This window comes from Galendromus occidentalis, unplaced genomic scaffold (genome assembly GCF_000255335.2).
Source record: "Galendromus occidentalis unplaced genomic scaffold, Mocc_1.1 scf7180000077526, whole genome shotgun sequence".
Taxonomy (NCBI): domain Eukaryota; kingdom Metazoa; phylum Arthropoda; class Arachnida; order Mesostigmata; family Phytoseiidae; genus Galendromus; species Galendromus occidentalis.
The window spans coordinates 867,858-935,556 of NW_003805514.1; the positions used below are offsets into that span (position 1 = coordinate 867,858).

Below are 67,699 nucleotides of genomic sequence, written 5' to 3' on the forward strand. Positions count from 1 at the left end.
AGGAGTCGGCCTGAGGAGTTCACGCTTCCGCATTCTGTATCGACTTGGATTCGATTCACTTCCATGCCTCCTCACGAAATCATCCGGGGCAATAGCTCAATTCCTGAGTGATCCAGATTAGCAATCATTGAGAGTCGCCGACGGTAGTGCACCGCGACGCACGACTTCATTGATTTATAACGAATCTTGCTGAGATGGTTGAAACCGGGAATTTTTTTTCCGATTCCCAGATGTTTCAAATTAATTAACGACATCATCCACTCCAGCTGAAGCTTGCCGAATGGTTCTTCGGGGGAAGAAGGAGGGGGTTCAGTGATTCCGCTCCCTCACCCTGAGGAAACTGATCGAGAGTCCTTACTTTTGCGCTCCGTAGCGCGTATGGGCAACAGAGGATCCCAGCCTGACAAATCTCGCACATGAACTGCTTTTCTGATGCACTGGGCGGATGCAAATTGGCGGGGGCGATAATTTTATGTACTCTACTATGATTATGAAGATGGTCGATCGCGCAATTGTCATGGTGTGATCCTTATTCAAAGGTTTCTATCTTTACGTGGCGTGGATCTCAAAAAGGCGTCCCGCTCTGATCGTTCCTCCTCGGAGGGAACTTGTGGAGTATCCTTTGTGAGTTATCAATTCACAAGAAAGAACCCATCAGAAGGGATGGGTGCAGGTCTCGGCGCTTTCCAATTATTATCGATCGAGTCGGGACAGATACGAGCCTCATTGAGGTTTTAGCGAGCTCTTTCTCTCCTTTTTACTCCGAAGGGTACAATACCTCAGTTCTACCATGGCAGACGGCGCCATGATGAGGAGAGGTACGGATAATATCCGATGGGTTCTCGGAGAACTCTGCTTTCCGATTGCGAGTGTACCTAATTTCGAGCTTCGTAGCTGCGTTTGTACGAAGCTCCCCAAGGCTGACACCCACGATGAATTCCTGATGCGTATGACACGATTTCCCCCTGACCGTCTCAGCAGTAGGATGTCATTCTTCGAGATGGACGGTTTTCAGCTGATCCTAATGTCGGCTACCCAGTTCCTGGTGGACATCGGAATTTTCTGCGGAATTCTTGCATGCCGACTAGTCCCTCACAAGTGAGAACCCCCGACCGCACATCTCGTCGCTGACTTCAATTCACGGCACAGTCCTCTTACGATTGAATTTATTTTTACTGCGGTAGTACATACTTGGAGTCACTCGCGTGAGGAACGTGGTGCGTATGATCCCTCATTTTCGATTCTTCACTGAGTAGATATTCAGATTCCAGTATTCGCTTCCAGAAACTGGAGAATAGCTCCGGCCCCCTAACCCCGATATTCATAGATTCGCTCGGAGCTCTCATACATAGGTAGCGTAGATACACATAGCGGATAGAGAAAAAGACCGGTTTCCCTCTGACCATCTTCTTCATGCCATATGTTTCTTTCGCTATGTCGGCATGAATCGAGTCAAAGTCGGCGACTGGGAATCTAATCGCATACGAACGATATCTCGTGTCGCATATGTCGCGCTCCTCTCTTGATCCGAATGGAGCCTGATGGATTCCTCTCTGACCCTCCGCCCTCTAGGCCTGCGAGCAGTGTCGGGGAAAACTGTGAACACCCAGCTCCGGTGAGCTACGAGGGCTCAATGGTTCAGGGCCTTGGCCGGCCGTCGAGGCGGTCAGTTTCATCAATGGTAGCCCATGGAGCCAAGCTTTTGCTGGCTCATGTCCACTCATCAACCCCGCTGGTTCAGCCGGGAGAGGGTAGACGAATTCTGCTGTCGGGCTAGTGGGTGTCGGGCTGATGGTTGCACACGGAAGAAGAGTCGTGCACCAAAACCTCCGACGAACCCGGCGCAGACTCGGCGCATCGGGAAGACGAGGTTACTTTATTCGTTCTGAAAACGTCCGCAATACATACTCGATATCTGATTCCATTCGGGTTTCGCAGGCGTTCCCATTCGGGCCATTTCAATAGCAAGGATCACGATGGTCACACGGGCAGGGAGTTTTACGTAGCAGCTTCCCCGAAGTGGTATCGATTTCTTTGTGTTTACGGATAGTCAGATCAGGAGTCAGGAGTAGACAGTGCGACTGATTCCGAGCGCAAGGATAGAGAGTCCTTGAGTCAATGTCCTCGAGTTCCTGGCGAGCCTCATCCTAGACTCGTGTAGCAATGACACCACGGTCTTCCACTCCCCTTCCGAAGTGAGTCTCGAAGAGTGAATCTATCCTGGCCTACTTCCGACGAATCGTTGAGAGAAATTATATAGGTAGACGAATCGAGACGGAGGTCCTCATCGGTGCTTATCATGAGAGGAGGTGATAATGGTACATTCGGCGCTGAACCTACGCATACTTCCGTGACGATAACTTCGAGCACCGAGGTCCGCTGAATGAATTCCCCTTGGCATGAGCGGTGTAACGGCATCCATTGATTATTATCGAACCGGTCTCGGAAAAATTACTTCGTCTGCTGAGCGTCGAACCTTCATGATGAGTTCGACGGAACGGAAAGACGGTAATATACCACAGAGTGTAACATCGGCTCACCCCATCAATAATAATTGTTGCGCGACGAGCCGACGTGAGTCGAAGAACGACCTAAGTAGATGGTGGATTCTCTTGAGGGATAAGCGGAGGAAGCTTTCTTAGCGTCTCGCCGGCGAATGGTGTTTCTCCGGTTGACTGCGAGAGAATGTCACACAGAAGTTGTTCGATTCGTCTCACGTAGCGTCACTTCTCAATTTGGTATTCCTCTTCTTAGCAGAAGAACTCATCAGTTCTGTTCTGGGCAACCTACCGTGAGCAACAGCACCGACAATCTAAATCGATGCGGTGTGAAAGAAGAGCGTTATCCTTATCTAAGACGTCGATGATTTTCGAGGAGGGATCGGGATGTATTTCTTAGTAGCTTCTTGGAGCCTGCTCAATCAAGGGAAACGCCGGAGTCCTCGACCTGGGACCGCGTGCTCTCTCAGCCATTATGCACCTGAAATGCACTAGGTGCATGGTAGTTCAGTAGCTAGAATAGGAAAGGATGGCCGAAGTACGAGCTCGAAGAACGTCGAAACGACGTGACGTACCTATGAGGTTCGATTGTGTGTACGTATAAGACTTGCTAGCTTCAGCCAATGAGCGTGCTCCCAACAATATCATGAGCCAGAGCTCACGTAGCTGGATCAACCCGACCCCGATGAAAGTGCCAAGCAGAAATCACAATCATCTTCCTCTCCGTGCTCAGTCAGCGAAACAAGACCATGACATGACTCATCCTCGGAATGTCCTTCCTGTCGCCTTTTCCCGAGGGATACTCGCATGAAACGATCAAGGCTTTTCTGGAAAGCTGACTTTCATAGTGACGCCTTTCTATCAGACATCTGACCGAAATATTCTGCCGACGGTCAGCGGTGACGTCCGCCACCGCCGCAGTGCCTGTCTGGTGTTTGCTGTTATTGTTGACGTCTCTCCTCCAACACACCAGATAGGTGAGCAAGAGAGCAGAACGACCAGTCGTCAGCAGCAAGCAGGCAATCAGCCAGTCAGTCAGTCAGTAGTCGTCAGACGTTTGTTGGTACAAGGACCTGTCGTCGTCGCTGCAGCCGTTCGAGTTCTGCCAGTCTGCAGACCCATCACAACATTGTGTGGAGCAGTACTTTTTCTCTTCCGCATCGAAGCAATTCTCGTGTTGCCGAGTGGGAAACTCGGCCATAATATTTCGAGATGCCCATCTTCGGCTTTGGCGGCACACCGATCGAGCAGGAAATCGAGAAGGCCACCAAGGAGACCGTAATAAAAGGTGGGTACCTGCTTTCATTCCCTCTGTCCTTAAGAAACTATCGCCCGGTCTCTTGAGTGAGAGTACACACGCGGGACGTGGGGGGTGACGGTGTCGTCAGCCTCGAAGCGGGGAGTTCGCTCCCTGGAAATATTCCGGAGAGTCCGTACAGTGCACAATCCTTGTGGCTTTCGCTTGCGCTTCAGGCAGAGCATCAGCTGATGAGGCATCTCTCACGTAGATGCTCCGGAATATATGAGTCATTGCATCGGTGCGTTGTTTCCCTGGGAGTTTTCTTCCCTGCGGTTCTGATCCGCTTCGAATCGCGTCGTCGACGTCGAATCGGTTGGTTTCTGGTACGAAAGGGTCTTACACACGGAACCACACACGCATTCTTACGTTACACAGTCTACGTCATAGTATATGTGCGAGGCACTTTAATCTCCGTGCTCTATGAATTCCGTTGCCTAATGGGTTGCTGCTACTGTCATCCCATTGTTTGGAAGCCTCCCTGAGTTCAACGCTGGAACGATCAGCTGGAACGATAGATTATTAAGGACTCGAGTCGAAAACACATGAGAGCAACTCTTAACGATAAGGTCGTCTTACTTTACAGAAGATGTATCGATCATGTACGAGCTGTGCGATCGTGTCAATGCTTCGCCAGAAGGCACGAAAGAGGCGTACAGATGTCTCACTAAGCGCCTACAGAACCCCAACCCGAGAGTCGCACTCCTGACGCTTTCCCTGCTCGATGTGTTCGTGATGAATTGCGGAAAGAAGTTCCATCTTGAGGTGTGCTCGAGAGATTTCACCACGCTGTGTAAAAACATTCTCGCCAGGGGTCATCCGAAAGTGCAAGACAAACTAAAATTCCTCTTAGCGAAATGGGTGCAAAACGAATTCAAGTCCGATCCGCAACTAGCTCTCATAGAAAACTTCCTCCAAAAGTGCAAATCAGAGGGTGTCCAGTTCGATGTCCAAGAGCCCACACTCGAAATGATGGACGGCATACCCAAGGCACAAACGCAGACCCACAGGCAAGAGGAAGACGATCTCGCTAAGGCCATCGAATTAAGTTTGCAAGAAACCAAAAAAAGCCGACCACTAGTTCAAGTCTCTATCCATCGATGGGCAACATGTCGAGCATGAGCAGCAGTACGTCGACACCAATGAACACGACAGCAGTCAGTAACGGAGGGAGCGGCGCGGCCGCCGCAGTCAGCTCCAAAGAGACGAGGAAAGTCCGCGCTCTATACGACTTCGAGGCGGCCGAGGAAAACGAGCTGTCGTTCAAAGCAGGCGAGGTCATAATAGTACTGGAAGATCGAGATTCCAACTGGTGGAAGGGTTCAAATCACCGTGGAGAGGGTCTTTTCCCGTCGAATTTCGTCACGTCCGATCTTGAAGCCCCACCCGCTGAGGATCCCTCATCTTCGAATGTCATTGAAACCCCGCAGGTTCAACAGGTCACCCACATCGATGAGGGCAAGATCGACCTCTTGCTCCAGATGCTGCACGACGCCGATCCGACTGCCTTGCAACGAACCGAACAGGATGCGAAAATGGAAGCCCTCGATGCCGAGTGTTCTCTCATGACGCCCCTGATTGATGCTGAGCTCGTGAAAGTCGACCAGAAACAAGCATCGCAAACGAATCTCACGCGACGACTCAACGACGCTCTCGCAATGTACCATCAGCAACTACGCCAGCCGCAAATGCCGTTTGTCCCTCCCGTGATGGGCATACCGCCACAGATTCCTCATGGGGTGCCTCAGATGCCTTACTATCCTCCAATGGGGGTCACCCCGCAATCTGCGGGGATGCCACCCGGTTATCCCGTCATGGTATCGGCGAATGTGCCCGGGGGCATCCCTACGATGCAAGGACAACCCCCTCAGATGATGGGTACCGCTCCAGGTACCGCCGCCTATCAGCAGGATCAGTACTAGAGATGAATATATTGAAGCCGGGGTTCGATGCTTCGTGATGCTGATCACAAACCTACAAATGGGCGAATCAGTCATGAATGAGTGAAATGTCGTCGCTGAAGTTAGCTTGCTTTCACGTGAACGATGTTTGTAACCTAAGGCTTCGAACATCCTAAACAATGCAAATGGAATGTTCGCGGACTTGGTGCGTTTCAACCTTCGCCATCGTCATGATAGTTGTCTCCGAAGTTTGTTGAATGTAATTTTACCCAACACAAAGACCTATACAAGCATGTGCTTGAAAAGTATATTCGAAAAGTACATACATCTATGCGGAATAAATATATTGAAATTGGAAGTTTACTCGTATGTTGCCCAGGGATTCAATCAGCTTCTGGACTATGACGAGCAAGAACAGTCTCACTTTATTCCCCTTACACAGAGAACTCGCTGCTTAAACGATAACAGACACGATCACTTCTAGACAAGGGGAAGCCTCGCTCATGTTCTCTCCGACTCCTAAGGATACACTATGACTTTATACACGAAGACGCACTTCAGTGTTGCGTCCATTTAATGGACTTCAAGTCAACACCATCTTGAACCATCTCCCACAACGGGGACATATCTCTGAGACGTTTGACTTGGTCAACGATTTTCGTAGCCGTATAGATCACTTCCTCCTCCGTGGTGAAGCGGCCGATGCCGAAACGAATCGATGAATGTGCAAGATCGTCATCTGCTCCGATCGCCCTGCAGAACGAATTACACCTCTTAATGGAAGCTAGATATCGGTCCGGAGTCGAGTCCGATATGTACATACGTATTCCGACACTCGAGAGACACCTCATAAATCGACCAAAATCCTACGGTCCATACGATTCCTTGATAGTCTTCTTTCTGCCCGATCCTCTCACCTATGTGCATATGTGGATGAAGCATTCATTTCGGGGGTAGGGGCGAAAAAACTCACCTCAGAACATAACTCGGTTCGAGACTCGCACTCGTGCAGGCGCTTCCTGAACTCAAGGCCACGTCCTTCATGGCCATCAGCAGTGATTCGCCCTCGACGCATGAGAACGACAGGTTCACACATCCGGGATAGCTGCTATCCGGATCCCCGTTCCGCACAACATGAGTCAGATCTTTCGTAATGAGGTCGATCAGCAATTTAGAGAGTCTGCTGACGTGAGCACAATCGAAGTCCATTTCCTCGTGTGCGAGTCGACAGGCGGCTCCGATTCCCACAACGAGTGGCGTGGGGACTGTCCCACTCCTCAAACCACGTTCTTGACCTCCGCCGCTCTGCAGAGGCTCCAGTCGGACCCTCGGACGTCTCCGGACATACAGGACTCCCACACCTTTCGGACCGTACAGCTTGTGTCCGCTAATTGACATCAAATCGATTTTCATTGCATTCACGTCAATCGGCATCTTGCCGACTGCCTGCGCGGCGTCTGTGTGGAAGAACACTTTTTTCTCGCGACAAATTCTGCCGATTTCCTCGATGGGCTGCCGGACCCCGATCTCGTTGTTGACTGTCATGATTGAAACGAGGGCCGTCTCGCTCGTGACGGCCTTTTCGAGCTCACTCAAGTCGATAAGACCGTTCTTCGACACCGGCAAGTAGGTGATTCTGAAGCCTTCGCCCTCCAAGACACGACACGAGTCCAGCACGCATTTGTGCTCCGTCTGGGTCGTCACGATGTGATTTCTCTTCTCTTTGTAGAAATGCGACACGCCTGAAGATCAAAGGACGGGATCAATCGAATGGTTAGTGGATAAAGCGTCAGGGACTCCGCCGCGCGGGTTCCCAGAAAAAGCCAAAGTTTCTCCGCTTTTCGTCGCGGTGGTTCGCCCTGAGCCTTTCCGAGAGAAATATCATCGCGACTCTCGGAGAATAACACTTTTTTTTCTGTGATAATAATTGTGATAGAAAATCAACAGGCGCGACGCGAGAACCGACCGAAAAAGATTTCGTCTAACAAGGGATGAAGGCCGAATCCGACAACGAGCAGTGCACTGAACAAGCGGACGAAAATACTTTCTGCAAATATGTATATCACCTTTGATAGCTAAGTTGTTACTCTCTGTGGCTCCGGAAGTGAAAACAATTTCCTTCGGATCCGCTCCTATGAGATTGGCCACGTCCGCGCGAGCCTTCTCCATCGCGGATTCGCTTTCCCAACCGTACTGATGGGTTCTCGAATGAGGGTTTCCGTATGAGCCCACGAGGAATGGGAGCATCTCGTCCAAGACTCGAGGATCCATGGGTGTCGTGGCTTGGAAGTCCAGATACAGCGGTCGGAGGCCATCGTCTAGGCGAGTTTTCGACTCGTATGCGAAGGACGGCCGCGTCTGTGAATCGAAATTGCAATCAGCTCGATCATGATCCTAAGAGCGGGAGGGCAGAACCCTCGAAATCCAGCGACAGATCCTGGATACAGATCTCGCTGACGCGAGTCTCATGTCGGTGCTTTCACACAGAAAAATCTTCCACGTACCGGGGGCAGCTGAGCACCACTGACGAATCTGAGAGCCGTCGGGCCACGTTTACCAAAAACTCGAAGCGCTGGAAGCATGATTACTGGATGTCATCAACTTCGATTGCTTCTGTCGGCATCTGGAAGCGGTGAAGAGGGGTGCGCGTAAATCGGAGGTCACTAGGACCCTCGAATTTTCGCTGAAGCCGGCTTCGGAGCTCGATCGAAATTGAGCACCGATATGCCTTACGACGGCAGCGGACTTAGCCGGGGAGGTGGAGTATTTAGAAACTCACAGTCCTATGGGGAAGCTTATTTTGTCACAACGCCTGTCCGACAGAGATATCAGTGGTGTTCTTTTCGAGGTATGTTGTTTCTCTGTAAGAGGGGAGGGAGAGACAGGACGGCTCCTCGGGCTTCTTCACAGTGCTCTTCGTTCCTCGGAGGCAACAATATCCCCCTGACGAAACTCAGCTCCTGCTTAGGTCTTGTGCCCTGAACCCGAACCAGGTCGCCGAGACAGTTGTGACCGAAGTATTCGAATCATATTTCGATTACGCAGGAGGAGCGAGTGTGTTGTGATCGCGGCAGCGGCGGCGCTCGTGGTGAGGTGGTAAGCGGCCATGACGGAGAAGCCTTTAAGCTTGTTTCCCTCTCTGAGCAACGGGACAACCGGTCCACGTCTCAGTCGCAGTCACAGTGCGCTGTTTCAGGGGCCGTCGCTCTGTCAAAGCGCCTTGCTCTGAAAAAGGAAGTGCACCACGACTTCTAGGAGCGACTGAATGGAATTCACCGCTTCAGGCGCATGCGAAAAAAGGACCCTGCCCGGCAGGTGCGCGATTCCAAGCCAAAGTCAACCCTCAGCGAACAACGACGGTGATCGGATTAAGATACGCCGATGCGTCGAGAACGTTGCGTGAAGAAGTGATGCAGTTACTGTCGTTCTCGACGAAGTTCGTGCTGTGAGGCGCGCGTCCGCCGCCGCAACCCTCGAGGATGAAAAACGCCTCTTCCATCGTGACCGTAATGTTCGCGGTGCTCGCCTACGTAGCTGGAGGTGAGATGTGGTTCCGAGTGACGAACAGCTGACGGAGAGCTCTGGGGTCGCAATTTCTCCCGATTCGAACTCGTACAGAAAAGTCAGGGGAACGAAAGCGCGACCAGGATCCGCTGAGATCCATCATTTATGTTACTGACCAGCGATTGCTATCTTCACGGTGAGACAAATCATCAGTTGCCGTCCGTATCCCAGAGAGTAGCTCTTGAAACCAAATATCAACACACTTGAGTCGAAAAAGCCATTCGAACTCTTCGCATAAACCCAGAGACTTGCAGACGGGGAGATACGAGCGAACAACTACCGTCGCTCCAAGATGACGCTCCGTAAACGTCATTTTGTGCTGAAGGGGCTCTTCTTGCGTACGTGTTCGATATTCGGGGAGCTAGATTAACACCGCGGCGCCAGCGTATTTTTTGAATAGATAAGCGGAGCCAGAATTCGCCCTTGAAGTGCGCGAGTCACGGAGGGAGAAGCGAAACATCCCGAGCCGCCTGTCCCATTCGCGTTCTTCGTGCTTAGGAATCCGTATCCCGAGTTAGGCCGAGCGTCAAATGATCTAATTTCTGCGAAGATTCGAGAAAGCTTCCGAAGGAGAACATGGCAAACCTAAGTATGTGGAGGGAACCTTCAGGGAACTTCGTTTCCCCTCTCGGCCCATATGTGGCCATTTGTAGGATGCGGGATCGCCGCGCTGTCGACCCATGCAGATCGTGAGATCGTCGCCCAGAGATTTCGGGTGCCCGCTCAATCCGTCACCCGCGAGATCGCGCTCATTTCGCGGCGCGGGAATCACGACGTAGATCATTTCCTGGGGATCCTGCTCCGAGTCGTTCTGAGCCTGCTCGTGTCCCATCCTTAATCCGTGATTAATCCAGGTCTCAAAGAATACGGAGTCCCCTAACAACAGAAACTTATTTTCGAAAACACTACCGATTCCGGTAGCCTAATCACGTTCTGAGATATTCTTCTTTTGCTCCTTCTAGAATTGAGCCCAGCGACGATCCGCGAAGTCATCCGTCGCTTTCATCCGGCTTTCTCGGTCACCGGAAACTCAACTTTCGATCTTCAGAATCTTCTCGATCTCACAGTCCAGAAGAAAGTTAATCCTGGAAGTTATGATAGTCGTGACGTCAACTGCATACCAGATCAGAGGTTTAGCAAAATGTGTTCTGAAGGAGGAGAGGTATGTTTCATTAGAGTGATGCGATCTTTACGGAGCGAGTCCGGTGCGGGAGGGTCCCAGAATTAGGCTTTGCGACCGCGCTTAATAGCCGCAATTGCGGTTTTTCTTTAACATTGGACTCTATGGGGGACAGCGAATAACCGCAGTCGACAACCGTGGTTTCCTGCAAAGCCTACTCAGAATTGCTCTCTTGAGGAATTGCCGCTACCCATCCACCAAGAATGGATAGATTGTCGCTCCTTCCACATCAGCCTTGAATAGTAATCATCAGCCGCTGATGTGGATCGAGAGCGGGGACAGATGATGCCCTTCCGACCGTCGACCGATCCGCCGCATGATCCGCAAGATGAGCGGTGAAGTCTTACTTATTCTTCATCGATGCCGGGAACTTCGGGGTCTCCCGAGCCGCCTAGGTAGATCGAGGATGTGAAGCTCAGAAAGTAAAGCTCGAACTCTCGATGAGGTTGATTCGGGTCGGAAACGACGGTCTGGAGGGGCTCCATCGCACCGTGGTCCCAAAACATGCAAATAATGTGTATACAAATACGAATAAGGAATAAAATCCAAACGGCTCGACGGAATTCCATGAAATTTGATGGCGTGGTTGGTCTCTATCGGGTACGCAGTCTTTTCGGCTCTCTCGGCTGCGCCGTTCATATTTTTCCAATGTTTTTTCCTCTCTCTGATTCCACGATCGACCCCATCTTGAAGTCCCATCGGGATTTGAGGGATTTTCAATTTTTCAAGTGCTAGATAGCCTTCCCTTGAACTGTGAGACTCCAGACGAGGAGAAAATGAAAGTTTCGAACGCTTCAAACTGCTTCCCCGGTTTTGTGGCGATTGGAGATTAATTTTTCTGGTGATTTTCACGCCTAATCGTCTCACAAAAACAAGAAAGCAGCTCGGATCAGCTGAAACTTTCATTTTCTTTCCGTGCGGAGTCTGATAATTCCGGAAAAGATCATGTAGCGAAGTTGCAAGCTGTTGCAAAAAAAATCCCGTGAAAAAAGATGAACGGCGCAGCCGGGAGAGTTGGAATCTCTCGAGAAAGCGTATCCAATGGAGATACCGTATTTATTCTAATAGAGAGGCATGCCGTTCTGTTTTTCGATCCCCTCATCAGGCGCCGGTCTATTGGAGCATGCCGCTCTATTTTTCGATCCCCTACCGGATGGGCGGTCCCTATTAGAGCTGATGAAGCCTATCCGCGTTTTTTCCAAAAATGAGTAGTCAAACGATCTCTGCCTTCACTTACGATGAATCGTTTTGTATACCCTTGATATATTCACGGAATCCAACAATTTATACCACCTCCCCTCAAGTTCCCCCTGCCGTTCCATGAGAGCATGCCGTCCTATTGGAGCATGCCGCTCTATTTTCCGAAATCTCATACGGGTGCCGTTCTATTGGAGCATGCCATTCTATTAGAATAAATACGGTTATCAAATTCCATCCACCCATATGGAAGCTATAATTTTTTTCCACCCCGGGACCACTGTGCGTCGTGTCCCCGAACCTATTGAAAATCCGCAATTCTCCATATTTAATACCATTTCGTTTTACAGTGTCTCTCGCCGCGCGAATTGGTTTCTGCTATACGGAGGCCTTCTAGGAAAGAGCCCCTCGAAGTGATATTCCGTGAGCTTTGCCCCATTCTGCTCCTCCAATCTCATTCGTGCGAGTCTTTCAATAATTCCCTACACCAGTCATTGCTGTCATCATCGACAGCCTCTCTGCCTGCTGCAGCCAAAACGAAGCCCGAACCCTTCCAAGGTGGGATTCTCCCATACCTAGAATTCGGATGGAGCTCGTTGGGATCCGATTCGAGGGCTTCGAGCATTCCTAATATGCAACTCCGATTGCAGTTTGGCTGTATGGCATAATATCCGTCACAATCATCTCAGCATGTTCCCTGACTGGTCTCGCGATCGTTCCTTTGTTAACGCGCCAACTATTCCACGCGATGATGAATATATTCCAGGGTCTCGCTGTAGGGTCGCTATGTGGAAGTGCCATATTTCATCTTATTCCCCAAGTGAGCGGCGGAACTCGAACGAGAAAAACGTTTATGCTCGTATCCTCCATTCCGGCGGCGAGCTGTGCTTCTGAGCGCTCGATCCGCGTCCCGCGGGGAAATTATTCCCCATTACGTGAGAGACTCTTGTATTCGAAACCGGAATTCTTCTCTCGCAGGCTTTCGACTTAACGCAACAAGACGGATACCTATGGAAATCGCTGGTAGTGTTCGGCGGTATCTATTTTTTCTACATTTCCGAACGCATCATGAAGTTGATAGGCAGTCTGAAGAAAGAGGAAAAGAAGAAGATTAATCTTAATCCAATCACCGAGGAAGCAGGCCAACTCGTTGACGGTAATCATGGTCATCCACATGGAGTGTCGAAAGGTATTTCCATCCAGTTTTCTTTGCTTGAGTTCTCCTCTATAGATATTCGGCGGAAATCAGCTTCTCTCTTCTTCGGAGCGATAGCTTTGATTCGCTCGCTCTAGATGGCTCCATTGCTTCTGTGGCGTGGCTGATTATATTCGGCGATGGGATGCACAACTTCATCGACGGCCTTTCTCTCGGAGCAGCCTTCAATACTTCGATTTTAGGCGGGATCTCGATCTCAGTCGCTGTAATTTGTGAAGAATTCCCGCATGAACTTGGTGAGTCTTCCTTCTTCCAGGTGTCCAGCTTGATTACCCTCGGAATCGAAGTATATATTTGCATGCTCGATTGAATCCTGAATTCTGAATTCTCGGATTCGGTATAATTGTAGGAGATTTCGCTGTGCTCCTCGGTGCGGGAATGTCTGCGAGACAAGCTGTTTTGTACAATTTCCTGTCTGCACTGACCTGTTTCCTCGGTTTGGCTGTCGGCATCCTCGTCGGTGACCTGACTCAGGGTGCTCCGGCTGTTTTCGCGTTCGCCGCCGGGATGTTCCTCTACATTTCCTTGGTCGGGATGGTAAGTACTCGCAAGGTGTATGAATTCATGATGCAGATATCGAATACAGCGGCATGAGCATCATGTCCCTTCTAGAACTCAACCGACGCTAATCGCTCAACAAATTTTTTAATTGATTCAAGATGGGCGAAATCAACGAGAGTCTCGAGAAAGTCTGCGGGTTCTTGCCTCAAGTGAGAACCCTGCTTTTACAAAACCTCGGCATCGTGACAGGAGTGGTGACGATGTTTGTCATGGCCAAATTTGCGGATGTTATCGACTTCGAGACCTTCTCTTTGACGGCCGAGGACAGAGCTGCTTATTCAACGAGTCTCGAGCACATCAATAGGAATGCTAAAGGGATGTTGGGCACTGGTTTCTGAGACGGTCCTCATTGACTTGATGAAAAATAGTTCTAATTTTTGTTCGTTCGATCATCCCTGTTCTACATATATGCGACTTCACGATGGGAAACTCGTGAATTAAGCGCCACGATATCTTCGATCTGGTGACTCGTCACCCGAATCGAGCGCAAGCGACCTCTTCAAAGTGCGTCCGGAAAAGTGGGCAAGGGAATTCGCGATCCCGACCTCCTCTCGACTTCGAGATTGCGACCTACCACAACTCTCACCGAAGAGCGAGTCGGCGCTTTCCTCGAAGTAAACATTCGACAATCCAGTAGCCTGTTTAACAGGGCAATCGAAACAAATGAGAATCCATAGATAGACACAGATAAATTATCATTCATAGGAATCTTTATTCCGCACGATGTTAATCATGGTAAAGAAGCTGGAATAGGTATGAAACAGTGTCGTACATGTTTGTATATTCGTCTGATACAGAGTATACGCAATAATAAATACAGAAGATTGGTATTTTCAAGCAGAGCAGTATTTCGATCATTTTGCCGGAGGAGCCGTTTCAACCTCGGCGCAATTCTAACCCGGATCGGGGCAAAACGAGAGAAGCACTGTTGAGTTTATTCAGCGAAATCCGATGTTAATCTCCGAGACATGCTGTGTCCGGGGGGGTGATCTGTGTGTATGGACAATCGCGGGTTTGAAGCGGGATCTCCGCGATCGCCTCGACTCGAATATCAAAGGGTCAAGAAGTGTGTGAAGTGTATTCGAAATTATCGCGGGGGTCGACTTCGTCAGAGGCCTCCTTCAATATCGAGGAGGCCGCCCTCGGTTTCCGAGTAGGTAAAAAGCAAACGAGTTCCGGGGTTACTGCTCAGGACTTCGGGAAGAACGCGACGTCTGCGCCTCCTCGAATAAAAGGAAACACGTACCTTCGGCGACCACCACAGCCGGTCAAACTCCTTACTAGGACAGCGGGCTCGAGGGGAGCGTCCGATTCAATGAAAGGGGCTCGGAGACGAATGAAATCCGAGACAGCGAAGTCGATTTTCTCTAAAATCCAATGATCCATTGATTCCTATGGTTTATAACTTTTTCTGCCGATATCTCGAAACTATTGGTTTCAGAGGAGAATACTCCGTGACCTTTTTTGTTCAGAACGACGAGATCTATCGGTTTGAGGTGTTTCCGGCACGGGCTCCCATTGAGAATGAGGAAACTCGATACCGTATCTCAGAAACCAGAGCTTCCGGGAGCGAGGGAACGTCATTTTCGGATGTAGAATCGAAAACCCGTGGGGTAAGCCACAACACTTTCTGCTCTAAACCCAACCGTCTTCGAGAAAAAGTAAAAAACTAGGTTTGGCACCACCCTAAGATAGCGGCATGATCGACGTAGACATACATCATCACGGGTACGAGAGACTTATAAGCACTCTATACTTTCTGGGACTTCGTGGCACCTCAAGTCCATTCCTTGGTACATCGGATAAGAGGGGCGAAGCACACCGAGATTTCCGATCTATCACATCGATTCGATCGGATCCTCGATTTCCTAGGATACTACTCAGAAATCGCCCGCAGCACTTTCCGAATTTTTCGAATCCGAACAAGTCGTGGCATGTTGAGGATCGAAGTAAGGGATAAGGACGGAGTGAGACAGAGGCCGAGGGCTTACGTAAGAGCCGGGAAACTCCCAGGATGGCTCCTTCTCGTGAGGGGTTCGGGCGCTCTGTTCGGGCATTCCCGCTCGTTCAAGCGCTCGCCGATGTTCCCTCCTCCGAACGCGTCGTCTGGTGCTCCGTTGTTTACGTTCGATCAAACGGCTGAGAGAAGAAGTGCTACTGTTTTCGAAGTGGATCACACTGGCAGCCGTTTATGACCCCATAGAGCCCCGACGTTTTTCTGTTCCAGTGCGTTCTCTCGATTGACCGTTTCCGTGCCAGGTCACTCATTGTCACCGTTAGCGAGGACGGGTTCTGAAAATCGACTCGTCTCATCCTAGCGGAGCACCAAACCCGGAGACGACCGGGTGATACATGGTGAGTGGTGAACGGTGTCTGGAGAGATTCGAGAGACCCATCGAAGGTTCGGAACGAGTTGAAGAGCCATCGGCGAACGGGCTCAAGCTCGAACTCGTTGAGTGGCTGCCGCAAACGACAAGCAGGCGGATATTTGGTGAGATTGTCCGCATAGAAACCCAGAAACCAGAAGTTCAATCGGAACTCCACTGACGGAAGCGTCGGCATCCATGAGACTGAATTTATGATCGACTCGGAGGACTCCGCTGGAAACGTCTCATCCCTTTTCTCTGGGAACGCATGGATTTAGAAGGCCGAGAGACCGAAGTAGGCAAGCAGCTCTGCCTGCCATGGGAAATGCAGGGCCCCGATCAGTGTCTTTCATCTCGTCAGAAGACTCCAGCTTCCTACTGTGTCTATGGAACCTCTCGCTGATCTTTGCATAACCCGATTCCGTCCACTCAGGACTCTGGCTCGGAGCAGCGCTTACTCTGAGCTGGGATTGGACTGCGGGACCGTGCACACTAATCGTGAGATCATCGACTGCGTTTGGAGGAGTAATTCAATTTGTGACTCGAGCCCGCAGACGATGAGAGCTTCCTTGAGCGTGACAGGGCTCGCGACCCTCAGCGCATTGAGAAACGTCTGACCGGCTTTGGATCCGGACGAGCGTAACGTTCTAGAGATCGGCGAGTCCTTGGCGAAGAGAATCGTATCGTCCGATTTGACGTATTCGATCGGTGCTACGCATGCTACTCGCCGAGGTCACCAAATTCAGGATCAATCCCCATGATGTCTAGCCTGTGGGAAAAGAGCGGCTGGTTGGGGCACCCAACGTTTTCGCGAATTTCGTTGCTCGACCGCCGGCCGGTTGGTCGGTCCGTCTGGACGGTCTTTGTCTTCTGGGGTGGGCCTACTCTCGTCATCGTTTAAACAGCAAACTTCGACATAGTTTCCCTCTTTTCCGTTGTTTGTGTCGCTCGCGGCGCGGCCCGCCGCTGCCCGGCGGTGGTGACCCGACGACGTTCCTTGGGTGATTGTATGGCGGACGAACAGCGGCGGACAGCCGAGCTGACCGAAAGACACGGAAGATGCTGTTGCTCGAAGGAACTGATGGGGAAACTATGAGTCACCATAACGCCGCGTTGAACTTATTTCTCTTCTCCGGCTCTTTATTCAGAGCTCCCGTAGGGACAAGGGTCCATTCCGATGTGAAGTCAGCTGAAAAGATAAACACGTCGGATCATCATGGGGAACAATCCGAAGTACCTGAAGTCAACGATCCGGGTGTTCGATTTTGACGAGACCAGTGGCCTAATAATGTTGTCGCCTCTGACCCGGCAGGAGTTGGCATGATCATGCCGAGCACGTGGAACTGAAATTTCCTTGGACGGAGCGGCCGTACGATGGCTTCCGAGCTGGAAGACGCCTTCCTCAAATCACCGATCGCTTTGTGGGCGGTCGCGGTTTCCGGCAAACTAGATCTCACCTTCGCGGAATTCTGCAATGGACATTCTCTCTACAACGATGTCTGGCGTCAGATCGACTCCCAGGCGAGCGCGCTCCGTGCGGGTGAGTATAGCGAGTCTGCGGAGGCTCCGGGCCTTTCACTTCAGAGGCATCGGGAAAATCCTCTCTCGCATACCTTCAGGACCAATCATGAGGGAATCGACGAATGTTGCAGGCTCGGACGATGTTCCCACCAGAACGAAAACCCTTCAACGATTGCTGGAAGCGATGCTGAATTTTTACAAGAATCATTTAGGACAGGTGCGTCAGGGAAATCTTTCCGCTATTCGCTGTATTCCCCGTCTGAGCCCGTGCTGGTAGACTTGCAGGGCGGGAATCCACTTTTTCACCGTACACTCGCAGAGCTGATTGTTTTATCTGACCTCCGAGAGCGTTTCCTATTCTATCTCGAGTGGCATCACTAACCAGGAGTCACCGCAGGTTCTCGTACTGAAACTCCCGGATATTTTGTTGTTGGCTCAATATGCTGATTATTCGAAGCCGAAAGCGGATACTGTCCGCCAGGTGAGTACCGTTCCGTCGACGATGGAGACCTTGGAAATTCTTCCAACAACTGTTCGATTATATCCCTCATATCGATCCTCGGAAATTCAAAGAAGAATGTTTTCAGGTCATCTCAGAGCTCACTTCGCTCATGTTACTGCTTCTGGGATGCGCGGTCCAATGCGAGCGTAAGGAGGATTTTATCACGTTGATCAAAACCCTCGATGTGGCCGCTCAACACTCTTTGATGGAGTCCATCCAACAAATCGCTGACAACCCAGGGGCAGTTTGGCCAAGAGAGGGTGGCGCTGTTGATGACAATGCTATGTACATTGCTTTAGTAGATAACGTTAGGAGGTCAGTATGCATCTTTGATGACATTCAACTCCCAATTGAATGAGACAGAGAAAACCTGTTCGGCCTCCATGTCAGAAGCATGAGCAATTTCTATTTCTTCCCAGGCTCACAGACGAACGCGACAGTTTGTCGGCTCTGTGCATTCAGCTCACACTCGACAAGATGACGTTGAAAGACAAAGAGATCCAGCCGCCTCAGAGTCCTGTCGTCAAAGAGAACTCAGGTCTCACACTGGAGCTCGCAGATACCAAGAGCCGTTTGCGGCGACTTCAGCACGACTACGAAGAGAAGATCGAAATACTGTCCGAGGCCAAGGAAGAATGTGATCAGCTGAAAGAGAACCTACAGAGGTTGAGACAGGTGAGTTCCACTCGCGCACTGGGTCCAACACTGGGTGGAAACGCAATCTCCCCTCCGTCTCCGCTTTTGGAATATTCGGCTCTCCCTTATCGACGTCTCGCTCCGCAGGACAATCTACAACTGGTCCAGGACTCTCGTTGCGCTAAAGCGTTACGCGACGAGATCGATATCCTGAAAGAGCGGTGCTTACGCTACGAAACCATGGAATCGACGATGCAGAAGTACAAGGAGAAAATCAGCGACTTGGAATTCATGCGGAGCCGATGCGAAGAACTCAAGGAAGACTTAAGGGTGACGAACGAGACCAAGTTCATGATTGAGGAACAATTGGAAGCGTCGAGGAAGAAGCTGGACACTTTGGTCAGTCTGGAGTCGGAACTGATTTCCCTCAAGGTGGAGTTGAGCGAAGCACATCTGGAACGAGATCTGGCCGGAGAACGACTGAATCGGCTCGCCGAGGAAAACTCTCAGCTTCACGTCGACAAGAAGAATCTCGTCGAGGAGATATCTCGCTTGCAGTTGGAAAGCACGCACCGAGAGGATGAAGAGCAAGACAGCAATTTAGCATTCGAGGGCCCGTCGCTGCTCGAGCAGATGCACAACGACACCATGAGCAGATGTAACCAGCTGGAACTTGAAAGGGAGAGGCTGTCCTGTTCGCTTCAGGAGAAGGAGCGCGAAAACGACAAACTGCAAGGAGACATTTTGACATTGAGCCTCGATGTAAAACAACTTCAGAAAAAGCTCGAGCTGGCCCAGTCTGACTGCATTAAGCTGCACTCGGTGGAACAGCAACTCAGTGTGGTGAGTCTGGAGAAACAGCGAGCGCAACGGGAGGCTGAGTCGACCGAAAAACGCTTGGAGGAAAACCTTCTGGAGATGACCGCCCTTCGGAGCGAAAACTCTCGGCTCACGACCTCTCTGGCGACCATGAGAGGCACGATGCAAAGGGTGAATCAGTTGGAAAAAGAGAAAACTGAACTGGAAAGCCGCATCAAACAACTCGAAAACGATCGGAAAGCCTCGGAACGGGAGCTCCAGAGAGCGCGGCAGAGCGTCGAAGAGAGGGAGCGCGAAGTCGATTCGATTTCAGAAAAACTCACGGTGACCGAGAAGGAGCTCGGTGAGCTGAAGAAGCTTCTCGATTCCCACGAGACGCTCAAGAAGCAATTAGCAACGAGTGACAAACAAGTCCATGTCCTCGAAGAGCAACTCTCGATCGAGAAAGCCGCTCTAGTCGATCTGCGACAGGAGATGATTCAGGAAAAGGTCAAGAACGGTCTCCTGGAAAACGAATTAGAACAAATCCACATTCAACTCGATAACATGGAGAAGCAGCACAAGGAGCAACAGCAACTGCGGCAACACGGTTGGTGCACGAATTCGCGACTCTCCGCCCGCTCTGGTCCCACATTTTTCCCCGGTGCTGCGTGTCGTGTACGGCCGAAATCTAATGCCAATGTATTCGGACAGGTTCCTCAACGGAAGAGTTTCTCTCTACGGCGTCGTCTCTCACCAGTGGTACTATCGAAGTCCACGAGGGCTCCACAACCATGAGTTCTCCGAGTGTTGCTCTGGAACTCGATGACGACAGGATCGACAATGAGGTGAGTAGGCGGATTCCCGATGGATGGGAGCGATCCATGGAATGCCTCCGAGAAACTAGATGCATCGTTCCTGTGGGAGCATCCCCGGCATAAATAGGAAACTCCTGCTGACTCAAAGATTGAAACGATGGCTGCGCTGGATAACCAGCGTCGCTTGCAGATTCTGATGGAAAACGTTGACCCGCTGATCATGAATGGGGATGGAGATCGAGCTTCTCAACTCTCAGACGACAGGAGCAAGATCAGGGAATCGGCAGGGCCCTTCTCCTTGCCCGCCGACACCACGTCAGCGATGGAACCGCAGAGAGAATCTCTGGCCAGCGGGGTCGTAAGCTCACGAATCGCTGATCTCAAGGACAAAATCGTCCACTTGGAGCAGAAGAAGATCCAAAGCGAGAACGAGTGTTCCGCTGCCAAGAAAGAGCTCTCTGTCGTGAAACAACAGCTATTGAATGCGGAGTACGGAATCGCACAGGAAGTGGCCAAGCGGGAGGCGTTGGCCAAGCAGAATGCGGCCCTCCAGTCGCATTTCGCGAGGCTTGAGGCAAGTGGTCTTTGAGCGCGGAAAATTGGGACGCCGACGATTCGCATTCCATGCAGCAACGGTCTGTCATCGACTTCGTGTGAATCGCTGATTTTCCGAATTCCAGGTCGACCAAAGCGTAGCCATCTCGGCCAAGCAGCAACTTCAGGAGCAAACAGAAGTGCTTAAGCAGGAACTGGGACAGGTCAAGACGAGACTCCGAGAGAAAGAAGTAGAAGTCATCCGCGCCATCGAGAACCGGGATAAAATCAATGAAGACTACCAAGTGCTCGATAAACTACACAAACAATTGGGCAACGAGTTCGAGCAGACCAAGGATACACTCACCGAATCCAAGAATGTTCAGAAAACGCAGAAGGCCAAAATCTCTGAGCTGCAGCGCCTGGTCAAGCAGCTCGAGGGTAAGCGATCCTCTGGTTCGATGGTCTGACCGAGGCTGAATCCACGTTGTCACGGAGCCTTTCTCTCTCGATCCATCATCTCAGACTGGGGCGACTAGGATCGTTCCAAAATAATGACGTGTGATGAATTTCAGATCAACTGGAAATGACTCGAGAGGAGTTACGAGAAAAATCTGAACTCGCATCCAGTGTAGAGCTTCTTCGCTCGATTCCCGGAGGTTCAACGGACTTTGCAGACAACGCCAAGCTCCGGGATGAAATGGAAACTCTCCACAACACTTATCGGCAGCTCAAGGTACGAGGACGGAATCCCGCGGGTGGATCCCTGCTGTTTTTCCAGCCGGAGCTTGAACTCCGAGAATATTCACAAGCACCTAGGAGAGAAAAGAAGCCAGTTTCAATTTTTGTTTGATCCCTCTTCTCCGAAATCAGGACGTGTGCAACCAACAGTCATTGAAGATCACACAGCTGCAAGGCCAACTGAGAGATTCACAGGATGAAAGGAGCTCTCACGAGGTGGAGATTTCTAGACTGACGACCTCGTATCAGATGCTCCAACACATCAACCAGGTTCTCGAGGAGGAGCGCAAGTCGCTCCTGTTCAAGGTGACGTCCCTGATGACTTCTTACGATCAACATTTCGGACGATTGCTTGACGTTATTTCAACATGCGACAACAACCAAGCCTCTAGCCAGGGACAAGGGGTGGCGGGGTAAGCCGTAGGATTCGTTATCTCGACCACCATGATCTTCATTCTCTGGCCTATTCAAGCAGTTGTCTGTCTTCGTTTCTCCCGGAGAGAAGTGCCTCACGACCTTTGATCGTTCCAGTTACGAGCAAGAGCGACTCAGAATGGAAGAAGAGCGGCGGCTGCTCGAAGAGAAGCTCAACGAATACACATCGAAGCTTGACAACAGCATGTTCGTCAGTAAAGCGATTTCGTCACGCAGCTCGACGCCTCTTCCCTCGGGTGATGTCAGTCGTAGCCTTGCGACGCCCTCGCCGATCCCCTCACAGCCCATGCGTGTTAATCGAACTGTTGAAAACCATACCACGGTCAACGTCGTGAATCAGGTTTGTGGCTTGTGTAGCTCTCGACTGATATTTCCCAGGATCTACTCCAGCTTCGTCGCATCTCAGTCAGTCTGTCATTAAAACGAACTCTCACTCTCCAGGTGCATCATTACCCTCCCCAACCCGCGACTTCGACCCCTTACGCGAATTCGTTCGGAGGCTTGAGTCGGTCCCCGTCTACTAGGCACTCCATGTATGCTCGAAGAAGTGCTCATCAATCATTTGAAGGACACCATCACGAATCTCATCGTTCGAATAGTCCTGCCGTGGGACAACATTTGTTCAGAACAACCTTGAAGAAGGAGGCGGCCGCAGCTCTCGGTTCGGGAACGCTGTCGGATGCCGATACGCCTTCCCGGAGGAGTCTCGCATCTTCAGCTGTGGCGAGTCCGTCGGCGACCGGAGGCACCAACACACCGACAAAGCAAGACGTGTGGTACGAGTACGGCTGCGTATGAAGCGCTCTGGTTCGAAGTTCCTTGAATATGCTAGGACCTCTTGTTGCGAGAAAACTTCTCGGAATGGAGGATTCGTGACCACTCGATTCCGCAAATATTTTCAGCGTAGAAAGATCTTCTGGGGGCTTGTAAAGAATCTTGTGGATTCCCCATTGAGAGCTAGAAGCCTTGGGGGGGGGGGGAGCGAACTGAGCCGTACGGGGGAAAATTCAGGTCTCGAGACCTCGGAACGCCTGTTGGGTGAATGTCGGCGGCTGGGAGCTCCGACCGACCCCGATTTTCGGAAGAGGAACATTCGGGGAGTGGCTGTGAGGCCATCGAGCATCGGAGGCTTCGTGGAATCCTTGAATTTCGGCCCCGACATCAGAATCCTGCCAAATAGTGATGCCGTCTTAGACTATGCAATCGCTTCTTCCGAATCGCGACCTAGTTGTCGCCGACGTCGAAATGATTTGTTATGTGTTCCCGCCTCGGCAGCTCTGATCTGTCTCTGATAGACTCCGACGTTCTACGGAGATTTGCGCAGTGTTTCTCTGTTATCTATGGGAATTCCGAGAAGACGTCTGTCCAATTAGGGAGACTTCGATATAGTGTTTTATCTGGAGCTCGAGGAAATTATATTTCGCAGGCCTCCATTCCTTGTGCCAGCGCATTTCCAAGAAGGCTGTTTGTGATAATAAACATAGCTCCGAATCCAACGGAAACATCGGCAAGGAAGTTTTCTCTGTGTCGAGCATCCGCTCATGACATGACCTATTGTACATCAGATTCTGTCGCGCGGGATGAATATATATTTTTATGGGGATCTAGGATCGGATTATCGAAAAGCCTCTGGAAAAATCAGAGCCTTCGATCGGGAACCCCAGCTCGGACGTGCGAAGGGCTTCGATCCCGGATTTGAGGAGCATGGGAGAGACGCGCCCGCTGTTGTTCTTCGTGACAGCGGTCCCCTTCGGTTGCTCCTGCTGAGAAGATATTGCAGATGTTGACTAAACTCTCGGTGGATGGAGGATTTTCTATGCTTCTTTTCACGATATTTCTTCAGACAGATTCCCTGATAGTACCAGCCTATTGAGGCCAAAGAACTCAGTCAAGGCCAACCTGGGGTCGCATTCCCTCACCATTTTCCCACACCCCTTTATGCCTCGAGAACCCCGAGCCTCTCAAGCAACCCCGTCGCTCCGCACCTTCGAGAACGGATTTGAGTGACGGGCGGCATATTTTTTTCCATCTCCGTACCGCGCGGACTTATCCTTGTTGAGATGTCCTAGCAGACAGCGATGTGAGATTGGGAGGAGAGAGACGGAGACCGCGGGAAATCGGGAAACTGGGACTCGACTCCAATAACGGGAGCTAGGTCTCCCCGGGCATGTCTCGATGAGAGAGCTCTCACTACAATAAGCCAGCCTGCCATGGGATCCAGGTTCATCGTATAATAATCGATGAAAACTCATGAGCGCGTACGTGACAAGGGGGGAAAGAGAAGTCCGCATGTTTATATTTACTTTTTGCCGCATGTCTTCTGCGGGGCTCCACCGAGGAGGGACAACCGACACGCGAAGGCTCTCCAATGCTGCGCCGAATCGTCCGCATAGCACTCAGAGCCCCCCAGGGGGCTCGATGCGTGAGTCGGATCCCGCGGGACCCCGATGAGCGTCTGATGCAACAAGGCCACGACCAACTCAGTGTTTTGGAGAAATACATGAGTGCAAAGCAAGCCTGTGAAGGTATGTCATTGTGACTGTTCAGAAACAGCTGATCGACAATCTCGATCAATCGATCGATCAGTCTCCCGAGGGACGTCTCAAGGAGCGATCGAAAAGCCAGAAAGGCTCTTTTCTTATCGAGTCCGAACACCGTTCAGCGCTGCGCTTGTTTCGGACGCGATGCGTGCTCGAGTTGAACTGACTGATTGTGAGTTCTGCGCTCACGAAACAAGCACCCGTCCTTATAATTTTCTCGTTGAAGCCTTCCCGAGCTAACAAGCCTTTACTTTGCCTGCTTGCTCACAATGCAGCGAAAGGTAAACTGGGCCGCCGAGAACTGGGCGATCGGGGATGCATGTGTGGGAGTAGGGATTGGCTGAGCTCCACAAGTTATATCACTGACGTGAATTAATTTATTATCATACCGGTCTCCAGCAATGCCTACGCCTGAGCTCAACCCATACGGAGTCTTCGCCAACAATGAATTAAATATGGGCGGGGTCGAGGTTTACGGCTTCGATTACGACTACACCTTAGCTGTATACACGGGCCAGCTGCATTATCTCATCTACGATCTTGGTCGAGACTGGCTCATCAACAAATTCAAGGTCAGATATCCACTCTCAATCTCATCGAATCCAATCAGAGCCTCTCGGAGCGTAATTCATGTATTTCTAAATTAAACTCTTACTCCATAGTACCCCAAGGGCATCGGGGAGCTCGAGTACAAACCTGGCTTCGCTATCCGTGGTCTCCATTACGATATCAAAGAGGGGATTCTGATGAAAATAGACCTATTCCATCAGATTCAATTCGAATCGGTGTACCGTGGACTCACTCCACTGGCGCGCGACGAGGTGGAGAATATCTACGGTGGAAGCTATATTCCTCAGTACATGATAAGAGCTGGCAACGAGGTTTGTTCTCAATCGTACCCCCGATAAAGAGGCGTATTCCTACGAACGTACGCAAATCTATCCGGGTGAGAGGGAGCTCACGAGATGTTTGGGGAATTTCAGAAAAACCGCACCAAGCAGCTAAATGATTTGTTCTCAGTCCCGGAGATCTGCTTGATATCGAACGTGACGGAATACTTCATCAAGAACAACATCGCCTTTAACCCTGAAATTCTGTTCTATGATGTCCAAAACGCTGTCGGTTCTATCCACCCCGTCATACACAACATGTTCAACGAGACGAACATCGGTTCGTGGCTACAAATAATAACAATAATCAGCTGCCGTAATTTGACGTCTCCCTCGTTGGACGGAATGACTCATGCTCGACACGACTCTTTACTCTCTTCTGCAGGCACTTATCTCGAGAAGTACCCTGAGTTGAAGACCTTCCTACAGAGACTCAAGGAAAACGACAAAAAGATGTTCATAGTCACGAACAGCCCCTTCAAATTCCTGTGAGTTGATATATGGAGCGTATCCAGGAATCCCACCGCAGCGGACCGGTCGCAAAGCGAGGTCGCAAATTGGTCGGACTAACCGGTCAGCTTGATCCTTGTTTCAGGGATGTGGGGATGCAATATATGTTAGGCGAGGAATGGCAAGATTTCTTCGATGTCGTCATAGTCCAGGCGAGGAAGCCGAAGTTCTTCACCGAGCAGTTGCGGCCGTTCCGAATGTACGATAAGGCCACGAAGTCTCAGCTATGGGAGCGCGTCACGAGTTTGGAACAAGGTTCGATCCCTCTCTTTCTGGGGCACAGTCGACTTGTCCCTTCTGCTTAGTCAGTCTTGGACCTGGAGGAAAGAGTTCTCGAGCGCGAATTCGATTCTCGATACACTCTTTTCAGGGAAAGTTTACGTCGAGGGTACAGTGAATCAACTGCAACATATGACCGGCTGGCTTGGTCACTCTGTTCTGTACTTCGGAGATCAAATATACAACGATCTGGCCGATCTCACCCTGAATTACGGCTGGAGGACAGGCGCCATACTCTACGAACTTGCTGTAAAGCTCAAACCTCGAAGAGATCTTTTTCGTTGATGATGTAGGTAGCGCCTCGTAGCGAGGTCTCACTCAATCGAAACTTCCAGCACGAAATCAAGATCTCGAACTCGGAAGAGTTTCGTCACACCGCAAGTTGGCTGCAGACGCTCCAGCATCTCATAGCTGACATGCAAGACTCCCCTGACATTCAGGTTTGTGAATTGAAATCAAGAGGAATCTATCCGGGGGGCGCTAATCTCCTGCGTCTCCGTGCCGAGAATTCGCTCGAGATTATGCATCCTCCCTGAGCGTCAATCCAGGGTTGCCCCTCGGTCCAGTCGCGAAGAACCCCGCCGGGTCAGACTACCGTGGTCGTTGTTCTGCTGAGTATAGCTTCGTTCCCCCCTCAGGACTTCCTCGATACTCTCCTTGAAGAGAGGGATATGCTCCGCAAGACGACGAAGAGTCTCTTCAATCCAAACTTCGGTTCCGTTTTCCGAACACACCACAATCCGACCTATTTTTCAAGACGTCTCTTCAGGTAAACCTTGTTGTATAGCTGACGTCAGGGAACACTCGGAAGGGACAACGAGAAACTCATCCCGACTGGCGGGTATCGACTCATTCTGCTTCCTGTCTGCTTCCAGATACTCTGACATCTACATGAGTCACGTGACAAACCTCATGAACTATTCCCTCAGCCACACATTCTACCCTCGACGCGGCGTCCTACCGCATGAGTGTTATATCCCGCACAGCTGAGGGTCTCGGCGGATGCCCTCTGACGCTGTTCCATCCTTAACTGCCTTGACTCGACTTGTGATGGATTTATTATTAGTGGAGCGAGGCCTGCGGGTCGCTCCGAAATGTCTTTAAATCATCCTACAGTGTTTTTGAATATTCACAGCTCAGTCGCAGAGAGCAATCATTGAAATTGTTTCGAGAACTGGAAAGTTCTCTTGTTTATAAAATGAAAATTGTTGAAGCGTAATTCTGGACTATTGATTCTCGGAGCGTCGATGAGCTTCATCAGTCCTCGAGCGGGAGACCATAATCGGTCGCTTCTAGCTCGATCGCCCTCTAATTCCGGATACTCGGGTTCGCATGTTAAAGGAGCGCTCCGGCATCCGTACCCCCTCCATGCATGAGCGGCCCGCCACCCCCCCCCCCCTCCTTCTGCCCGGAAAAATCCTGAGAAGTTCAGGAACGACGCGCTGTTCCGGCTCTCGAGACAGACCGGAGGGGCCTCGCTCTGTCGCGCTCTCCCAGCCGTGGTCGTCCTTGTGAATGTGTCGCGAGACGTCGTCTATTCTAGCAAAAAACATTCCAGGTTCCTGCTCGTTTTTTTCTGAGCTTTGGATTGCAAGATGCGCTCCCTGAGACCGCATCTGTGGTCACTTTCTCAGGAAGTTATGAGTTCCGAGCTCTTTCAGCCTGCTTCCCAAGGCAGTATTTACACCAACAGCCAAGTCTACTCCGCCGTCTGAGTCGGGGAAGACAGAGTCTCTTTCAACTCAGCCGAGACCTACAGAAAGGTGGAAGTGGGCCAACGATCGTTGGAAGTCCCACCTAGGACCCGCTTCAGTCGACAGCAAAGTTCACCGTCAGCGATGCTGGACAAAGTACCCTACGCGATAGAATGGGCGAGACCGATTCACTAGACTCTAGCAACAAAGATCCTCAGAGCAATACTTCCGGAATGAGACTGAAATCGATCAAAATTCAGAAATTCATCCTAGGAATCTCCGCGAGTATCGGGGGAAGTCGCGGAGCCGAAGTCGAGGAGCCGAGACCAATAATTTTTCATCCGGAATGAGGAAATCCCCTCTTTCTTCGTACGCGCCCGAATGAGTTCGGCGAGTGGAACATGTACTGCAGCATACCGTCATGATAGACCTCATGGAGGTGGCAGAAAGCCTCCGCTATAGGCGAGAGTCCTTTATGACAGAAGTAAACAAGAATAGTGTTATAAAGGTTGTGACCGAGGAAATCGGTCCACGATGAGCGATTCAATCGGCACTGGAAAGTTCATTAGCCATTTCGCTGCAGAAGACGGCTGGCGTTCGGGCTCGGGGAGACTGCGAGCTAGCAACTGGAACAGCTTCACCACTCGATCGGAGCTTGATTGCGCGAGATTCAAAAATACCGAGTATCTGAAAACTGCTGTACAAATGACAGTCAGTGCCTTGAATTTGGCTGAAAATGAGGAAGAGTCCGATCGGTCGATATCTTTGCTTTTTCTTCTCTACATATTTGAACAGGCCGCCTCGAACGAGCAGGTGCCCCTCGTGAAAAAAGCGATCGCGGGAGCGTGTGGCAATTTTCATATTCGCTATTGGAATTCGGTCTCGTTGAGCTTCGGACACGATCTGATTGTCGCGAATCCATCAGGGATTAATCGGCATTGGCAGAGACATAGCTGTATCGTCCAAAAGCCAAGAGCAGGAGAAACTTCCTGATCAAATCAAATCGATGCGATGGGATCCGAGCGGCGGCAGATCATATAATGCATAGCTTGGAAAAGGGGATTCCGTTGTGAGGCGTTTTCTTTCGCCCGGCAGGCGGGTTCCTGGCTCACGACGAAAATATGGTGTTCTGCGGTAAAACCTTCCGAGTTACTCGCCCCGTCCATAGAATTCATGCTGGCCGACTTCGACCAAGCCGGACGTCGATCGACGGTGCAGCGGCCGCGAGGGAACGAGTAGCTCTGAACTCCCGAGTTTGTTCAGCAGGTCATCACACATTGCTGATCAAACTGAGCTATCGAAAGGGAGCGCATAAAAGCCTGACGCCACGTCAAAGAGTCACGAGAGGCTCCCCGACAGCAGCATCAGCAGCACGAAGACTCTGTCGAGGTGTCTTTCGAAATTTCTTTCCCACCGCCAACGATTTCCAGAGCTACAGCGGAATCGGGGAGTCGTTACTGCATCACGTGGACGGCTTTTCCCAACGTCGTCTAGAGGTAAGCCACAATTCGGTGACGATCGGACATCAGGACGACTTTTTGCGAACCAACCTCTCGGCTGCGGACTTGACCCGCTGCATTGGCAAGATGGTGGCATAGTTGCGATCGCAAAAACCAACTATTCTCCATCAGGCCCGTGACACGGTTGTCATATTTCATCGAGCGCGAGAGTTCGTCTTCGTGAAATGAGGCGGTGAGTCGTACGCGGATCCGTTACTAGGGGTTGCGCAGGCAACTCGATCGCTCGAGGCCCTGTGCAGGCCGCCCTGGCAGATTGCGGGATTCGGAATCTTCACGCGGTGTCTCTTTCACTCAATGGTTTTGCCTATTGATTTGTCTGTTTCACCACTGCCCTGCACGCCGTGAACCCATCATGAACTTCGAACATGATCGTTTTCGATTTCAGTCTTCTCTTGGCCAGTAGGACCACGAAATCGGGATACCTTTTCACTTCGCTGTTCCCTCTCATCAGAGTCTCGTAGCCCCCCCGTCTCGTGGGCCTGTTTTCATGATGTACCTTGCTCCCGGGTTCTATTTCTTTTCAAACATTTCTTCTTCACCTTTAGCTCGGTAACCTAGTTGATTGCGACTTCGGACGGCCTGCGTATGAATCCTCGAAGCAATCTAGGAATGGTTCGAAGTGGTAATGGTTCTGATCGGCGATTTGCTTATGCTGCTTTCGTTGCGGTCAAGAAGCATGAAGCGTGGTTGCATTGATTTATCGGCCACCTTCAAGGGCTCATTCGAGTCCACCATTTGTTTCGCGGAACACTACCAAAAGAGCCTTCAAGTTCGTGTTTAGCTTTGGAATCTTCGTCGCCACTGTTATAGTTTCTTAGCTGGTTGATCACATTGATCACACGCGCTCGAGGTGGGTTAGAACATTGCCATTGTCTCTGGGAGGAACAGGACCACGGTGAATCCGTGATTGGGGACCACTGGTCTGAAGGGACTCTCCCCTGAACGCATGGCTCCTTCCCCGAAAAGCGATTCGGCCCAGCGAATTTCATCCAGCGTATCGGAGAACCGAAAATGATCATATGATCATTGACATGGTCGTCGCGTTACTCATGACGACACGTTCGTTTTTTTGCGTCAACAATCATACCGCAATCGAAATGAATCCCAGAAGTAATTTTCTTATATTATATTCTTAACGTGCTCGCATAAGGGGGAATCTTCTCCCTGAACATTTCACGTAGCATCCTGAAGCGATGCTTAACAGTGGATCTTAGTCGAGAGCAGATTTTGGCATATTCAGCCAAGATCCGAGGATCTCTATAAGAACTGTCGAATTTTCTGAGATTCGGCAATCGCCTGGCAGAACATTCGAGCAGCGACGTTTCCCGCTGGGCGCCCAATCACCCGATGCCCGCTCCTGCTCAAGAGACTGCAAAGGGAATTAGTTGTCGGAACGGTAAATTAGACCGAAAATTTTCTGAGCGATTTCCACTTCTGTTCGTCTGTGGCGACGGCCTTTCACGGAAGTCAGGTGGGAGCGAACCACCAAACGAACGAACACCCCAGCGAGTTCGTGCTTCGCATCATGGCTGCTATAATACTTGAGACCCTAAGGCTCCACGGCGCGGCTGACGGGCGAAGCTTTGTTTGAATCACGCAGAATTCGAGCGTTTCTGCCGAATTCCTTAGCTTCTGCTACATGAGCCCCATGTCTGCCGTCACTGCGGCTTGACCCTATTTCTGCCTCTGCGACTCCTTTACCTTCACTTCTCTTACGGTCTTGCGCGAGCCAGCATCAAACAATCATCCGGATTTGCCGTATGTCCATCACAGTTTTGTTATTCACCAGAGCTTTTTCCGTTTGGTCCCGTCTGGCTCTTCCGGAAAAGTCACATCGATTCCAGGTGGCATCAAAAATGCTCCCCGTTTTTCAGCTCGGAGAGTAGCTGGGACGAGTCAGTCGCTGCTCCCGGTCGGCTCCCCGGAATCGTCGAGCTCTTGAACACTTCTGAATATCTCGTATCGTAGAAGCCGTGCGGTCAGCTCATCTTCTCCTTCGGCCTGATAGATGGTAGTTCTCGAGAGAAGTTCTCAGCGAGCGCCTTGGGAAGCGGGGAAGTCCCAGGAGTGATTCCTGATTCGCAACTGCGTCTCTATTCAATAGCTTCTCCAAGCCATTATCAAAACCCGGGATTGGCGAGGGGGCCTAGGACTGCTCTAGCATTTGTCCTTGGGAGGAGCATAAGCTGCCCCTCGAACATCGAAAGAGATCCTTCCGTCAGTATTTGAGCATTTTGGGGACGCTCGATGCCACGAGAGCCTATGACCGAATCGATCGGAGGGAGCTGTGGCGAATTTTAGAAGAGAGAGGAATGAACAAACCATTGCTCGAATTCCTCGGGTACATGCAAGAGGATACCTGCATTTTTCTCACACATTGGGAGTACCTCTCTGACGAACTATCTATACCAACGGGTCACTTTATCCACCAATCTATACCAATCAAGCTTGCCCACTCTCTCCAATCCTCTTCAGCCTCTATATCGCAAGGCTAGATAGAGCGAGGACTCCCAAACACAGGACTCGGGTTCTGGTTTCTCGCTAACAAGCTTCCGGCTCCTTTGCTGACAGAGGATTCTCCCGGACCTCCCATTCTTTCATATCTAATATTTTAAGCGAACGGAAGGTATTGGTCAGTTTTTAATTTCGTTTGTGACAGGCAATCGGTTCTGCATACAGAACTCAATGCTCGAGCCTCGAATCTATATCTGTAGCAGCTTCGTTGCGGTTGGAGGTGCTCACTCTCGGATAACACACTCGAGGACTCATCCGTTTCACAAACAAACGGAATTCATTTGGTCTTAGTGATGAACTACAGGCTTCCACAGGGGACTCATACGTACCTACATATGGGCGCTGGCTCGTCTCCGACGTATGCACTGAACCGGTCGAGATTTCGGAATGACCTGGGCGTAACCGTAATCGTCATGAGCAGGCGTGTGTCCTGCGTCAAAAGCCCTTGACCTTACACTTCTGTCATAGACCTACGCGATTTGAGGGGAACTCTAACTTCGAAGAGGATTCTCGGCTCCTGACCCCAGCAGCCTTAGAGGTCGCGTTCCTCGGCCGACTAGGTCTACTGAAAACATATGTACAGTGACCCTCGCTACCCGAGCTCGGACTTCCAGTAGTTCTTCGCAGATTGAGCAGCTCGCGACAGCACCAGCGCACCTCATCACCACTCCTCGATCGGAAGAGCGGAATATAAAGGATGAACAGGAGAAGAGAGGGCATGCTGGGAGCGTGGGCATGTTCCGAATACTTGCGTCTGCGCAGTTACCGCGCCAACGCACGAAGGCCTCCGGCTCGATACTGGGACTTAGGTACTTGTCCTACCAAGGGCTTCGGCCCCCTACTTCAATTGACGCCATTACCGACGAGCTTCTCGGTAAGAGGAATATTTTTTCATTTTGGACCCATGGATGTTATCTTTGATCCTCCATACTTTCTGGACTCTTTCTTGGGTCTCACTGATACGACGTCTACGTTGGTCATAAGATATCCTCAATCTCTCAGGAAAGTCGGACGCAACACTTTGTATTGTTGTGTGAGATGGAATGGCAGACCCAATAGGATGGCATGCGTCAAGCAGGTGGTTTGGGAAGCATTTGCTCAGCTTCGCCAAGAGCTTTATGATTCCGCTCAGGCCCTCTGATCCCTCGGACGCGTCGAGGTATGCTTCTTCGTCCCGTGCACCAGGTTCTTGGAGCTTTCGTAGGAAATCGCTTTCGGCCCTTATTCGGAGGTATCCCGCAGCCAGTACCTCGGTAAGACTTTTGTTGCCGAACTTCCTCTTGACGAGGTTCTTGAGGTCTGTCCCGGTTGTGGGGCTTCGACCCACTCGTGGCCATCTTCTTTCATGGCCTTCACTAGCTAATCTGTGGGGTTGTCCGCGTTGTTTGGTAGATTTCTGACGGTAATCCTAACGTTGCCCATCTCCCTGACAGGTCACGGATGCCCTTGCGGTAGGAGTCTACACCCTTGGAGTCGATCCATGAGACCAGCCAATTATTCACATCGTCGCAGGTCGCGAAGTGTTGGTTTTCAGTGCGCAGCCCATCGACGCGAACAAGTGGTAGTCGGACGGAGCCGAATCTAGAGAGGAGGGCGGGGGTGGGGCAGCTATTCCTACTTCAGCTCAGCGAGCGTTTCCTGGGTCGATTTCGGCTTCTGCGCGGGTGCGTTATCGTGGAGCAGGAGCAATTTCTGTCTCCAGGTCTTGGTACTCAACCGTTATTGGGCCACCGCTCTGCGCCAAATTGATCAGTTGTTGTTGATAGCGTGTTGAAATGACTGTTTCACCCGGTTGTGGAAGTTCAAAGTAGATTACTCATCGCGTACCCCACCAAACACAAGCATTATCTTTTCACCGAACCTGTTCGGCTTTTGAACTTTCGGACTGGGCTCTCCAAGCGGCTCGAACCGTTGGAGTAGTTCTTTGCACATGGTCAGACGGCTTTTTCTTCTGCCTTCCAGACACTTCATGAGGCACCCACCGTCCGAGCCTCCAGATCTTTCCCAGAGCGTAGAGCCGTCTCGAAATAGTTGCCTAATCTACATTCGGTGAAGAGTGGCGAGCTCTTTCTGGGTCTTAGTGCTGTCTTCTTCTAATAATGCCTCCTAGGCGTCGTCTTCCATTTTTTTCGGAGATGTCCATTCACGAAGTCGGAATGGATTTTGTAGAACCTCACGTCAGAGACTGACCGCCGTGAGCCTCCACAAGCAAACGGTGCGCTCCTGGCGCAGTTTTCTCCGCTCGGTAGAATGTCAAGAGTGTTCCGCGCAAAACGATTTTTTCCGGGGCGTAATTGCTCATTTCGGTGACACACCGTGATTGCACGTGACGGAACCAATTGTACGTTAGAAAGCCTGATTTAGAAAGTGGAAGATGACCCATGTCCCGCCAAGTAATTCAAACCATAGCAGACGCCCTGGCCATCTAAGCAGTAAATCAGCCGGTTTCGAATGACCTGGTGGTTCTGAGCTGTTTAAGAGACAGATCCTTAGGTTCCGTGCCCGTATGCCGCCGATTTCACTCGCTCATGCGAAAGCTAGTCTGAAATGCAGTCGATCACGAGTGGCAATCACCCGTGAGAGGACCTACGGATCGAATGAAGACACCCGGAATTCGAAATCGCGGTAAATCCGATACCACTCGACCGCTTTCGCCGGAACCTCGTCACTTTCGAGACTGTTTCTAGGCGCAGAGGTGATCCGGAGGAACAACCAGGAGGACTTCGCTCTATCCGGAATCTACCCAGTGGGAGAAGTCCCAGAAATGACAGCGTGTTTGAGAGATACTCTAGACTCGGTCGAGTGCTCAGCGCAAGAGATCATAAATCGAACAAAGTCTCATCGTCTCGACAATCCTCTGGAAGCCTTTGAGTTGAAAACTCTGATCAACATCCGTCTTCAGGTCCGTCTCGAATTATTGATATCCTTTCCCGAGCAGGTCTGCGGCTAGATGGGATTCGGCGGTCGATCTGCAAGGTTTCCTCTAGTCATAAGGATACAACTAATAATAAGACTGCTTCCAGGATCTCGCGCGACATAAGGAGATCGCTCTCGAGGCAGGGATCCTCAGCGCCGATGATGCAGCGGAAATCATGGGACTTGAAGCGCGTCTAGCGATCTCCCTGGCGAAGTTCGTAACCGCATACTGTTCAATGATGCAATCGATGAGCTTTTATTTCTGCTTCTGCGATTAACGTAACTTGAAATTGTTCCAGGTGTGAGCTGTACCTGGCGAGTCCAGAAAAATACCGGGAATTCGTGGTTCACAAGAAAGCTTTGGTTCGTTCCTCTGGGTCAAATCAATACACGTATATATTCATACGATTCCGTGAGCGAGGTAAAAGCGATTCGGTCTGCGTGAAGATCGGATGCTCGCGCTCTGTAGCTCGTTCAAGTTTCCAGGCATTCCGACTTCGGTTTCCGAAACCTCCCACAGTGAGATCGAATCCATGAAAACGTTCCTTCTAAGAGGAGATATGTTCGCCCAAAAGGTCAATCGTTGGACCCGTCGTTTGACCCGTGTGGGGTTTGTGAGCATCGCTGTCTTGACGGTTCTCATCGGTATGAAAGTTCTCCGAACACTTCGGCCCACCATCCAGCGCTTCGACCTCTAGAGTTGCGGGGGATCCCTCCGGGGACAGCGCTCCGATCATCCGCAACTTGTCGCTGAGGTTTCAAGTCCTCTTCGGAATCGGCAGCCTGTATAAACTGTACATAAAAAAAAATGTTACATCGAGGAGGTCATCCAGGAATTCTTCACTCGCGGGAGACCCGATATCCTAGCTCCAGAGAATCATACATATGGAAGGAGGGCAGAGTCTGTATGCCTCGAGAAGACTCGTTGATTTTTGATTATTCATCATTCCCCGTGCCTCAATCCGGCGCTGATTCGGCGGTCACACAAAACGGAAAATCTAGTTCATAATGCGAATCAGTTCCGAAGTTCATAGCGACCGCCGAATTTCTCCCGCTGTATATCGAATCGGTATCCCGGCAACAGTTTCTGATTCTCTCCGACAAAAGCTCATAAATCGACGGGGGTTCCCTGCCTCGAAATGGGAGGCCCCTCGAAGTCCTGGCTCGCACCTTGAATAACTGGGTTTCGAAAACAATTCGAAGAAATCTTCGAATTCAAGATCTCTCGAACCGAAACGCCGGAAAATAATACTGCTCGTGTGATTCTCACCCCATTTTGATACCCCAGTTTTCTAATCCATTCGTTTCTATCCGACATGAGTCTGCGCCCGAGATCACCGAGGTGCGAGGGTCGACGAGGTGAGATCGCCAAGATCCACCGTTCTCGATTCTTATCGTGGATGCCGCAGATTTATGACTCCCGCTCTCATTGCATTCTCTCATGATTCATGATCTCAAACGCGAATTCTCGCAGAGCACCACCTCTGAACGACGCGCTTTTCGTCAAGAGTTGCTTTTTTTCTAGTTTCTGAGCTCATTTCGTTCGGGGCCCGCGTGGCCAATTTCCATCACAATCTGATGGGCGGCCTGCTCAAACTTTCAGCATGATAACCGCAGAGCACCGCTGATCATTGACTGAAAGAAAGCCGGTCTGTCAGGGAGGCGGAAATACAGACAGTCCCGGATGCAGCAAGCGCTCTTGTCACTGTCTAGTGACGCATGCGCCCTTGTTAAGGTACCAGCGACAAGACTGCTTTTTCGCTGCTTCTACGGAAGCAGTGGTAAGAGCGGTATCCAGAACGATTCTATAGAACCAGCGGGGCTGCTACGGCTGTTTGGGCGGCTGCTGGTTGGGTCGTCTGTTCACTGGCTTTGTCACTTACTCCAAACTGTGAGCGTGAATGGCCTTTCCGCTGATCCGGGCACTTTCGCTGTGATCAGCTGTACCACCCAGACCTTCAGAAACCGGACAGGCTCGTGGTGGAGTCTTTAGATTCTACGACAGACAGGATGACCGATGGAAGCGACTCGAAGACCTTTCCGTTGTGACAGCCGGAAAGGCTCTGTACGCGAGGAGAACATCTACGATCTCCTGTAGAAGCTCCTTCCCGAACCCGATCTGGTCGGATGAGTAGGCCCAGAGACCTAGGGTTTGGTTCGGCGGACATCGAATGAAGCTGGGCTGGATCGCGCTCAGATGATCTTCCGATGACCCCCGGGGGTCTGGGCCGGATTCTCGAAGAACGTTGGTGTCCTGCGCATGCATATGGAAAATCTGTGGAATACGTGACTTGCGACGTCAGTGGGGGAGTCTGCGAAACGCTTCCGAAATCTGCATTGAAACTCAAAACAGAAGAATCTTGATCTCCACATTCGTTGAATCACTCGACGTTGATTCGCTCACGCGCGACGATTCCTTGTAGAAGAGGTGAGTTCTAGGTGATCGTATTCCGTCTCCGAAACGTTTTGTCTTAGTAATCGGAGCCCAGCGATCCACTAGGCTGTGTGACATAACTTGATTGAAGCGAGAATCGTACTCGGAACCTTGGACGGATGTCCTCACCGATTTAGAGTGCTTGGGCTCTCCTGATCTGCGACGTCCCGGCGTCCGCACACGAAAGCGTCGAAGTGCCTCTGGGGCTGATTTTTCCCCGATGCCCCTCATACTCCAGCCGAACTCGCTGTATGGTCACGGAGACGTCTTTCCCGCTATCGTCATTGGCGTACCGCGGAAAAATCTTTACGGCGATTTCAAAACGAAGCCCGATCTTGCGGAAGGGACGGGCGGTAAGCAAAATGATCCTTCGTACAGATTCTTCTCCGGTACGCCTCTGAATAGTGTAAGGACAGCCGAAGTGAGAATAGAACCTCAGTAGAGAATATCCGCAACTATCAAACGAAGAGAGCTTTCGAATTTCCTCTTAATGTCGATATCGTTCTGACCGGCTGAGTTTCCCTCATGATGTGATGCTGGGTGAAATCTTTCATTCGAATCAGCTCGAAGATTTTCTGTCGTCAATTCACCTCTCAAGAGCACACACTTTCCTGTTCTTGAAGATATCGTCTCGGATTGTGTTGCGTCTCACGGGGAGAGTGGCATCGTCGAGCTCGCATTGTCATTCCACTTGGCCATTGGCTTTGGTAGTGAATTTCGAGATCTCTCTAGTATTAACGAGATTGGACTCGAAGCTGTTCTCGAGGACCTGGTGACTAAACACCGACCGTCTTGAGCTCCTCGAGTCGTGAATCATATCGTCGCGAGCAGAACGTCTCCTGAGTCCCACTTGACGCCATTGAACACTACTCTTAATGCTGACCGAATCTGCGGCCCGGGGGTGATTGACCAAGTTCGTTCCTCGCTTCTCTGCATCGAAAATTATGCGCTCGATTTACAGATTCTTGGCTCAGAATTGTTCCGATCCGAGGCTCGGCCCGCGTCTGTCAGGTCCCGTTTTCCTACACTGTCACCTAAGTAGTATCTTCGTTTAAGTCGGATGCGGCAGATCGCGAGGGGGTGGCGGATCCTCAGGAGGAGGATAGGGGTCATTCCGCTTGTTCGAGAGTAAGTTCCCGATCGCATCCCTTGGACCGGACAGGAAGACTTGTGGGAAAACCATGCTATAGTTTTCGGGGCTGCTCCGGACCGGGTGCGGGAGCACGTCGAGTCGCAGCTCATGGATAAACAGCTCTGGTAGCAATGAGATTCCCTTTGCATGTCGTCTCACTCTCAGTCCGAATTGTCTTGGAAGAGCACAAGCGAGAGCGGAATCCCGCATCCCATCACTGAAGCAGTGATCGCATTGGAAAATCGAGAAGACTGGCTCGAAAACTCTCTTACGAATCCCACCGTGACGTCAAGCGTGACACTGATCCTTGTCAATGAGGGAGCCGAGCTTATCGAAGAAGACGCGAAATCTCCCATGAAGCCTCACCCAGCAGACGGCCGTCCTCACGGTACTGAGAGAGTTGTGATTGTCAGTCAGCATTCTTAGAAACCCTTCTGATTTACTCGAACATTTCAGTGCGCATCATGGATTATTCTGCTTGCTGGGAATGGATTCAGTCCGTCAGTCTCAACGTTTCATCAATCAAGTGGCGCCAACCAGCGAGATTCTTACAGCACACGCTCGTGCGTGACGCACCGAGGTTGGTAATCCATTTAAGAAAGTTGCAGACCCGTGCTCGAAATTCAGGAATGAAAGTTCCTGATGATGGGCTCGCGCTCAGAATTCATAAATAAGCAGCTACCGGGAATTCATGGCGCAGGTGCTTTCGTCGGGAATGGAATCAAAGATCGCGTGAGAACACCGACTTCGCCATCATCTCCGCTACCACCAAGGAAGGTTACCGACGATGGAGTCATTGTCACAAACACGTCCTACAGGTGAGCTCGACTTCAAAGAGCCGATCTGCGGCAAGGCGTCGTGGCATCATCGTGGCTCTCCTTCTCTCTGCCCTTCAAGCATCCTTCCATAGAGACAGACCGGCTCGAGCAGTGAGAATTTCTGATGGCCTGAGACAATCGAAATATCAGACCATTATTGCATTTCCTGATTCGAATCCCCTCCTTCCCTGAACAGGCCATGGTCAAAAACAGCTCGAGCCTGGGTCATGGTTCGAACATTGATCTAGACTTTGACAACGAGATGGTAGAAAACCTCCTAAGGATTCTTTACACTCGTCAGTGAGTATTCGACATTATGATTTTTTTCGGGAAATCTTCCACCGTTCTCTAGTCTGTAGCTCTCCTGCTTACCTTCAGACAGTAGGATGAAGAAACACACTCCTCCAGCATTGTATTTTCCATAGGCTCCAGATTCCGCTCTCCCTTGGGCTAATCTGGCAGCATCTTTGACCGGAGTTTCGCGCTCCAGGTACGTTTCCGTAGACTCCGTGACGGAAAATCATCACTTGGTTCTACGCTTCTCTGAAGAGCTTCAGGTTGTGCCTGATAGGTTGATGGCGATCAGAAACTATCTTCGCTCTGAATTCCACCGATTCGCGTTCGGAAAAACTTTCCTCCAACTCTCCGAGGATGAGGTACTTCATGAGTTCGGCAAACCTTCGGCTTACAATCTATGTACATCGTTCCCTAGGGGAGCAATCACTCAAAGAGTCATTTTCAGCTCAAGCACTATCTCAACCCTGAGATCATCCCATTGCACACAGTTCTCGATGTGAACACAGTTCTCCGTTCTGTCTTGTCGTGGTCGACGCAGCCGCCGCATTTTTCATCAGAGGGAGTCGTTCCCTTTCATTCGAATAGGTTCCCCAATCTCGCGCTTGAGGTGGCGGGGCTCCTGGAGCGAGTCCACGGAGATCTCATCGCATCCAGCGCGAATCTCGCCGCTTACGAGCAAACATCAAATAGCTCCAGCGTTGAAGATTTCGAACCTTCGCCTCAGGGTTGTGATCTCTCAGTGGTGTGTTCAGACGACGTCGAGGTGCTCTGCAATCGAGACACACTGTGTCGAATCCCTTACTTCGACTCAATGCTGCGAGGGGGTTTCCGAGAAGCCTTCGAGCCCGATCATTTGCGTTTAGAAATGTCATCAAACATATTTAATCGGGTTTTGGAGAGCATCTCAACCGGAGCCTTGAGCGACCTCAGCCCCGATGGTTTGCTCGAGTTGTACACGATGTTTGACTATCTGCAAAGCGATCGACTTTTGCTCGTTTTCGACAACAGTTTCCGCCGGAACATCTTCCGCTGGATCATCGATTCTCAAGTCGAGCTGCTTTCGAACATCTCTCCGAGTCTGATGCACCGGGTTTTACCGTACATCATTCGGGACTTTGTGGATGTATTCGGCCTCCGAGGGTACGCCTTTGCGCTGCGCTTCTTCTTGAATTGGATTGAGGTCAGAATAATTCTCACACTATCAACATGAAATAAAATGAACTCAATAATAATCGGCGAACGCAATCGCTGCATACCACATGGGAAATCTTGTCATTCCAGGGTGATGTCAACCGCAGGGAAAAGACCGTTCCCATTCTGCTAAACGCTTTGGACAGCCTGGACGCGGCGGAGCATGCCAAAAAAGTGCGTCACGAATCTCGTCGCAGGGCGTGAGCTCGAGACTTGCTGGCGAAGCCTCTCAAAATTCAAATCGAAGGTGTGTCAACTCATCGCGGGGATTGCGAATATTTATGTGCTGTTCTCTTCGAATCGTTTTGAACTTAGGTTGTCTACGAGTCCTTCGACGGCCGCGTTCATGTTTTCGATGGGAGAACCTGGGCACCCTGCCATTGGGGTGATTTCGACTCTTCCAGAGAAGGCAGCTACAACTTCCAGGCGAGTAGACTTCGCAACTTCTGTTCTCACTTGTTCTATTCCGGCATGGGAGCGTCCACGGGGGAACGAACCTCGGAAGGGCTGCCCAGGCTTCCTCGCCTGTCGTGGCGTCCCCACCGAAGTTTCCAACGAGAGATTGAGTCCAGGAGAGAAGCGCTCTCGAGGAGCACGGTGGGCGAGATTCGCACCGGCAAGCTCAAATGATTATTACGCCCGAGCTCACTGTAGTCTTTTCCACAACAGGTCAAACAGTACAAATCCCGTTACTTGACGCATAATTTCCTGCGAAGCAACACTATCGCCGAAAAGGAAAGCCTCTCAGGCAGGGAAACCGTCATCGAACGATACTCGGAAGGCGCCAATGGTTATTTCATTGAGATGTTCGGCAGAGTCTTCTACAGTGTCAATCATCAGCATTTCGTCTTGACGGAAGACCTGCAGCCTGTGCCAGTTGACCTGCCAGTGGTTGAGGGTCTCGCGCTCGAGCCACGATGCTTTGACGAAGCGAGTCGACGAATTTTCTTCGACACGGAGAAGCTCGGCTACTTCGTAGAAGTTGACGAGAATTTTAGGATAATCCAGAAGCTCGAGTGCTCGAGTCTAGGTGTCACCGCCGATCATCAGCTGTGCTTTCTCGACGGGCTTGTTCTCGCGTTCAAGCTTGGCCACGAGAGCTTCGTACTCGACGAAGATCGTATGAGCTTCATTCCTATAGGCTCTCATGAGGAGCATTTCGGTACCGAGAGCCCGACGAAAGCCGACTCGATCTTACCACCGATTTCCGGAGTCATCTATAAGATCTTCAAAGTCCAAGAAGAAACATTCCTCATCGTAACTGAAGATGTGGAGCTCACGCAAGCGAGGCTCAGAGTGAGCGAAACTGAATCCGATCCTAAAGTAGTGGGATTTTTCCAATGGTGCTCAACTTCTAAAAGGTAAATGCAACTTCCGCAGTTAGAAGTAGGACGTGGGTAGTGGATCGCACATGCGCTGACGATAATTTCCCTGTTCTGGCAGATGGCGAGATATTTCGTCGACGAGCAAAATACCCATGACTCAGATCCACCAGACCGTGATCATGAATCACCCTGGAGTACCCTTGTATGCGAGGAGACTGTGCAACATTTAATCGGATTCTATCTTCGATCGAATCCTCCATATTTGGACGGGTAGGAAATATTCTCCTGTTCCGAAAAAGGATCATCTGGTCCTTGTGCACCCGTGATCCACCATTCGCCCTCTTCGAGGCATGCCGAACTCTTTCGAAGGCAGGGGCACCCGGAACTCCACCATCGACGCTCCTGTGAATCGCCCTTGTGGTAGCGAGAAATATCAGAGCCATGGCGCCAGAATATCAGAGACAATACGGCAAGCATGTACATAAGCGTCGTGTACCGATAGCGATGTTAGAGGCGAGAAAGTGATCTACTCGAAAACGCAGAAAAAAGTACTCTAAAAAATACACTATAGTATGTAAGTGCTATATTGAGCCGCTGAGTTTTTCAAAGCTCTGATAATCGAGGTCGCCAAAGGAGACGGAATACTGAGGTAACATTGATACGCTCTCATGTTTTCGAAATAACAAACGTGCTTACAGCTCACAAAGCAGAGTGATTGACGTTATCGAACCAATGATGCTCCGTGAACGGATCCAAACTGGAGCGTGTCTTTTCGCTTCTGGGGAGATCGCTCGCTCCGAACGTAACTCCCTCCTCAATCTTTACAGAAGGAGAATAAGCTAGATCACGGATTCGGTGCCTAGGAAGCACAGAACCGAGGGAAGTTCTGCTCTGAGATCCTCCCCGTGTCTTGAATTCTGAGGCGCTTTGGAGGCTGACCTTTCTCTGTTCTAAGCTGCTCTACCAAGAGAAATCGCTAGCATATCATTGATCAGAATGACTCTAGAGGAGGAATGAGAGATTACATCAATGAAAAGATTTCCTTATAACAGTTTATTCGAGCGATTTTGCCCTCACCGACTCGCGAACCGACTCCTGCCCCGTTCCCTTGCCCTCGTTGTGTCAATGCCTCTATCCTGAGAAGAGTATTGTGAAATGATGACTAATGTAAATATATAATCGTCGATATCATGCTTGTTGTGATCATGGCTATCAGCCGACGAGGTCAGAGAGGAGTATAAATACACAATGATTAAGAACCAACAATGGCTGCGATATCATTTCATGGCGAAACAGATACCTAACTCACCAGTCTAGGATTCCAAGAAAAGCGTTTTACCCCTTTTTACACCGAATAACGCTTGATCTCGATACATGGTGATCATATAAGTAAGCATTGACATGATCGTTCAAGTAACGACAACAACGCTATCTATTTGAAGATGTTTGCAAAAGAGTCGGAGATACATCAGTAAGATAACAGAATACAAAGGCTCTTGCTTTACTTTTAATCCTTTGGTTCGATCCTCCCGTACAATTACCTATCTGGATCATGTATAGGTTTCAACAATTCACTTCCGGTCGTTCCTTCATATTTCTTGAACCAATCGAAAACTTTCGCACGAGAAATACTGTCCACGCCCTCGACTAGGAGGCAGAGGTCGCGGTGGGTTTGGCACCATTGAGGGCGAGATATCCTGCCTTTAGGGAAGCTTGCTCTCACACACATTCGAGAATGCAGGCAGACGTCGAGACATTTTCGCAGAGATAAATCCAAGAGAATCGAACACCGACGAGGAAACATCGCTCCTGGGTTCCTCTTTATCGCGGCCCCGAATGCTGAGGATCAGCGCAGAGATGTTGTATCGGATTCTCCGGAAAGGTATTTGATTCAGATCAGGAACCCCTCCGTAGAGCAAACTCTTGGTTCGCTCCGAGGGGAGCGCGGTGGCTATCGTTGAATTTCGATTCGCTCGAAGAACTGGCAGTAAGAGTCCCGAACCAAGAGGTTCTCGATGTTTTCCCTCTCCGTCGGAGACGTGATCGTGCACAAAATCACGAGGGGTGGAGAATGTACCCCCCCTCCCGGGTTGGTTCGATATTGCTCGTTCGCGTCCGGCCATCGATCGAGTCTGACAGAATCTGAGAATAATGGGGCCGTCCCGAATTCCTCTGTGAAGTGAGATTTCCAGCGAAATCTGTTATTTGCAGATAATGGGTGCACTGGGGTATGGAGGTACAACATCCCCATCATCGGGACAGGATTGATTCGGGAACGATGTGGAGAGTGAGTCTCAATCGGCCGCAGACTTCGAACGCGGGAGGGTATAACCTCCCCAGGTTCTTTGTCTCTCAACTCTCGCATCGCACGCTCCAATTATCGGCGTGAATATCTCGTATTCTGCGGCGCTGTGGGGCGTTTCATGGCTCTACACTCATCCTCAGCTTACCCCAGGTCAACGAGCGTAGAATCGACTTCATGCCGTTGAACAGATTCTCAAGAAATCATTCGACCTTCGGCGTGACTAGAGCGGAGTACTCTCGAATCCGACAACGCCGAGAAGGTTCGCTGTTAGATGTTTTTACTGGGTTTCAGACGACCGATCTTCATGCTCACGCTACCGTTGGCCAGCTGCAAAGATGAATCATCTGCTCAGTTCGACATACATTCTCAATTTCACCCGACCTCGATGAACCATACAACCGTATAATATCATGGGAGGAGTTTTCCCCAGATTCGGCAACAGTACACTGTAGAGCGCGGTCCGACTCATTGCTGCCGCAGCCGACCGTCTCCGATGCTCGATCAATCATCAGTCGGAGCTCACCTTGAGCAGAGCAGCCGCATATTCGGGAGAAGCTTGCTTGACATCCTGACCATTAATTTCGAGAATCTCGTCTCCTTGGTAAAGACGGCCATCCTGCTCGACGGCTCCCCCCGCGACAACTTCCGAAATGAAAACTCCGCCGGGAGGGTCGTTCCTCGACACGATACACACACCGAGTCCGCGACCAGCTTTCTTTGCAATCTCTACGTCGAAAGTCTCGTTGTTGACGTTGAGATTCTGCTCCGTGTCTCGATAAACAACCATTCGAACTGGCGAGCTGACCTGTCGGAGTGCATTGATCGCCTGCGGAAAACGCGTTCTCGATTATAGTCCCCAATCAACTCCTGCCTGTTTTGATCGCTAGATCAGTCGCACTCCACGTGCCGAAACGCACCTGTTCGTGTGTAGCAGTGGATAAATCTATGCCGTTCAACTCAACGATCTGATCGCCGACTTTCAGTCGGCCATCTTGATGTGCTGCTCCATGCTCGAGAATCTCATGGACAACGATAGCGCCGAGGGGGGTATCGGCCCCTCCGATCACACTGAGGCCCAGACCGATTTTATCTCTCGAGATCTCAATGATTGTCTCCTCGCCTGTGACTATGCTCTCGCTCACAGTATACCGCGGTGCATTGCAGGACGATCTTGAGAGGGGTGTGTACGCTAGCTGAGACTGAAAAATAGATACTATGAGGAAGATCGCTAGGTATACCAAAAGTCCCGATCGGGTCGCTTGCCCGAGTAGACGACGGCACCGCTCGATCTCGGTCCAGGCTAGCCGTCGAGTCCTTTTTGGCAAACGATAGATCCCTACCCTCGCCATGGCGCCTCTTTTCGAACCAACCCCCACGGCGTAGTTCCACGTCAAACAAGCCTGGCGAGACGACTACGTACTTGCATGGAAGGTGAATGAGGGATTTCTGCCGTGGGTGAGGCGCACTTCCGACTGAAAGGCCCCATTGATTTTCTCGTATGAGAGCCCTGTTTGGAGTTCAACTGATGTTGGTTGGCCTCAAAGGATGAGGCTTTCCTTTTGATGACGCTCAAGTTAGACGGATCCCGAGTGGGTTTCGCTATCGTGAACTGGACCGTGCCCTCGTTGGCTTTCAAAATTTGTACTGCTCTCTCGTAGTCCGCTCCAACAAGGTCTTGCTGGTTGACTGAAAGGATCATGTCGCCAATGGCGAGACCTGCTTGGAAAGCCGGGCTTCCCTCTTGAATGTCCGAGACGAATATCCCTTGTCCCGCATCGGGATGTCGTCCTTCGATGATCATGAGACCTAAACGGCAGCTACCCTTGCGAACCACAATATTCTTGATGTCTTTGTAGGATGAATAGTCGGCCTGCGGAGCAAAAACTCGTGTGTATTCCTCGTTGAGTCGCCGCATTTTTGTGCATCGTCAGTACATAAAAGAAGATAGGAGAGTCCTCGTGCTCACCTGGTTATCCAAATGTAGGGGATAGGTTGTGAGTGGCTTGACTGCCATTTCCTCCATTGCGTTGTCTCGTCTGCGGTGAAAATCGTTGCGATCGATCAATCGAATATCTCGGTGAAACATTGAACGATTCAGGGAAATAAGAAATACGCAGAAGTCATCCAACGCTCACCGAAGAATGGAAATTTTGTAGATGGGTCCAGTGAAAGATTTGATGATTGCTGACGCGTTGAGATGTGATCTCCCAAAGATTACGCTACCGTTCACCTGTGAAGCCAGCAGAGATCTTAGGAGTTGAGCTCATTAGGCTCCGTGCGAGCGACACGAAGCTTACGCTATAAACTCGTTGGGGAGAAACCAGATAGGCTGTCTTCTAGTAGCGATCATAAAACAGCAATTGTTTATACATATACTAAAATTCCAGACTTCGGAGTACACCGGACGAGAAGCAATAGTCCGCTCTTGAACCCAATGGGGGAGTGCGAGAGCGAGCGCGCCATCTGCTCGATTTATGGTGATCAGCTGAGTCTCCGGTCGAAATTCGAGTGCTCATCATCAGCTTCAGGGGAGAGATGCTTCGATTGTATTGAATATTCGGGGCCGATCGACCGGTGCGGCTCCGACAGGGGACTCTCAAATTTTGGCTGACTTTCTCCAATGGGACAGTTTAGGGTGCATTCGTGAGATTCGAGGGATCACGCGGACGATTACGGATATGGATTCTATGGATGACATCGAGCTCGTCAGATCGGCGGAAGAATCCTTCGCGAGACGAATGCCCTCTCTTCCTCTGCCGCTGCCTCACCTATCTACATGGTCAGGGACTCGTTCCGAAATTATTGTTGTCCTCAGTCTAATGCAGCATACGCTTACTCACCTCAAGTATCTCATCGCCCACTTTGAGAGTGCCTTCTTGCGAAGCTACCCCATTGGGATGGATCCCGCAGATAAAGACGGACATCTTGTTGCGGTTTTTATTACCCGCTATCGATAGCCCCAGTGTAGTTCCGCCATTTCCCGTAGCCTCGAGGTTGGTCACAATTACTTCACCGCCAAGCTCTGCGTATCTTGTCATGACCTCATCGACGTCTGGATGGGATGGAAAAAGTCTGCTTTAGGCAAGCTCACCAGACCGACAACTATCAGAAAACTGTCTCTTGGAAGTTCCGGGATGAAATTCTAGGGGCTCGGGAAAGCAGAATAGCGAGTCACATGCATTCCCCTGCTCGCATCTCGGATCGGACCGTGGGGTAGACCAGGTTTTCATGAAGGAAGGTGTCGAATCAGAAGAAGTAGTGTAAGTAACCGCTCTCAGAAGCCCACCAGTCCCTGAGTGGACCAACGAACTTCGATAGAGGCGCACGCTCCGATACCACTGCCCGATGGTGAACTCTTTTCCCATCCGCTTCAATCCATGGAAGCTCATGAACTGCGTCCACCACTTGCAGCGGCACTTGGGGCTCCTTTTCAGAATCAAGCCCCGAGAGCAGTGTCACCGAGCGCGACGGAGAATTAATAGTTCCCGCGCGTTCGGTATGGACCCACGATAGATGCAATTCCGAATAATGAAGTAATTCATTTCACTCAGGCTTCTAAATGTCAAAGGTTAATACATATTCCGAGTTCACGGCTCGCCCAAGACATCCCCGGGGTGGGCAGATCGATTCTACGGGTCGATCGAGATCTCTTTGAGGAGGTCCATTCGATTCGATTTGGAAAAAGATGCGGCCGATCCGAGTTCGGCAAGTCGACTGTGACATTCGAGATCACGACGGACTAGGCAGGAACCTCCGCTGAAGCAGTCTGAGATAGAAGACTGAACCGTTCTAGGCGGAAGCATTCCATATAAACCATAAAGTTCCGTCAGATGGGTACCACTTCATGATTGCGCCTTCAGCAGACGTGGGTGAACCTTGAACTTTAGATATGGGTTCGAAAACCACAACAGACCGTGTTCCACTTCAAACTCACCATCGTTAGTCTCCCCACTCACGTCCCCGGTAGACATCGCTGCAGAGCCTCTCGATGGTCCTCAAAAACAGAATCAAACTATATACTTAAAAAACAGATGCGGTGCACTCGTTTAGAGCAGGTGACAGCGGAGAAGACGGCAACACTCACTCACAGCATTGGCTGCTGAACCAGCAGGCACGGAGGCAGCCAGCCAGCTAGTCAGCCAGGCGAGCAAGCGTGATAGCCCAGTGCGGCAGTCTCCGCAGCCACTCACCAGAGGGCGTTTCTGGAGACGACCGACTCGGCCGAGATCTTAGTTTGCGGTCCAAATGTAATCATTGCCAAGCAGGGTCCGTGGTAGAGATCAGAAGGCAGATGAAGACGATTCTTCCCCGAGAGAAATACTTTCTTTGAGAAAAAACAGGAGCGCGGAGTTCGGGATCGTGTAAGCGGGAGCAATCGGAAGCCCCCAGGGTCGTCCAGCCTATGTATGGGATTCAGGAACGCAGGAAAACTTCGCATTCTCCCCGGAGATCCCTTCTCTTGGAATTTCGTTGAGTGTCGGGAAATTCTGAAATGTCAGTGACGACTGCTGGCAGATCTGAGCGCGGCGGTTTCGAAATAAAGTTCTCAAGCAGTTCGATACTTGCAAGGGCTCGGGGGCGAAAGAGCCCCAGACCCTCCTTCTCCGGAGGCGTCTGCTCAACTCCCTCCCACCAACATGCCTGTCCTCTGAGTTGATTTGCCTTGAGAAGTCGACAGAAAACTCGTCAACTTGTCGTCCGACCTTCCCGTGGAGCTCGACTCTCCTCACATGCTGAGTACGGTAGCTCACGGAAAACCTCGCGTCACTCCTACACCATTCCGTAGGATAGGCTCGTTTCGAGGCAGCAAGGTTGCTTGACGGAGGTTGTTTTTTCCCATCTCCTACCGAACATCTGCCAAGGAGAGATTATGAAGGAGGCAGACGCAAGGCTCTCCCCTTTGCCGGAGACCACTTCAGCCGTCGATATGGACAAAGTGAATTATTACTACGGGAACATTTCGAGAGAGACTGCTGAATGGATCCTATGTGAGCGCGGTTGCAAAGACGGACTCTATCTGCTGCGGAAGTCCAAAGACGACTACGTTTTGTCATTGTGTTTCGAGAAAAGGTGAGTTTCGCAACTTACTCCTCATCAGCAGAATGGCGGTGGCCCCGAACTCCATAGGAATGAGATATTCGATAAGGCTCCGGATACGAGGAGGGAGTTATTCCTTCTCATCGCGAACAGAGCGACGACCCGCTTTACGCTTCCGCGGCGATTGACTTCATATGACCAGGTTTCGAGAGAGCTGAGAATCTCTCTGTCTCTCTCGTTTCATTCTCGTGAGGATGAGACTTGGGCCTTCATGGGATGCATGGCGATCGGGAAACGTTCCAAACATCGTTCATAGAGCCCACGAACCTGGTTGTTAATGGCGGCGAAACCGAATAGGGGGGTTTTCTGGCTCTGAATAGAGACCGATTATCCGCGCGGGACGGAAATTTCCCTGAACGGCTCGACGGCTGAAGAATCCGATAAACCATTTCCTGAGTTAAATCTCTCTCCGATATAGCTCTCGAGCGATTTCCGTCCTCCTTTCTTGAGCGTTGATGATTTCGAATCGCTCGATTGCACCCTCGCTCCGTCGGATGGTGCTCACTCCTGTTTCCGGTGCTTTGATATGTTTTATTCCACTCATGGCACCATGCCCAAAGCGACTTCTCCATTCACAGCGTGCTCCACTACCGGATTTCGTGTCTTCCCGACGGTGGTTTCGCCCTTGCTGGAACTCAAGACCAAGTCTTCGGAGATCCCTTGCAGCTCGTCGAAAACGTGGAGGGACTCGCCACGAAGCCTCTCCACCCTTGCCAGCGATGCGTCGAGGCAATCCTCCCACCCACCTACTGGGGTCTATCGGAGGAGCAAGTGAAGAAGTTCATCCTCCTGAGGTCACGTCAGTGGGGTCTTGACGTGAGTATCGACCTCGGGGCTTTTCGATTCATCTGCTTTGAAGGAACAGGGCCGAATCGCGTCGGCAATAGAGAACTGGGGGAGATGATCCCAGACACGACCCTCTTCTCCGTGAAGGAATTATAGGCACACAAGCAGCCCCCTTTTCGGGCAATGTGGGTCGAGCCGTTTCATATCACACTTGGACTCGACCTACTCTTTCCTCTCGAAATGAAGCGAAATATGGTCAATGAAATCACGCGACGCTAGGGATAGATGCAGTTTCGCTCAACTCAAGTCTCGAGTCTTCCCGCAGGAGAATCGTTTGGAGAACCTGACTCAACAAGATGCCGCGGATCTCCGTGTGCTCATTAGCAAAACACTGCACGAAATACAGCCGTGGTTCCATGGACCCCTGAGCCGGTTAGAAGCTGAGGCTCGGATCGAAGAAGCCGGTCATGCGGACGGACGCTTTTTGTAAGTAGCTGCAAAGAGCTGGTCGGGAATCGGCCCGACCCCCGTTCGTAGTTTCAGACCTGTATATGTAATCCGGAAATTGCGCCTTTCGAGCGATCGACCTCGACTTGAAAAAGTTTCAATGGCGAAGGATCTCGGGGGCCGAGAGAGAGGGGGGACATTTCGGGAACGACATTGTCCTCTCGAGATACTTCTCCGCCGTATAATGTATAGTAGGGCTCGGGACCGACGCGGCTCGGCGGCCGAACAAAGCGAGGGTCCTCTCAGCACGACTGTGATGGCCAGCTTGTTCGTGGCGTAGTTCCTTGAAAACTTTCGGGGGTCGCTGAAAAGAAAGGAGTATAGGCTATTGACAAACTGCGCAGACGGTCGCAAAGGTTATCCACCGGAAAATAAGGCTCGCGACATAGGACTCCTCCGAGGAGCAGAAACATTTGGTCGAGAAGGATCTCTCGGTCCCGCTGAAATCTCGATAAAAATGGAAGGAAAAATCGCCCATGAAACAATCTGCTCGCCCCGGAGCATCCGAGAGCACTGACTGAGTGGACTTCCTTCCGTATTGCAGGATCAGGGAAAGAGACGATTCTAGCTATGCACTATGCCTCAGTCACGCATTCTCTGTGAAGCACTACAAGGTTGATGTGTTGTCGAGTGGAGAGTTTGCCATTCAAGACGGATACGCTTTCCCTAGTCTGATGTCGGTGAGTGCAGGCTGGTTATAGTGATTGGAAGATGACATCTCCGGATAGGGCACGATCAAGGGATGGATGGAATATGGAGAGGAGTTTCTAATTTCGTTCTCTGCTCCCCAGCTCGTCAGCCATTACACACTGTTCGCCGACGGCTTGTGGTGTCCGCTGATCGAGGCAATTGTCAGACCAGATTCATTAGATGAGAATACTTTTTTGAAGAATATATCGAAGGCGACGCGTCATTTTTTCAACAAGTCTCCGAAATCGAAGCTCTTCGGAACAATTCCGAACAAGGGTCTCCTCAACAAAATCGTCTCCTCGATATCCACTCAAGCGACCAATACTTCATACCGTTCCTCAAAGACGTTGCCAAGGTGAGGTTTCTCGCGATTCGCTCAAGATCGTCTCTGATCTCAAGGGAGCTTCATTCTCTGCCGAAGGGCATCGCTGGCCGTCGAAATATGGTCGAGGAGCATATCGTACTTATAATCCCGCTGCTTACCCCGGAGAGGGCGGATTCGGAACTTACTTGATTGAAATTACAGATTGAGTCAGATGCGCAGCGCGGAGTCGGCTTGTTGTGGAGACGAGAACTGCTATCCCGGGACATTAGATGGCAACTGTAAAGCGTCAACGAAGCTTCAGAAATCTTCCTCTATCGACCATGTCTTACCTGGCTTCATCCAATACTTCATGTCCCTAGATGGCACAATGAGGAGGGGTCGAAAGTGTCACGAGAGCAAGCTGCTCGATGAGCTGGCTTGTGAACAAGCTCGAAGCATGGAGCAGCACTACAACCATTACGGGTGAGCCGCCGTGAATGATCGAGTATGAGCAATCGGAAATACGGCGATCAGATATTCGAGCTCCAGGAATCTGTGCGAGAGATGACAAGAGAACGCTTCGAATTTTCCGACAGAATGACCGTACCTCTGTCCTCCGATGGGAGTCCCCGGGTGTTGACGGAAAATTGTTGTTCGGGACCCATGTCCGCTCCAGTCCCAGCTCCACGGACCTCTCTAGCTCGACGAGATATCCTGACCGAAGAAGATCCTGTCTACGTGAATAGAGAGCCCGACGGTTCTGAAGCGACCTACGACTACTCACCGCGACGTCTCTCGCTTGATATGGTGAGCCAATGAGCCGAGATGCTCCTGTCGAAAAGGCTTACCAAACAAGATACTTGGCAGCCGGAAACGTCGAGAGCTGGGGAAGAGGCTCGTTTCGGATTCGCGAGTTCTCGAAGTCAATGGTCCGGATATCGAGCTCTCAGTCGGGGTTTTGAGGCTGAGAGAATCTTGCTCTCCAAAATCATAAGTTCTGCCCTATTCCAGAATTTCGAGGACAGACGCAACCAGCAGTTCAGTGGACTGTTGGCATACCGGAAACCGATGAAGATCCCCATCGACCTATCGCCCTCGCCACCCCTGATCGATCTATCCGAGGCAAATTACGAGGAGATTGACTCTCTGATCGAGAAATGTCCGAGGCTCATTCGCGACAAATTGAAGAGAGACACCCCGGATGAGAACGTCGATATACCGCAAGTGGACGAAATTCCCCGGTGAGATTGGGCGGACGAGCTTCGGATGCTCGTGCGCTCGGCGCGAGACCGCGGGTTTCCCGCTGCGCCATCCGTGGTCCGCGTGGCTGGCGGCCTGACGGCATCGGAATATCTGAAATTCCACGAGAACAATGAGCATTCTCAATGGCTCACTTTGGAAGCAATTAGAATTCTCGCCTCGGTCATCACGGAGCGCTGGTCGACTCTCGGCGATACAAGCGTTGACTCAGTTCCTTTCCGATTGCCAGGGATCGTTTGGAGCGAACAATAGCCGAAGCCATCAAGGAGACGTCGAATCAAATAATTCAGGAAATAAAAGCCGAAATCCGAGCAGTTGAAGGAACCTCAGAAAACTTGGAACGGAGAAACAGCTCATCTCTGGACGATTTCGATCCTCTCTGCGCAGACAACCTCAGTGGTCCTCCGTCGCCCGAGAGGCAAAGGAATTTCGCTCAAGGTATTTCCCAGCGATGCGACAGGACACTTCCGCAAGACGATGGATACTTCAGTGTCGAATGATGGGACATCGAAGAAGAATTCCAAGCCGGAATTCTATTTACGCTGTTTAATCACAGAAACCCCTTGCAGCTCTCGCCGATGTGCTGACTCAGGAACAATCCGAAATGGCCTACAACGAGGTCAAGAAATGTCTCAACGGTTTCGTGAAAATTCAGCGAGATCACATTCAGCTGATCGAAATGTTCGGTTGCGGCAACTTCGGTCAAGTGCACAAAGCCATCCTTAAACACGAGGGAAATGAGATTCCATGCGCAACAAAGTCTTTACGTGCGGAGTTCTCCCAGACTTCAATGGTGAGCCCCCCCGATGTGAGGTTTTTTGCATTAGGAAGAATCCGCTGGAATGAGCTCGAGCAGAAGTGGCCGGAGAATGTGACCGAAACTGCTCACACTGACATCTTACAGGGAGCTCTCAGCCAGGAAGCAGATCTTTTGGCTTCGCTCGACCATCCTCACGTTGTTCGCTTGTTTGGCGTATCGGAGATAGATACGGGACTCATGATGGTGATGGAGCTAGCGCCGTTAGGACCTTTGAATCGATTTTTGCGCTACAATAGGTTCGTCAGCTCTGCGTCGAAACCGAAATCATGCTTACAAAGATCGATCCCCACGGAATATACGAGTGTCTCAGAAGAAACAGTATTCAAGATATTTTTTCCCCCAGGGAAACTGGCATCGGTGTGATATTGAAACTAATGCTCCAAGTTGCTCTCGCCATGGAGTATTTAGAGCAGAGAAATTTTGTCCATCGAGATCTCGCGGCGCGGAACGTACTTCTAGTGAACACGCAATTTGCGAAAATATCTGATTTCGGCATGAGCCGGACGTTGGGGATCGGGAGAGATTATTACAAGGTTAGTGCAATTGTGCCCCTCGTACATATGCACTTGGAGTATGCTTGTTATCCACGTCGAGAGCGGGGGTATCGTTCGGCGTATACAAGACAATCAGGTTTTGACTCATTCGGATCGATTTAGGCCGAAGCAGCCGGCAAATGGCCGCTCAAATGGTATGCACCGGAGTGCATCTACTACTTTAGATTCAGCACCAAGTCGGACGTTTGGAGTTACGGCGTGACTCTTTGGGAAGCTATGAGCTATGGTGAACGACCATACAAGGTTCGTAGTAGTTCTTGCTCGAAACAAGTACACTCGTAGCGTCGAAATCATTGTGGAATTCCCGTGTGCGACAGTCTCTTTCTCGTGTTTTCAAGAACCTCGCCGGCCAGGACATTCTCGTCATGTTCGAAAGCAATAAACGACTCGAAATGCCCGACGAGTGTCCCCCCGAAGTCTATGACATCATGTGGAAATGTTGGGCATACATGTGAGTAACCCACTTCCCTAGAATAAGAAATGTCTGCGTTGCGTCTAGACCCTCGGGAAACCTATCGGAGATTCTCCCGGGACGACCTCTCCCGATACATGAGGAAGGGCACACAGACAGTTCTGATAGGAAAATGGTGACTTGTATGAGCTCCCTTCGTAAGCCGGCAACGGCCGCCGCCAAACAAAGCCGATGCGCGGCTGAGAGTTGAGTGCTGCGCCCGCGGGAACCGGCTGATTCGTTTTTCGCCGTCATGTATTATGCACAAGTTTGGAAAATATTCGATTTGCGAGATTGGTTAACCCCTCGGGGATTCACTGTTCTACCTCGACCGCAAGCTACCGCAAAACTCAAATTCAAAGCGCTTCAGAAGTTTCCAGCCATTCAATGATTCCCCCGCGGCGTAGCTATCCACGATCTGAAACCATCAGAGAAAGGCGACAAATAGCTCGGAAAAGCCGCGGGTCTTTATCCGGACGGCCCGATTGCCTATGAACAGAAACAGAATTGGCTCTCAAGCTCACCACTTTTCTAATTATTATTCCTTCCTTCCAGGCCCGAGGACCGTCCTGACTTCAGTGAAGTTTGTCAACTCATGCAAGCCGCCATAGAAGCCAACGATGGGAAAACGCCGACGAATTCAGAATTCGGGCAACATACGGATTTCCCGCCACCACCATCTGAACTACAGTTGGAACCCAGCACTGTTGTCTCTTCATTGAGTCCAGTGGAGGAGGTCGAGATTGAAGACGGAATTGAGTAAATTATGAAGAGAATATTCTCTAGTTGACATCTTTTGCTAAGACTATTGGGCCTCCTACAGTGGCAGCATCGAGAGTCACGGTCTGCGCCTGAGACGGAGCTCGGAACTTTTCTAGAAAACGAAAGGGTAATTTGAATAAATGTCGGATAAATGGAGACGAGCCGAAATCATTGAGAATGATTTTTTGACGTGAAACGTCTTCAATTGAATTTACTGAGGGGTGTTTCCAATTAAACTTCGTCTTCGTGTAACGAAATCTTGTCCGCTTTTGACATCTAATAACTCTGCCAATGCGACACCAGTTATGATGAGGTTGTCGCTGATAGAACGGAAGTTTACGGGAGATCAGCTGTGTATATTCCTCACGAGATTCTGGAGTATGTTCTGCAAGATAAGCTCGAATCTGACCCCCCATGAAGAGGGGTGGAAACCGCATAAATAACTGATTTATTCAGTACAGGCTCTACTTGTCAGTGCGACAAGACTCTCGTAGGCGAATCAATGTAGGTCTCGCCAATTACCGCTTGAATTTCCACAGTAGACTCTCGAGAACCGATCGAAAATTGGGGATAAACTATCAAATCCCGAATCCCGCCTTCCAATCCCTTCGCTACGCTCTTTCCGCTGACTCGCAGATCAGTCCCTGACAGTACCTACCAGGGGCTTTTTGACGGCGGACTGCGTCCTGTCTCGCATCGCGACCGATGCCTAGAACCAAGGTGGCGTGAGAGTTATTTCACGATGACGGAAGAGTGACGTCATTCAGAACTTCTCCTTGAGCGACGGACAATCTAACAGTTACGTGGCCCTGAAGGAGCGCGCCGGTATTCCGTCCCCCGAAGTAATTCCCCAGATATCGTTCGACTCTATAACCTGCGTTTGCGGCGAACTCACGCATCGACTGCAAAGATGACTTCGCAGCTTCTGATTCACCCGACATATTTTCATTCCTCCGAAGATTGCCGCAATCAGGGTCGTGCCACCACGGGAGCGGCGGGATTAAGCACCGGAGAAGCAAAGCGATGATAGCATCATACAGCGTCCGAGTATGCACAATTCAAGCGAGAGCACGACTAGTTGGATTTCGTACGCGGATGATGTGTTGCATGACAAATGTGCTGCTCCATGGTGATTATTACCATTATCATCCAACTTCTTTTCGCCGCCATCGTTAGACAGTCATCCAACGCCGTCCTCTTTAGTTCATTAGGTACTCGACTCAGGACCGAACTTGCTCCTACAATTTTGTTTTTCATAATTATCATGATTCATGGAAACCCCGCTCAGTTCCGAAATCGCACTCAGCGGGGTTTCCATGGGTCCATGGGTCCCAGACCAATTCCCATCAGTCAAGTTTTCGAGCAGTCTAGTGGGATCAGAGTCTATGCTTGTCGCTAAGCAGCAGTTTTTCGAGGTTCATCGGAAGCGTGATGATGAGTCTATTGGTCTGAGTTTTCGACGGAAAATGGAAGCAGACTGAGATGCGCAGACCGCTCTATTTCTTGAACCTTTCCGATTCGTCAAACCCTCTGCAGTGAAACCCCTCAAAACGAACCACATTAGGACGAATTATCGCTATAAGGTACGATCTTCCTCTAATATGTATTTCGGTCGATTTCCCGTACACCTAATGGTCGAATGAGTTCGCTTCAACGAGCATGCATTTGAACGGAACGTTTCCTGGACGCCAGCGCATTATTTGGGACGACGTTTACTGCACTCTTTTTGTCGACTTATGAACTGCTTCTATCGCTGACTCTGTCCCTTCGCTGATTCTAGCTGCCGCACAGCTTGTGTTCAATTCCATTTCACACGATCGCAAACTGCAGCTCCCTTTCTCAGTCGAGTACAATTCCGCAAGCTGAGAGGGAAATATTCTCTTGTCCGACTGTGGTGTACGGAGTCGTCGACCTTGCGTTCCGAACGGTGCTATGAAAACTCCGAAGTCCCTAACTCATTCCATAGATGCATTGCACCCCGTATCTCCGCAGGAGCTCACGAAGCAGCACTAGAATTCTACAGGCCGATCTTTTAGAGCCGCTCAACGCGGTACACTGGACAGACGTACTCCTCTGAAATCGTGTCCTCGATCCATGACTAAACATCCCCTGCAAATTGCCTGCAAGTTGAAATTAATATCCACGACTCTTCAGAATGACACAAAATCGGTCTCCCCACATGAATGAAGGAAATTTTGGACGAAATATGGATCCCGATTGCCGGGGACGCTCATCGAATCCCCTCGAGTCGGCTGAACACCATTTCTCTCAGCGGGGCCAGAGGAATGGCATTATCGCTGCCCTGTTCATCAAGCGGGCGTGTTCCGGGCCGGCCATCAGGCCTCGGACCCCCTCGCTCTACAACTCTACGATAATGCCCATTCTTGAGCCGACTCTACCAGGAACTTTGGCATCACCGTCCGATCGAACTCCAGGAACCACCATCGCAATCCTGTCAAATTAGCACGGATCCGAATGAATACCGTATACCGTGGATTCGTCGAGAGGAAACCCGTTCCGTGTACGCTCATCTGATTCCCTTGTCTTCCCACGATTCAAGATTAATGTGCTGTTTTCCCTTACGGAAGGCGTCTCAGGTTCAACTCCCCAGGGTCATCTACGGAGTACGAAGCCATTACCTGATCCACTCACGTCGCCGATGCCGATGTGCATCCCGGTCCCGAGCTAAATCCTAACCTCCATCGGCGCTATTCTTGATTCCGCTGATGTTAGAATGCTCTTCCAATTATTTCGTCGCACTCATCTCTTGGATGACTTGGTGGAAAAGAGGGCGAACAATTCCCAGATCGGTTCTTACATCGATCTCAAGATCATAGCCCAGTCTGGAAGTATCCACGGCCTCTCCTTCCGGAAAATGGTCCGACTTACGCTGGAAACAATATTAGTCACAGGTCAGCAGTATATTGACTGGTAGGATGAACTCCATTTCTATCGAAAATGGAGAATTTATATAGGTACATAGATAACGATCTCTTTCCGAGTTTGGTCGCTCAGAACGGTAGGTAAAACATTTGTGATGGCGGATGATTGTGGATGATCGGGAAACAGAAGTGCCATCGGACAACCTCAATCCCTTCGGGAGGAATCCCACTCTGAGTCCCGACCTTTACGCGTTGGATACTCCTATGAGTCCCCGAAGCTCTCCGGCAAACCCTCGCACGGATGGTGGACGACAAACGAGCCGAGAAACAAAGCAGGTATCGGTCCGACATACGGAAGGCCGCTCACGGAATTATCTTACCGTCCCAGGATTATCGAACCTCGGTCGTGCTCGCTCCGGGATGAGCCATATTTTCGAGAAGAAGAGGAGCCGACTAGGGCTAAATATGATCATCACCGGTCGCACTATTCACTAGCCATCTCCTCTAGGAAGCCGTCCTACCCTGGCTTGGCTCCGAGCAGATCGAGGAGACCCGCGCTTCGCACGAATGAGGAATTCTCCCAGGCCCACGCGAACTTCCAGGTCATCATTTGAGAGCGGCAAGGTGTCCAGATAGCCTGTGCGAGACGCTAGGAAGGCCGACCGACGGCAGGGACGTAAACGGTCTAAGCCGCCACACCGACGCTCTCTGACTTTCTAGCGGTCGATGCTAGAAACACGCGAGCTTCGTTCTGGCCAAAACATGTGCCCGTGGAATCGAAGAGAGGAGAATAATAAACCTCTGCCTGATGATTGAAGATTCATTCTTATACGAGGAGAAGTTATTCATCCCGAGAGAGTAATGACTAATGACATAGATCATAAGTGTTTCTTGCTTGTGATTGGCACGATTTCCGTGCTCGGGTGATTTCGGTGAGGCTCTCTGAGGGGTCTTGCGAGAAATTCTCGCAGCATCCGGAATAGATAGACCAGGCAGACTGCCGGCGAGTCTCCGAGATATTGCTGTCTACCTCACGAGAATTCAAAGAGCGGAGCGGGCGCTTCCAGAACAGTGGAAGCCGACATCAGATGAATCGATGAAGCTCCCGTCGAGGCACTTTTCGAATCTGGCACGAGAGAGTCCACGCTCAAGTTCCGCTTAAAATGAGAGCCCTTGTTCGGAGCTCGCCTTCTTTTTCCAGAATCGTTCGCAGTGGAGGGACGGGAACGATGCCGATACCCATGGAGCCGTTGTCGCGAAGGAGAGCAGGCAAATGAAGATCGATCGCAGCCTCCCGGAAAATTAGGTTATTGAAGCTCGGAAGTGAAATAGGGGTCCTCCGGAGTGCTCGGATTTAAGTTGGTTCGCAATGTACGCTATGGTGACGGATGGCGGATTCGGACAGGCTCCAAACATTGGTGCGTATTCGCCGAAAGCATATGGCTTTATTAGCTGATTGAGAAGAGCTTAAGAGCGCCTACCGTCGACGAAGCCTGGAGCTGTCAATCGCCGGCCGCCGCCGCGCCGTTCGCGACTACGTTGCAGCTCGTTAAATAGCTCAAGCTCCGGATCGGGCACCGTGTGTATCTTGTTACCGTTTAGTCGCGCTCTCTGTCAAGAATACGGGCTTCATTGGCCATCACTGGGAGACCGGGAACGCTGTTGAGCCTACAACAAGGCCACGGGCTTCGGTGAAGGGAAGATATCCCATTAGGGACCGTTGTCCATCTTCATTTCGCTCTCGCGTATGTGATCTCTCGGCTGTCTGGCCGATCGACCAGCTCAGAGGCTTGCTCCATCGGAATCATCATTTTTCATCATTGTCGACGGGACAGTTGCGCAAATGACTTGATCGTGCCATTTTTTTTTCATTCGCTGTCTCCCCAGATCACGGAGAGTGACCCAAGAAGTCCCTCCTGGTCCACGCTAGGGGACAGCTGAATGCTGAGGCGGAGGGGACATCCTTTGGGAGAAAAACCTTTCGGATTATTCAATCTGACGCTCGATTGGCGACGTAGTCGGCGATCTATTGATAGATTCTCTTGATCTCCCGCCGGAGCTGGGATGCGAGGACGAAGAGAAATTCAGGGCTCCACTTCTTCGGTCCGGGATCCCCGCACCACGTGGGCTTGGACTAGCGAGCTGAGAGAGTGTGCCCTGATCGCGCGAAACGGCTCTTCGATGTTTCATCGAGATAAGCAACATATTAGGGAACGTATCGGAATCCCTATGAGTCGTCGCAAAAGTCTGATACCAGATTATCGGACAATCTGAGAGTGTTCGAACGAGCGGATGAGTACTCAGAGGCTCGTCGTAGATATTATTTTCTATTGACCCGCCTTCTCTGCGGCGAAGCTCTTGCACTGAAGCGACTTCCGTGGAAATCGATGATCACACGCTACCATATCGACGACAAAGGCTCCGATCTCTTTTCGGCGTGTTGTCGCATCGCGCTAGAAATCCTCGTCGCTTGATGCATTCGGCTGTTTGTCAGAGCTGGAAGCAGGTCGCGTCACGAGTGACGGAGCACTGGGAATACGATGCTCGCGCGTTCCTCTGCTTCAAAAAGCTTCGCCGCAGACTGATCACAGATGTTTGTATACACGCTTTCCGCCTGTTCTAGGCTGAGGAGAGGTCCGCGAACTCCTCTGTGACTCGCGTCATCAAACGTTCAACGCGCGAATACGACTTCGACTGAAAGATGTGTGCAAAGAAAAGATCGTTTGATACATCAGAGGCCCACTTCGAAGCGAAGTCCTAATTTCTGAGTGCGATCTATATTTGGAGACATGTCTTCGAAATCGTTTGACGCCCTGGGGTGTGTGCGAGAGTCAAACGTCGATCGAAAACAATCAAGCGGGTCTTAGGAGCGGAGCGCATCGTGATTACATACAGCACTGAATGACGTTCTGCCGTGCAGGCGAGGACCGCAACGCGGGCACCGAGAAGGCGACGGAATTCCGATTGTTGATGTAGGACCGCAGGCGGAAGTGAAATTTAATTTGTTGCGCTGGTGTCGCGGCCTAGTGAAATGTTGTCAGTCGCTATAAGCTGATGGAAAAAGCTCGCAAACCACCGCTTGCGGAAACGTCACCGAAACCCAGCTAGGCCACCCACTCAGGGACGGGCGGTCAGGCACGGCTTTTACAAATGCCCAACAATTTGTTGGAAAAGTTTGACGTGTCATTGGATTCTGCTCTCCTCGTAACACGTCTTTCCGATTCGATTAGCGTGCCGCCGCTCGCCGCATGCGACAGAAGACAAATGGAAATTGCGACTTCAAGCTGTTGTGTGACTGCTCGATCGTGTATCTCGGTGGATTCAGCATCGCGTAGCGATTGAGAGAACGAATGTCTGGTTCAATCCGTACACAACTAAGCAGCCTTCGCATCGGAAACTTGTTCTGAGCTTGATTCGCGCCTGGAACTCATCTGTGGGCATCGCAGCAACTCTGGAGCGTCGCTTGGGGGTTTCAATTCTTTTGGGAGCCGGAGCGATGGTCGGACATAGCAGAAAGCGTTCCTTTGTTGTCAACATTGATACAGGTTGAAAAAGCTGCTGAGTTAGGCAGAACGTGATGCGCGGGAAACGAAGCTATCAGTATCCGGAGCTTCGGGACAACAACCAAGCCACTGCCAAAGTTGGAGCAGTCTTTTTTCATCGGAACTTTTGGCATCGCAGTCTGCTCGTGGATCCAGTGCCGGATCCTGTTTAAGCTCATCGGAACAGATCGGCTGAATCTATGAGAGGATCATTCCGTGATCCGGATGAAGTGAAAACGTTCTCCATCAGGACATGTGAATGGAAGGGAAAACTGTTCAGAGCACCCCCGAGATATCGTGAAAAGGCAAGCTCCGAGCTTCCTCGCTCGCAGGGGAATGCGAAAACTTGGCGGCACTTGCGTGTAGCTCCGGCTGTCACCTCGCGCGTCGGGCGTGTGGTTTGTGTCGACTCGATGAATTTAAAAAGATAAGAGAATATCTTGTCCGAAGCCAACTCTCCGGACACACGTAAATGGTGCCATCCGTCCGCAATCGGTTATCCTGAGGCGGCTTGTTTGACGTTTTTACGTCCCGTTGCTTCGGTGGTTCTCGATGTCTCCGGTCCTCGCGGTCATTCAGAGTGCCCTCGAGAGCCCGTCAGAGCATGGGAGAGAGGGAGATTGATCATGGAAGCAATGAATCAATGACGACATATTTAGAAATGTCAATGTATGGCTTTCGAGAAATGAAATGAGGAATCAATGAATCAGTCTTGAGAGGTGAACCGGAATTCAGAGCGTAAGAGACCTCCGCATGCCGGCTTCGGAAGGAGAGTATTGAAGAGAGTGGGTGAGATTGAGTTCTGCCGGATGATCTTCTGGTTTCAGGGGTGACGCATTCACCGCACGAGATGCTCATCAGGCGGATGACTCATTCTTCGAACTCGAGACTTCCTCTTGAAAAAAGCTGCCCGCTACGGATATCCCGTAGCCACCGCTCGGGATGAGCGGGAATTGAGGCTCATCAGGAAAACGTTTTTCACCTTGTACTTGCCGATGATTCGCGACGGAGGCGACTTTCTTCATGGAATATTTTGTGCGGAACCAAGTTCTTCTTCTTGTCGCGGCGGCCAGGGGGAACGATCGTTGTCGGTTTCAAATAGACGGAGGGGCGTCGGGTCATGATCGAACGAATGCAACCTCAATGTCGATACGAGCACTTATCATCCCGATTCTTGGGAATTCCGACGAACGTCGCTCGGGCGGGGACGCTTTGAAGTGCAGCATGCTCGCAATCGAACCAGAAAATGCTTCACACTAATATCTCGCCATACTTGTATTTCACACACGGGGGGGGGGATGAATGCTTCGTCTTGTTCTACTGACATCTCAGATCTCGATATGCACGCTTTCCAGTTCCCCCGAATAGGAACGACGAAATAGGAAGCTCATCCTATTTTTAGACGATGCAAGAGGCTTGTCTAGAAGTGAACTATTCTCTGCCCCGCTGGATCCGCTGAGCGATCGCAACGAGGTAAGTGGGGGACTCCCCCGTCAGCCAGCGATATTGAAATCCTCATCAGAACGAAAAGGAATTTCCGACATATTGCGGGGCTCCGTATCCGAGGTCCCGGGGCCCTGCAGAGAATTCCAGTCTCGAATCGGCCAACAACTCTCGGCTATCAGCGGTTTCAGATATTTCGGAGGAACGGAGGAATCCCTTCCGCAACTGACGAGCTCTACATCAGTGAGCGTCTGACCGGAATCAGCTCCGATTCGGATGGGGCTCGGGGTTCCTGTGGGTCACTTTCGAATCCCGAAGCCGATGCAGTCCTGGAGTGAATCTGGCGGCTCGCGGCATGTCTTCATCCTTCCTCAAGCGCGTCAGACCGGCACTATCGATGACTATTCAGTCGAGTTTCGGAATTTTCCGTCTTTCCGGAACGAAGATCTCCCTGCGGTTGTGAGTACTGGGAGTAGGACTTTCCACCCTGATATGGGGAGCATTGTAGATATTTTTTTACGATATCGCTCGCGTCGCAAATCATCGAGTCAGCCTCGCTCCTCGGAGTCGCTCCCGCTCGAGGTCCGGGAACGAGAGTTATGTCTCCGTGATGATACGCAGGAGTCTGTAATCCGCCGCCCAGTCCGGGAAGCCCAAGCTTCGTGGAACGAAGACGTTTGAGTAAGAAGAATGACTTGAGACACGAAGCTTTCCAGAGCCCGATGAGCGCTTCCTAGACTTCCTCCGAAAAAAAAAGTGTTTCCCCCGCAACTCCTCTCCGCTCCAGGAGTGAGCGGGGAGGTCGTTCAGCGAGGGGTTCCACCAGCTCGCCCCAATTCTGAGTACAAGACAATGATTCCCTGCACATTAATGATGTACATACATATATTGTTTGGGAAGAAGAGTCAACAATCACTTGCGACCGTCGCTGCGGGGGAGTCACTTCAACTATATAATAGTTGCTCGAGAAGAGCACCCAACGAGACGGGAGAGAATGGAACAAGCGGAAAAACTCTTGGTAAACAACAAGGTATGAACAGCGAGGGGAAATCTACACAAACAAGCTAAGTGCCGACGAGGACATCGAGTAAAGGAACACACTCGCAAATACGCCACACTCGAAGACACACACGAACTCTACTTCAATGCTCAGCGGATAGATGGCGAACGATGCGAGACAGGATAAGCATAGAATGGCAAGTCTTTTGAGCATTTGGAGCCACAAGAGCACAGGGTACTTTTCCAGGATTGAAGAGCTCCAATAATAATGGGCCTCTCCTGTGGAGGAAACTTTTCTTCGGAATTTCCGAGGCTGACTTCGGAGTAGCCGCAAGCCACGATCATTCACCCAGACGCACAGCCTCTGTCCTGCTTAACCGTCACTGGTCGAACGCCATTTACGAACCGGGTCGAGCGTCGGAGATCCCGGCGCTCCAATAATTACGTCATCCCCCTATTGTTAAGCATGAGAAGCATCCGAACCTCTCACTCGATCGCTAAGAGCGTGTGCCTAAAGGAGAAGGCTGAGCTTCAAAAATGCTGATTCAGGGATTCCCGACTCCGGAGTACTCCGTCCAAAGTCCAGAACGTCTCTTCAGGAAAAGGAGTACTGTCGCCTTGACCTCTCCTCTACTCCAGTGAGAGGCGCCGAGCCGGGGACAGGACGCGGAGCGACGCGTTGGCGTTAGAACGTGTCCACCCACGGGATTCCGAATTACCCATAGTGAGGTTTTCAAAGGCATCATCCCGCGATTAGAACACTCATTACTTCACATCCAACGGGACTGGTGGGATCCTCTTTCTCGTGCTGCGATCCTATGCGCGTCCACCCCCGGGAGATAGGAAGGAAGCGACAAATGAACCGATTCGGTATTCCAAAATGTTGCATACTGTGCAGTGCGCGAATCGGAGACATACCGACTCGGCCGTCCAAAGGTCTATGTCAGGCTAGCTTTCTGTGTAACAATCGGAATCATGAGACCGGATGCCTCGTTCGCGAGTTGGTGGACTTGCGAGACCAACTACTGCTGCTGTGAGCGGATAAAAATACCCTAATTGGAGTGTAAGCGACCGGACGGAGAAACGGCCATCGCGCCGACATGGAGAATGACTGGCTCTACGGGAGCGGCGGCGGTCGGTGGCGGCAGCCAATATGCTTGCGGGGGACGCTTAATATACCACGACGGCAACGACGACGACAGTGGCAGTAATTAATAGGAGCGAGCGCAGGGGGGAGAGCATTCAGAGGGCCTACGGCCAGCCGACCAAACAGCCGGTCGAGTCAGTGCAACGCAACGAATCAGCGCAGCAAAGGACAACCCTAATCTCTGATCAAATCTTCACCGGGACAAGTCTGTCACTCTCATAAAGCCCCTAGGATTGCGTACCCGCAAGCGTTGCCCTCAGGATTCGGCTCAGGATGACTGAGCCTGATATGGGGCATCGATGGCCGAGCTCATGCCACTGGCCACACCGACGCGACGACCAAATCGATGAGGCGTCCGGCCGATCATGCATATCCGACAATGTTCGACTCCTCTCGTGTCATACTCCATTCGCCCACCCGGGAACCGCCGTGAGCCTCGGCTCAGATTCGCTGTCTCGGGGATATCGAATCGACGTGATATGCTGCATATTTCCTCGTCCGCCGGACATTCACTTCGACGCGAACCTCTGTCTCGACTTCTGCAGCGAGTTTCCACCGCCGACCGAAGAAAATGAACTCCGGACCGCACTCTATCCACGAACAAGAGAGCCAAGGGACATTGATTCCTGCGGGAGAACATTGTTGTCGCGGAACTCCTCGCTCGACTTGGACCGGGAGACGCAGCACTAAATTTCTCTGGCCATGCTTGCCTGGCGTCCAGGGCTACTACCGCAGGGGCATCGACCTATCAATATGGAGTATTGAAGTTGTTTTAATGCTAGCGACCGATCTCAGCCGAGGGCGATGCCCCAGCCGTGGGAAGATCGATGGCGCCATTGAGCTTATGGAACAATGTGAGATGCTGTTGAATATTCGAAGCGACTCTGAGATGCTCTAGGGCCGAGCAGTTTTAAAATCGCGGTGCGATCCAATAACGCTTCGCCCAGTGCAAGCTGTTTTTTATGTACCCAGGGTTTTTTTCGAGCTGACTGGAGAGAAGTAGAGCTCTTGAACGAGGAGCACCAAATTCGATCAAGGCTGAACTGGTCTCGATTCGAGGGTGCTGTGATGACAGAGATTTCCAGAGTTTCGTCATTGTTGAATCTGATTACCCAATTCAAAGCGCAGCAGTGGATCGGTACGGTACTCCCAATCGAGTGCCTCATCGGCTTCCTGTATATTCGGTACTTCGATTTCTCTCCTTAAAAGAATGAATTAGGTTTGGATTTCCGTAAAAAGCTGATTGCATTCTTAATGTCAACTAGTTATCCATCAGTTTCCTATACCGAAATTATAACAGAAAATCCCGGTCGGATAGATTCGTCAAAAACCTTTACCGATTCGGAACTCATGCGTTTGAAGGCGAAAGGAAACCCCTCGTGAGGCCCTCGACCGGCTGAGTGACACCAAATAATGAAAAGCAGATACAAGTCCGGAATCCTCGCTAATAAATCTACAATAATATATAACTGTCTCAAAAGGATCCTCGACGTGGCCTCCGCCTAGTTTATTCAAGAGCGAAACGGGCTTCGTCACTTCGCAAGCCGATGACACTCCTCGCCAATCCCTTCTCAATCAAATGAAGAGCGCTATCGAAGAATGCGTCGGCAAACGGCGAGTCGAAGCTGCCAGCGGACTGGAGGCTTCCGTGGAGGGATAAGCTGAAGTTTGGGAAGAAGTTTGGAAATTCTATCGAGGTCGGAGAGTACTGAGTGAGAACTCCACCCGAAACATGATAAGAGGTCGTGAGTTCGAGGAATGCTTGATCGACTCGAATCTTGTCTTTAGTGAGCAATGCCGAGTTCCTTGAAATATCGGTTCCAGAGTACAGAAGTGGGGAACGTCTCCTGACTCGACGCTCGCGGATCTTCACTTCTGTAGCCTCCAGAGAGTCAAATTCCGGGGTCTATCTCAGACCCGGTAAGATTTTGTTTGCCTCTGATCTCTGCAAGCGATGGGCGCATGCGAATATTCCTCAGGGAAGGCGCAGAGATCCCAAGCGAAGATTCCGCGGCTTAACCCCCTCTTGATCCTGGTGCTGTTGATCGGCGCCAATGGACAGAAGATGAGCTCTGCGATTCGATTCAGTGTCTGCCCGCCTGGCTTGCCCGCCAAATCGCTCGCATCAAAGGACACGGGTCTTTTTGCGGTGCGATGACTGCGGCGGTCATCTCACTGGAGCGGTTTCGTCCCGCTATGGCTGATGCGATATCTGAGTATCCGCACCTGCTCTCCGATGATCTCGAGTGAGCGCGCTCCCTCTTCTTCCTGCAGTCGTCAATGTTCGATGCATGTGGGTTCATGACATGAGTGTCGAATTTTCGT

At 50.9% G+C, this 67,699-nt stretch overlaps 8 protein-coding genes across 8 annotated transcripts; 6 read left to right on the plus strand and 2 right to left on the minus strand.

Moving 5' to 3' along the window:
• Positions 1-3,533: 3,533 nt before the first annotated feature.
• On the plus strand, positions 3,534-5,981 carry Stam (signal transducing adaptor molecule). The gene is given in 3 exon segments (XM_018641227.2): positions 3,534-3,786; positions 4,382-4,857; positions 4,860-5,981. Coding segments are annotated over 3 exon segments (1,410 nt in total). The 5' UTR covers positions 3,534-3,710; the 3' UTR covers positions 5,718-5,981.
• An 11-nt stretch (positions 5,982-5,992) lies between these two features.
• Positions 5,993-8,746, minus strand: Nfs1 (Nfs1 cysteine desulfurase). The gene is made up of 5 exons (XM_029112755.1): positions 8,476-8,746; positions 8,201-8,319; positions 7,763-8,054; positions 6,670-7,438; positions 5,993-6,449 (listed from the first exon to the last, which is right to left on the minus strand). Exons 2-5 carry the CDS (start codon positions 8,276-8,278, stop codon positions 6,254-6,256), a joined length of 1,335 nt encoding a protein of 444 aa, XP_028968588.1. The 5' UTR covers positions 8,279-8,319; positions 8,476-8,746; the 3' UTR covers positions 5,993-6,253.
• A 121-nt stretch (positions 8,747-8,867) lies between these two features.
• Positions 8,868-14,251, plus strand: LOC100903005 (zinc transporter ZIP8). The gene is made up of 8 exons (XM_003747898.1): positions 8,868-9,236; positions 10,223-10,422; positions 11,988-12,195; positions 12,288-12,457; positions 12,616-12,826; positions 12,931-13,089; positions 13,203-13,390; positions 13,513-14,251. Exons 1-8 carry the CDS (start codon positions 9,176-9,178, stop codon positions 13,750-13,752), a joined length of 1,437 nt encoding a protein of 478 aa, XP_003747946.1. The 5' UTR covers positions 8,868-9,175; the 3' UTR covers positions 13,753-14,251.
• Positions 14,252-17,154: 2,903 nt separating this feature from the next.
• LOC100901512 (protein girdin) lies at positions 17,155-22,563 on the plus strand. The gene is made up of 13 exons (XM_029112746.1): positions 17,155-17,320; positions 17,433-17,518; positions 17,699-17,782; positions 17,889-18,118; positions 18,223-18,478; positions 18,587-19,883; positions 19,952-20,085; positions 20,246-20,629; positions 20,736-21,030; positions 21,165-21,325; positions 21,463-21,743; positions 21,862-22,105; positions 22,207-22,563. The coding sequence occupies exons 1-13, from the start codon at positions 17,155-17,157 to the stop codon at positions 22,561-22,563; spliced, it is 3,975 nt and encodes a 1,324-aa protein (XP_028968579.1).
• A 1,519-nt stretch (positions 22,564-24,082) lies between these two features.
• On the plus strand, positions 24,083-27,197 carry LOC100903143 (5'-nucleotidase domain-containing protein 3). Its single transcript, XM_003747899.2, has 10 exons — positions 24,083-24,290; positions 24,705-24,877; positions 24,968-25,186; positions 25,289-25,475; positions 25,581-25,683; positions 25,791-25,960; positions 26,076-26,233; positions 26,320-26,424; positions 26,623-26,753; positions 26,860-27,197. Exons 1-10 carry the CDS (start codon positions 24,134-24,136, stop codon positions 26,972-26,974), a joined length of 1,518 nt encoding a protein of 505 aa, XP_003747947.1. The 5' UTR covers positions 24,083-24,133; the 3' UTR covers positions 26,975-27,197.
• Positions 27,198-34,232: 7,035 nt separating this feature from the next.
• Positions 34,233-35,580, plus strand: LOC100903289 (uncharacterized). Its single transcript, XM_003747900.2, has 4 exons — positions 34,233-34,614; positions 34,736-34,842; positions 34,928-34,991; positions 35,204-35,580. The coding sequence occupies exons 1-4, from the start codon at positions 34,477-34,479 to the stop codon at positions 35,324-35,326; spliced, it is 432 nt and encodes a 143-aa protein (XP_003747948.1). The 5' UTR covers positions 34,233-34,476; the 3' UTR covers positions 35,327-35,580.
• Positions 35,581-36,597: 1,017 nt separating this feature from the next.
• Positions 36,598-42,130, plus strand: LOC100901797 (uncharacterized). The gene is made up of 10 exons (XM_003747965.2): positions 36,598-37,056; positions 38,651-38,774; positions 38,895-39,012; positions 39,209-39,312; positions 39,503-39,668; positions 39,755-40,489; positions 40,591-40,674; positions 40,816-40,926; positions 41,170-41,861; positions 41,944-42,130. Exons 2-10 carry the CDS (start codon positions 38,659-38,661, stop codon positions 42,053-42,055), a joined length of 2,238 nt encoding a protein of 745 aa, XP_003748013.2. The 5' UTR covers positions 36,598-37,056; positions 38,651-38,658; the 3' UTR covers positions 42,056-42,130.
• Positions 42,131-44,348: 2,218 nt separating this feature from the next.
• On the minus strand, positions 44,349-48,218 carry LOC100901940 (multiple PDZ domain protein). Its single transcript, XM_003747966.1, has 8 exons — positions 48,065-48,218; positions 46,971-47,182; positions 46,266-46,360; positions 46,097-46,166; positions 45,551-46,000; positions 45,048-45,329; positions 44,654-44,956; positions 44,349-44,457 (listed from the first exon to the last, which is right to left on the minus strand). The coding sequence occupies exons 1-8, from the start codon at positions 48,099-48,101 to the stop codon at positions 44,398-44,400; spliced, it is 1,509 nt and encodes a 502-aa protein (XP_003748014.1). The 5' UTR covers positions 48,102-48,218; the 3' UTR covers positions 44,349-44,397.
• Between the last annotated feature and the right edge of the window lie 19,481 nt (positions 48,219-67,699).

What these genes read in the sequence shown, in the direction of transcription:
- Nfs1 (XM_029112755.1), bottom strand. Translation starts at nt 8,278, where the DNA reads ATGCTTCCAGCGCTTCGAGTTTTTGGTAAACGTGGCCCGACGGCTCTC. An exon ending in GTGGTGCTCAGCTGCCCCCG is followed by an intron (nt 8,055 to 8,200) that starts GTACGTGGAAGA and finishes TTCGATTCACAG; the next exon opens with ACGCGGCCGTCCTTCGCATA. An exon ending in TAACAACTTAGCTATCAAAG is followed by an intron (nt 7,439 to 7,762) that starts GTGATATACATA and finishes TTTGATCTTCAG; the next exon opens with GCGTGTCGCATTTCTACAAA.
- LOC100903005 (XM_003747898.1), top strand. Translation starts at nt 9,176, where the DNA reads ATGAAAAACGCCTCTTCCATCGTGACCGTAATGTTCGCGGTGCTCGCC. An exon ending in TATTTCATCTTATTCCCCAA is followed by an intron (nt 12,458 to 12,615) that starts GTGAGCGGCGGA and finishes CTTCTCTCGCAG; the next exon opens with GCTTTCGACTTAACGCAACA. An exon ending in TCCACATGGAGTGTCGAAAG is followed by an intron (nt 12,827 to 12,930) that starts GTATTTCCATCC and finishes CGCTCGCTCTAG; the next exon opens with ATGGCTCCATTGCTTCTGTG.
- LOC100901512 (XM_029112746.1), top strand. Translation starts at nt 17,155, where the DNA reads ATGGCTTCCGAGCTGGAAGACGCCTTCCTCAAATCACCGATCGCTTTG. An exon ending in TTAGTAGATAACGTTAGGAG is followed by an intron (nt 18,119 to 18,222) that starts GTCAGTATGCAT and finishes ATTTCTTCCCAG; the next exon opens with GCTCACAGACGAACGCGACA. An exon ending in CGCATTTCGCGAGGCTTGAG is followed by an intron (nt 20,630 to 20,735) that starts GCAAGTGGTCTT and finishes TCCGAATTCCAG; the next exon opens with GTCGACCAAAGCGTAGCCAT.
- LOC100903143 (XM_003747899.2), top strand. Translation starts at nt 24,134, where the DNA reads ATGCTGCGCCGAATCGTCCGCATAGCACTCAGAGCCCCCCAGGGGGCT. An exon ending in TGCAAAGCAAGCCTGTGAAG is followed by an intron (nt 24,291 to 24,704) that starts GTATGTCATTGT and finishes ACCGGTCTCCAG; the next exon opens with CAATGCCTACGCCTGAGCTC. An exon ending in CCATACTCTACGAACTTGCT is followed by an intron (nt 26,234 to 26,319) that starts GTAAAGCTCAAA and finishes CGAAACTTCCAG; the next exon opens with CACGAAATCAAGATCTCGAA.
- LOC100903289 (XM_003747900.2), top strand. Translation starts at nt 34,477, where the DNA reads ATGACAGCGTGTTTGAGAGATACTCTAGACTCGGTCGAGTGCTCAGCG. An exon ending in CTAGCGATCTCCCTGGCGAA is followed by an intron (nt 34,843 to 34,927) that starts GTTCGTAACCGC and finishes AAATTGTTCCAG; the next exon opens with GTGTGAGCTGTACCTGGCGA. An exon ending in TGGTTCACAAGAAAGCTTTG is followed by an intron (nt 34,992 to 35,203) that starts GTTCGTTCCTCT and finishes TTCGCCCAAAAG; the next exon opens with GTCAATCGTTGGACCCGTCG.
- LOC100901797 (XM_003747965.2), top strand. Translation starts at nt 38,659, where the DNA reads ATGGATTATTCTGCTTGCTGGGAATGGATTCAGTCCGTCAGTCTCAAC. An exon ending in GTCACAAACACGTCCTACAG is followed by an intron (nt 39,013 to 39,208) that starts GTGAGCTCGACT and finishes TTCCCTGAACAG; the next exon opens with GCCATGGTCAAAAACAGCTC. An exon ending in TCTTCTTGAATTGGATTGAG is followed by an intron (nt 40,490 to 40,590) that starts GTCAGAATAATT and finishes TTGTCATTCCAG; the next exon opens with GGTGATGTCAACCGCAGGGA.
- LOC100901940 (XM_003747966.1), bottom strand. Translation starts at nt 48,101, where the DNA reads ATGTCTACCGGGGACGTGAGTGGGGAGACTAACGATG. An exon ending in GAGTGGGGAGACTAACGATG is followed by an intron (nt 47,183 to 48,064) that starts GTGAGTTTGAAG and finishes CATCCCATCCAG; the next exon opens with ACGTCGATGAGGTCATGACA. An exon ending in TGGGCGATGAGATACTTGAG is followed by an intron (nt 46,361 to 46,970) that starts GTGAGTAAGCGT and finishes CTGGCTTCACAG; the next exon opens with GTGAACGGTAGCGTAATCTT.